This window comes from Lepus europaeus, chromosome 6 (genome assembly GCF_033115175.1).
Source record: "Lepus europaeus isolate LE1 chromosome 6, mLepTim1.pri, whole genome shotgun sequence".
Classification (NCBI taxonomy): Eukaryota; Metazoa; Chordata; class Mammalia; order Lagomorpha; family Leporidae; genus Lepus; species Lepus europaeus.
In genome coordinates this window covers 2,097,178-2,165,311 of record NC_084832.1, presented here as the reverse complement: position 1 = coordinate 2,165,311, position 68,134 = coordinate 2,097,178, and the positions used below count along the sequence as shown (strand labels likewise).

At 63.1% G+C, this 68,134-nt stretch overlaps 2 protein-coding genes across 3 annotated transcripts in view; both read left to right on the top strand.

Annotated features, from left to right (window-relative positions):
• The window catches only part of ARHGEF7 (Rho guanine nucleotide exchange factor 7), a 178,896-nt gene extending 178,861 nt beyond the window's left edge, over window positions 1-35 (top strand). The window contains exon 15 of one of the 2 annotated variants that reach the window (XM_062193929.1): window positions 1-35. This exon is cut by the window's left edge and continues 1,910 nt beyond it. The gene's annotated coding sequence lies outside the window, so the exon portion shown is untranslated. The other variant, XM_062193930.1, reaches the window with a different exon arrangement.
• Window positions 36-8,638: 8,603 nt separating this feature from the next.
• Window positions 8,639-57,546, top strand: TEX29 (testis expressed 29). Its single transcript, XM_062195556.1, has 5 exons — window positions 8,639-8,696; window positions 12,727-12,837; window positions 14,498-14,567; window positions 15,566-15,764; window positions 57,436-57,546. The coding sequence occupies exons 1-5, from the start codon at window positions 8,639-8,641 to the stop codon at window positions 57,544-57,546; spliced, it is 549 nt and encodes a 182-aa protein (XP_062051540.1).
• The last annotated feature ends 10,588 nt before the right edge of the window (window positions 57,547-68,134 follow it).

Sequence of the window (68,134 nt, the reverse complement as noted above, 5' to 3'; positions counted from 1 at the left end):
TTGATGCCGGAGAGATACTGCTCCAGTCTGAGAGTGGAAAGGAGACGGCAGGGAGACGTGGACGTCCACGCGGCTGGGCCTTCGCAGGGGTTGCTGGGAGACAGAGGACCGTTGCTTGGGTGCCGGTCGTTTGCCCAGGGCGAGGTCCTTCCTGGACGGTTAGTGGCTGCAGTGCCGCCCTGCGCCCGGGGTGGCCCAGAAAACCCCTGTCCTGCCCGGACCCCGCAGCCCAGGCCTGTGGGGCCCTCGCTGCCGGGGCCGTCGTCTTGGAAGCTTGGGCGTCGGTGGGGGGCTCGGGACGTGCTGTTGGGGATGCTCTGCCGGCCTGGCCGGTCTTCAGACGACACTGCCGCTTGCGGTTTGCGTCTTTCCCTGGCGTCCAGGGGCCGGCAGCCACGTTCCCCCAGGTGCAGCAGCGAGGCCCAGGTGGGCCGAGAGCCCGGGCCAGCCCTGTCCTGGTGTCAGCCTGGGCGTGCTGGTGATGGAGGTGTGGGAAGGACGGCCACGGGGACCCGGGACCCTGCGAGGTCTCCATGATCCCCAGGCCTGGCCGGGGTGCCCTGGGGACCGTCTCATCGCCAGCCCACAGGAGGCCAGCGCGGAAACTGGGAGATTCCATGGTGTCAGGCACGCGAGCGGTCGTCTGTGCTGTGTGCTGGTGAGGTGTCCAGCGGCTGGGCCTTGATCTTCCTGCTGTGGAGACGGGGAAGTCCCACGAGGATGGAGAAACCTGCTGTCACCCCCGAGCCCTGTCCTCACCCTGCAGGGGCCGCCAGTGCTGGGCGCGTGAGTGCGGTGGCCTGGCGTGTGCGCGTGCTTGTACACATGTACACGTGTGTGTGTGGATGCGTGTGCACGAGGCGTCTGCACCGCAGGCGTGGCCGTGTCGGGCCCTTCCGCCCTCACTTCCCCGTGGGACTGGCTCGGTGGCTCTGAGAGGGACGACTGCAGAGACGCGCTCTGAGCGCCCTTAACACGCAACTCCAGGTGGGCCGGCCTGTGGCTCGATTCGTCACCGCTTGGGACATGTGGGTCCATATTGGGCAACCAGTTCAGGTCCCGGCTGTCCTGTGAGTGCGGCTGGGAAGCCGTGGAGGATGGCCCAGGGGCCTAGGCCCCGCCACCCACGCCGGAGACCAGGGTGGAGCTCCAGGCTCCCAGCTTCAGCCTGGCCCAGCCCTGGCTGCTGGGGGCCTCGGGGGAATGAGCCGGCAGGTGGGAACGCTGTCTCTCTGCCTTTCAGATAAAATGGAAACAAATAAATGTAAAAGGCCTGTGTACGCGTGAGACCGTAGCTGCATGGTTAACTTCCAGAAACGTCCCTGTATTCTAGTTCTGAGATCCGGTTTCTGGATTCCTAGACGCTGCCTTAGGAGCCACGTCCCGGACAGTCCCGGTGCTCGGAGACGGGGACATCCCGGGTCGCTCAGAGAGTCTGAGAGGCAATGGAACTGAAAAACGCTGCTTTCGTTGCCAAAAAGTTGAAATCCTTTAGGGCTTTCAAGAGAACGTGTTTTTCATGAAGTTTTCCAAAGACCTCTCTTACGCATGATTTCAACACCTTCTGCACCAAAACCAAGTTTTAGCTCCGCGTAGGAACTCTGCACTGCCCTGTAGGCACTGCCCGAGGCGTCCTACTCTGCCGCTCGCTCGGGCTGGTGCTGTGGGCGCCTGGGGTCGGCTGTCGGGAGGGGCTGGTTGTGACCTGTGCCCTCCTTGCCTCCAGCTCTGTCCTCAGAATTACCGGTTTGCTGCGACAGACGCCAGCCCTGGGTGTGTAGCCCGGCGCTGCCCTGCCCTGCCCAGCCCAGCCCTGAGTGTGCGGCCCTGCCCGGCCCTGCCCGGCCCATCTCTGCCCCGTCCTGGGTATGCGGCCCGGCCCTGCCCTGCCCTGCCCAGCCAGTGCTTGTGCAAACGCACAGGGCTGTGTGGGCCGCCTTGCCCCCAGCTGCTGGCTCCTGGTCGCCCCAGCCCCTGGCCGTGGAGACCCCTGGATGGGTGTGACCTGGGGGTCTGCGCTGTGTACATCTCAGGCGGGAGGGGTGATGGAGTGAGCCCCAGAGGGTGTGATCTTGTGCCAAGGAGACAGGCAGCGGCCCCGAGGTCCAGCCGCCCTCTGTGTGGACGAGGCTGCGATTCAGATGCACGGTGCTTCCAGAACAATCCGCGCACAACTGCACAGCCACCCGGCAGCTCGGGTCCTCGTAAGCCCAAACACGCTCCCCCCCCCCAGCCTGCCAGCTGGCCTCCCCTTGTGGACTGCAGGGGAGAAGTGGGAGCGGGGTCTTCACTGGGGTGGCACCCGGCTGTCCGTGGCGCCTTGATCATCTAGAGCGAGGCACGGGCGGCCCACACCCCTGCTCCCGTCTGAGTCTTTGCACAAAGAGCCTCTCCCACCCCTCTCCGCTAACAGCCAGATATGAAAACACACCAGGGGCCGGCACCGTGGCTCAACAGGCTAATCCTCCACCTAGCAGCGCCGGCACACCGGGTTCTAGTCCCGGTCGGGGCGCCGGATTCTATCCCGGTTGCCCCTCTTCCAGTCCAGCTCTCTGCTGTGGCCCGGGAGGGCAGTGGAGGATGGCCCAAGTCCTCGGGCCCTGCACCTGCATGGGAGACCAGGAGAAGCACCTGGCTCCTGGCTTCGGATCAGTGTGGTACGCCGGCCGCAGCAGCCATTGGAGGGTGAACCAATGGCAAAAGGAAGGCCTTTCTCTCTGTCTCTTTGTCCACTCTGCCTGTCAATAAAAAAAGCACACACACTGGATGATTCTGTAAATGTAAAGTTAAAAACAGGAAAAACTGCACACGAAGATACCCGGGGAAGATGGAGTTGGAAGTCGATTTTGGTATAAATTACTTTGAAATCCACGCATAGCTTTTTCGTAATGCACGCTGGCTGTGAGCTTCTTGAAGACCCCCATACATAGTGGCTGACGCGTGGGTGGGCAGGGCAGGCTCTGCTTGTGAGACGAGGGTGGCTCCCTGGGGCAGCTGGTGTGTGGGGTGCACACGGACCCCCTTGGCCCAGAAGCGCTCTTCTCACCGTCTCGTGCACTTTGCCAAAGGCACTGAGCCGAGGGCACTGCCCCTGTCGGGGTGGGGGCTAGGGTCTGGTGCCCTCCCCAGCTCTGGGGTGGAGCCAGGGACCAGAAAGACTGGAATCTCACAGGTCCTCTAATGGGAGTCCTGGCAGGACATGGCTCGGTCGCAACCAGACACGAAAGGAGGCAGGGGCTACCAGTGTGTGTGTGTGTGTGTGTGTGTGTGTGTGTGTGTGAATCTCCCGTCCACCCCCAGGAAGAGCCTGGGCGAAGAGCCCCGTGGAGCTGCCGTCACGGAGCTGTGCCGTGGAGTGTCCGTGGTCAGTGCGGTGGGGGGTGGCTGTGGTTTCGAGGAGAAGACAGGAAAATCAATGCAGGATTCAGAGTCCGGGTGCATGGTAAGGAGTCACTGCAGGTGGGGAGAGACATGGGGAAGGCGGGATGGAGGGCAGCGTGGTTCCACGGGGACATGTGCCCAGGCCTGTGGCGGGGGCCCCTGGGCATGGCCCCTGGCGTGGAGCCCCCAGCTCAGGGTGGGGAATGGTCGTGCCTGACCCAGGCTCGCTGACCACCTGGGTGACCCTGGGCTGCCACACGAGACCAGAGATGGCAGCTCAGCATGTTCCGGGTGAGGGGGGCGGCCCCGATGCGGCGGGATGCTGGCCTGGGACCACGGGGACCGTCCGTGTGCTCCAAGTCGGCTCCGGGTGGCCAGAGGGCCCCTCGGGACGCCAGGAGGGCGGCGTGCCTCATGCCTGGCTCCAGTCTGCCCTGACCCTGGGGACGCTGTCTCCCGGGATGCTGCTGCTGCCCCGTCCCAGGTGTTGCTTCCGTTTGTGGCCTGGGGACAGGGGTGTTCCTCATGAGCACACCCAGCCACAGTGGACAGGGCTGGGGACTCTGAGCCGTCCACAGGTGAGTGAGGGGCGCCGGCTCTGGGCTCCAGGCAAGCTCGCGCCAGCTTACACAAGGAACACTGAACACTGGCATCCGAGGGGGTCCTGAACCCTGAGGGAGAACCGTGCACGGAGGCCGGCTGAGCTGAGGTCCCGGCCAGGTGGCCAGACGGCCAGCCCCAGGGCCCTTGGCTCCGTGGGAGGCCCTTTGGCTGGGCGGAAGCAGCAGGTGCTGGGAGGTGACCTCAGACCTGAGTCGCAGCTTTGGTCTTGGTGTCAGGGGGAGGCAGGTGTCGCTCACAGTCTGGATTCCCCTGGAAACTCCGAATGAGACTGTATCAGAGAGCTGTGTTGTCGCTGGGCCACCAGCCGCCCTGGCTACCAGACACCCTGCGTCTGGGCGAGCATCCGCCTCCCGGCTGTGGCCGGGGGAACTCCCCTGTCTCTGTCCTCCCGGGAATCGGCACCTCCTTGTGTGCACTGCTGGCCGCCTCACGCCACACACTGCCGTGTGGGCTGCAGCCACTGGCGGTTATAAACAGCGTGGCTACACCATCTGTGCAGGCAGGGGCCAGGGGTCACTCGGCCTGGCTCCTGCGGGCCAGGCACATGTGCCTACCGAGCTGGCAAAGGCTGGTGAGAGGTTGTGCAGCCCAAGTTGGCACTCTGTATGTACCTGGGGGAGCGCTGGCACACTTCCCCACCCCCCACGCTGCAGGTGCACAGTGGGTGGCACCTGGCTGGCCCCTCGGCCTGCTCACGCAGTGCCCCAGCCTCTGCCTTCACCCTGCACCTGCTGCGCTCCTGTGTGCCTGTGTCCAGAGCGCCCCCTTCTGGCACGGTGGATTGGGGGCCGCCCCATGACCTCAGGATGTCCGCGAATGCCCCACTTCTAAGTGAGGTCACGTTCTGAGGTACAGGGCTTGGGACATCGACCTGTCTTCTCGGGGGAGTGGGGGACCACTGAACCTGTGGCAGTGTTGGGCCTTGTGCATTTTGTCCTGGTCCATGGCACAAGGAGTGGCCGATGCCACTGCTCTGTCATGGCTGAATAGAGGAAGTGGGGCCATCGTAAACCTCGCGGCCAGGCTGAAAGCGTGGAGCACACAGTGGGCGCATGCGGCGTCACCGCCCCCAGCCCCGTGCACCTGCCACCTGCCCGGAAGGAGCCCACAGCTGTGCAACGGCTTCCCCGTGCTTTCTAGGGTGGATTTCCAATGCTTCCTGGATGAGTCTGGAATTCCAGTGGGAGGGTGAGGGCCAGGGAGTGGGCAGCTGGACGCAGTTCCAGGAAAACCATCTGGACAGCGGTGGGTGGACTCAGCGAGGAGGAGCTCCCGGAGTGTCTCCCGGCGCTGGTCACCTGGGTGCTGCCATGGCAGCCGCTGATTCCGCCCCGCCTCAGACGCACGTGTAATTGATTTTATCTATGAGCTAGGGTGCTTGGCGTGGTCCATCCGAGAGGGAGTTGGTGAGCGGCATTCCTCTGAACAAGGCGACCCTGGAGTCAGGAGCCGGGGGCTGCACAGCTCGGGGGAGGTGAGCCACCAGGGGCGCATGTGGTGGTGTGGGCTCCGCCGACGTCCAGTGCTATGGCAAGCGATGGCAGGTGCACATGGCTCAGGAGGGTCGCTGGGAAAGCAGACCCGAGCCCAAACCATCGTGTGGGTGCCCAGGGGCTGGTGGAATCACTGCCTTTGCCTCCAGCCCGCCCGGCTCTCTGGCTCTGGGGTTTCCTTGCGCTTTGTCCTCCAATTGTCATACCAGGCACTGAGGGTTGCAAGGACCGCTGGGACGTGGGCACTGTCGGTCCACAGTGCTGGCTGTGACACTGTGTCCTTACAGGGGATGACGCTGGGCCCCAGAGGTCAGGTCAGCTGCTGGCCCAGCCTCCTGGCCATGAGCAGGAGTGCCGGGGTCCCCAGGGACCCTGTGCTCCACCCCAGAAGCACGATGTCCCGGCCTCTCTGCTGACCCCTGTTCCTGACACCCCCGTCTCCCGCCTCCCACCACGCCTTCGGGGCTGGCAGCCTTCTCTTGTCTTCAGCCCTTCTGTTCTCGCTCCATGGCTTCTGTGGGGCTGTGGCCCCAGGTTCCCGTACTGAAGCAGTGAGGGGCCCCGTGGGAGGTGCGGCTTGGAAGAGGAGGCCGGAGGAGTGAGCTGGTTCCTGCAGGAGCTGTAGTAAGAGCCGGGTGGCCGGCACCGTGGCTTAACAGGCTAATCCTCCGCCTTGCGGCGCCGGCACACCGGGTTCTAGTCCCGGTTGGGGCGCCGGATTCTATCCCAGTTGCCCCTCTTCCAGGCCAGCTCTCTGCTATGGCCCGGGAAGGCAGTGGAGGATGGCCCAAGTCCTTGGGCCCTGCACCCGCATGGGAGACCAGGAGAAGCACCTGGCTCCTGGCTTCGGATCAGCGTGATGCGCCGGCCGCAGCGGCCATTGGAGGGTGAACCAACGGCAAAAAGGAAGACCTTTCTCTCTGTCTCTCTCTCTCTCTCACTATCCACTCTGCCTGTCAAAATAAATAAATAAATAAATAAATAAAAGTTAAAAAACCACTGAAGAATTGATAAGCATTAAAAAAAAAAAAAAAAAAAAAAGATCCGGGCTCCTCCCTGCGCTAAGACCTCCAGTCTCGCCCGGTGCTGACTCCGCCTCTCACACGCCCACCGGGGCCACACAGCCTTGTATCCTAGGACAGTGTTGTGTCCTGACCGCAGAACCTGGAGCGACGAGGCGTCGGTCCCCCATCCACTGCACCAGACGCGGGGCCCTGGCGCTCCCGGCTGTTCCAGCTGGAGTAGGACTTGTCTCCCCCAGGCCTAAGGCTCTGATGTCTTCCGTGCTCGCCTAGCAGCCTGAGAGAGGAGGCTGGGTCTGAAGGTCTGAGGATGGCGGCGGGGAGGTGGGGCAGGTGCGAGGTCTTGGGCGGGGGGAGGGTGGCTCTCGGGTTGGGGAGGGCTCCTGATGGCGCTCAGGTTCTCCCAGCTGCACGTTCCACTTCCCGGCTCGCCGTGCGATGCTTCCTCCACGCCCACATGGATGCCCACCCGTGGGGCCGCCCCATGAACCGTGACCTCCTCCCAGGAGCGCCTCCCGGGGACTCCTTAAGGTAATGGAAGGCGGCCTGATGTCCCTGCTGTCCTCACAGCTCCATTCCTTGACTGCCCCCGCCCCTGCCGGCCCTGGGACAGCTTGGCGCTGACTGCAGCCGCACACGCCCGGGGTCATGGCCTGGACCTGGTCCTCACCCCACGCCCAGGGCCCCACGCCGACTGCCGCTGTGCCAGCTCGCTGTGTCCGGCTGTGCATTGCCAGCTCCGCAGCCCGGAGGGACTTGGCACTTCCTCGCCTCTCCTGCCCCACGGACGTCACCCCTCCCCACTGTCCGTCAGTGCGGCCACCCTCCCCTGGTCGACTCAGGTGCTCCTGCCCCTTGTCTCAGCGTCCTGCAGATGTGACAGTGACAGCCACGAGGGCCGGCCTCGCCTCACAGCTGTGCCTCTGAGCAGGGCGTCCGAGAGCTCGGCTGGTGGCTGCACCCTTGCCCCTCCCAGCCACGCCGACCCTGTCCCCTCCTCTGCTTCCTCACTGTCCGGCTGGCACCCGGGTCACCCCACGTGGTGCCAGCTCAGCCTCCACACGGCCTCTCAGCTCGTGCGGCCAGCTCGTCCCCTCGGGTCTCTGCTCTGCCCCCTGCCGCCGGCTTCCAGACCAGCTACCGCCCAGCGCAGCCCTCAGCCGGGGATGGGACTGGACGACCCGTCCACCTGGCACGCGCGCTCGGACATCCGTGTCCCCCTGCAGCACACAGCCCCAGCCTCCTGGCCGTCGGGCTCACTGCCGGCTCAGCACCTTCTCTCTCTCCCCCCACGCCCGTCTGTGAGCCAGCCAGCCACCCCCCGCACAACAGACAGCAAGCTGGCTGCTGGCCCCTGCTCCTGGCTGCCCCGGCCTTGCCCTGGACTGTGCCGGGGGTTCCTCCGCGCAGCCACAGTGGTGCTGGCAAGCGTGACTCCTCCCGAAACCCCTTGCGGCTCCCCGCTGTGCTCGAGCAGAGGCCCAAGTCTGCGCATGCCCACTGGGTTGCTGCCTCCTCACTCAGGCACCATGGGCCTCCTCTGCCAGCCCAGCCCCCGGCACCCACTGCCCCGCAGCCTGGGACACGCCTCCCCCACGCATGACCCGCCCCCTGCTCCCCGGCCGACTCCCGGCCTCAGCTTTCTCCCACACCTGCCGGCTGGGCCCCAGGCTTGTCTGCTGTGGCCCCTGCCCTGTTCTGTTCACCATCCCCTCCCAGGGGCGGCTGGAGAAACGGCACAGAGATTCGGAGGCCGAGGCCTGAAGGCAGCTGGCCCTTGGGGACTCGGGCTGGGAGGGCCTCTCCCGCAGCCCTCTGTGACGTCACGTGACCTCACGGGGCTGTGTGACGTCACAGCAGGCAGGGCCCTGGCACTGCTGCGCTGGCCCTGAGCCGTGCTGGGGCTGGCAGGAGGTGGCCAGTCTCTGGTTTTATCAGACTTGTTCCCTGCTTGGGATTCGACTGAGAGGGAGAGCCAGCCGGGCAGCAGATGGGCAGGTGGGCTGGAGGGCGGGAGGGGGCGCCCTGGCCGGGCCCACCCTTGGCCGTGCCCGCAGACCTGCACACCCGTGTTTGTTTTCCAGATCCGCCTAGCCAGGGCCACTCTCAGCCGCCGCGATGAGGTACGCCCCGGAGATCAAGAAGTCACCGCCGCACCTGCTCAAGAAGTTTGCAGGTGACTGGCGACACCGTGGGGCGGGGGGGGGGGCGGGGGCAGCAGGTGCAGGAACCCCAGCACTGGAGAGCTTCGCTGTCTTTCTCAGAAGCGGCCGAGCACCAAGGCTGACTTCGCTTCTCTCCCGGGGGGGTGGGGGTGGGGTGGGAAGGGGGGCAGAGCCTCTTCCCAGTCGCCTTCTCCGCCTGAAGGGGGGATGGTTCTCAGTGGGGACGCTGCCCCTGCCCCCACTGTGGGCTCCAGGGAACTGTGGGAAACAGGATGTCTTCCCAGTCCAAGGGGTGGGAAGGTTATCAGTCCTCAGGCACGTACAGTGCCGGCTCTGACGCGCACAGGCACCTGCTGCTTGGGAACCCCTCGCTCCTGTGCACGGGGCCCCCTCGCAAGGCAGCAGGTGCCTTCCTGGGCTCAAGACCCCCAGGGGGACGTCTGTGCTCCGGCTCCAGAGCACACAGGATGGGGCTGGGACGAGGGGTACCCGAGGAGCCGCAGAGAGGGCCTGGTCCCCGTGGGGTGGCCAGTAGCCGTGGCAGATGCGGGGAGAGAGCTCATTGTCAGAGCCTTGGGGGCAGCCCCCTTGTGGGCCCCGCCTCGGGGCTGGGAGCACGGGGGGCTGTCAGCAGGTGGCCGCGGCCCTGGGGTCCTGGGCTGGGATGGAGGGAACTGCCGCCCAGCTCTGGGATGGCGAGTCGGGGTTGCAGGGGGCTGGCCCAGGGTGAGCAGGCACAGGGGCGTGGGCCAGGGCGAGGAGAGCGTCTCGGGTGCATCTGGTGAGCCAGGGCCCTGCCTGAGCTGCCTCCTGGTTCTGATCTCTGGTGCTCCCGCGTGCTGCCCATTTGGGGCCATGCGTCTGGTCGGGTGGCTAACGCGCAGCGGGATGGAGCTGGCGGAGCTGCCCCAGGCTGTAGCCGCTCCGTGTTGCCTCACTGAGCGGACACAGCTGGGCTGAGGGCTGGCTCACACGTGTTTGTGCTGTCAGGGGCCTGGGTCGCCGGGGTGGGGCAGAGCCCAGCCAGCGCCTGGGGGCCCTGTGCCCGTGGGTCCAGACCCTCACCTGTCCCCGGTGCCGTCCATCCTCACGAGGGTCCGCGGAGGCTGAAGGGCTCCGGCAGGTGCCGGCTTGGCCAGGTTCCCTGCCTGGGCTCCGGCCTCTGTGTCGCACATGGGTGCAGCCCCATCCTAGCCCTCTGCACCCCTGCCCGCCCTGGTGGCACCTCTGTGCTCGTGCCAGTGGGAGGTGGACAGGTGAGGGAGTGACAGACAGGAGCCCCTGGAAAAGAGCCGGGTGTGGCGGGGGCCTCTGCTGTGGCCGGCCAGGGCCACGGCGTGTGTCTGGGGCGTCAGCCTGTTGGCCCTCACCAGTCCCTTGTCGGCTGGGGGATCCCAGACTGGTGCCGGCTCCCTGGTGAGGGTCCGTGTGTGTGAAAGTGCCTGGCCCGGCCGCCAGGATCCTTGTCAGGGCTTGTGGGGAGGACGGGGCCTGCTCCTCTCAGCCCATGCCCCTGCGCTGGGGCGGTGCCGGGCAGTACGCCCTCCGCACGCTCTGTCCCCAGCTCCCGAGTCCCCGCCCTGGGGCCTCCCAGGCCCGAATTTCAGGGTCGAAAGCCAACTCCAGACTTAAAAGTGGCCGCCACGGGGCTTGCACGTGTGTGTGAGCACCTCCTGAGCCATGTGAACATTGCACACATGGGTAAGCCCCTCACAAGTCTGCCATGAGCCTGGGGTAAAACCCCAGCATGCCACGAGCCTCGTGTGTGAGCCCCACCAAGCCTGTCGCCAGCCTGGCGCACGTGTGGGAACCCTCCCTGGACTGCCGGGTGCGTGGCCTCAGCCCTGGACTGCCTGGTGCGTGGCCTCGGCCCCCACAGCGGCGGTGGCCCCCTTTCCTCCACCGCCTGCTCCCCCCACCTTTCTCTCTGTCCCCATTGCTCCAGAGCTGGGCAGGGCGTGGGGGAGAGGCCCCCTGACCCCAGTGCCAGATGCATGTTGGGTTTCAGGAGTTTTATGTGGTTCCTGACACCCAAGAGGCTCGTGGGCCGGGGCTGTGGGCAGCAGGGAGCGGGGAGCCAGGCGGGGGCCGTGAGGCCAGCAGTGTCTGTGGCTGCGTGACTCTGGCTTTGCGGTGCCCCAGGCCACAGCTGGGAGCTCTTAGGCGCGTTTGCTGGAGTGCGCCTGCTCCGGGAACCCCCGGCGAGGGCTCCTTTCCCGCGGTGACGGTGTGCTCAGAGCGCCCGAGCTCACACAGGCCGGGTGCCGTCCTCAGAACCCCGTGACGCGGTCACAATGCCGCAGCGGAACCCTGGGGCCGGCCATTCTGGGGAGTGCGCAGGCCAGGGTGCGGCCTGTGGGTGCCTCTCCCGTCCCGTCCTACGGAGCTGTCCCTGTGGGGAGGTTGGACCCGGGAACCCTGGCATAGCCGAGCGCCGACCCCTTCGATGGGAGGAGGCGTGCTGGCCGCCCCTTCCACGCGGTGGCCCCTAAAAACCACGCAAGGTGGGCGAGTCCGGGCGGGGGCGGGGCCTCCCTCTGCCTGGGGGTGCGATGCCGCGGAGTGGGACTTGACCTCTCTTTGTCGTCTCTGCTCCTGCACGTGTGTCCTGAGCAGATACAGAGGGAGGTAAGGAGACGCGGCTCTGGAGGGGGGGGGGTGCGGGGATGCCACCGCCGTGCGGCTCTGCCACCCCCGCTCTCAGCCTTACCGGCCCCCTCGCTCGGGTGCCTGCTGCCCACGAAGGGCTCAGCGCCTGCAGCCGAGAAGGGACTAGGCCATTGAACTTGGCCCCCAGACGGCCCCCGGCCTCCCCCTCCTGTCTTCCACGGAGCTGGGCCGAGCCTGCGGTCTCCCCCTCTGCTCGGGAGGCGGCAGAACCAGCGTCACACCTGGGGTCATTTGAGTCCCACGTTCACAACCCCGAAGCAACGCCCAGGCACACGGACAGTTCCTGTGCTGCACACCGAGTGGGAACTGGGCCCACGGCACAACCTGCGAGCGGCCCCGGCCCAGCCCCCGGCTCCCTGCAGTGTGGTGGCCGGGCGGTGCCCCTACCCAGTCACCGGGGACCCTACCTCGCTCTGGGTGATGAGCCCCGGGGGTTTTGTTAGAGATTTAATTCAGGTTCACAGCCAGTGTGACCAGAAGCATGGGAGCTCTGCGTGTCCCCACGGGGTTCGTGTGAGCTCCGTGTGTCCCCATGGGGTCCATGGGAGCTCCGTGTGTCCCCACGGGGTCCGTGGGAGCTCCGTGTGTCCCCACGGGGTCTGTGGGAGCTCCGTGTGTTCCGTGGGGTCTGTGGGAGCTCTGTGTGTCCCCATGGGGTCTGTGTGAGCCCCGCATGTCCTGTGGGGTCTGTGGGAGTTCCATGTATCCTGCGGGGTCTGTATTAGCTCCATATGTCTCCTTGGTGTCCGTGGGAGCTCTGTGTGTCCCGCAGGGTCTGTGAGAGTTCCACATGTCCCATGGGTCCATGGGAGTTGTGTGTGTCCCGCAGGGTCTGTGGGAGCTCCGCGTGTCCCCTGGGGTCTGTGGGAGCTCCATATGTCTCTGTCCCTTGGTGTCCGTGGGAGCTCTGTGTGTCCCGCTGGGTCCGTGGGAGTTCCACGTGTCCCATGGGGACCATGTGAGCTCCGCGTGTCCTGCGGGGTCTGTGGGAGCTCCTTGTGTTCCTTTGGGGTCTGTGGGAGCTCCTTGTGTTCCTGTGGGGTCTGTGGGAGCTCCGTGTGTCCCGCGGTGTCCATGGGAGCTCCGTGTGTCCTGCGGGGTCTGTGGGAGCTCCATGTGTTCCGCGGGGTCTGGGGGAGCTCCGCGTGTCCCCATGGGGTCCGTGGGAGCTCCATGTGTCCTGCGGGGTCTGTGGGAGCTCCGCATGTCCTGCAGGGTCTGTGGGAGCTCCGCGTGTCCCCATGGGGTCCGTGGGAGCTCCGTGTGTCCTGCGGGGTCTGTGGGAGCTCCGCGTGTCCTGCAGGGTCCGTGGGAGCTCCGCGTGTCGCGCAGGCCCTGTGGGACACGAGCTCCGTGTGTCTGTCCCCGCAGTGTGCGACATCCCCCTGTATGACATCTGTGACTACAATGTGTCCAGGGACCGCTGCAAGGAGCTGGGCTGCTGCTTTTACAAAGGCGTCTGCTACGAGAAGGCGGTCCCCGGTGAGCACCGCGCACGGGCGGGCAGAAGCTGGGCGTGGGTGTCACCCCGAGGGCCTGGGCACGTGCCAAGCCGTCCCAGGGCCCGCAGACCTGCCGCGGAGGGGCGCTGCTGGCCCTGGCTGAGCCACCAGGACAGGGCTGGCATGCAGCCAAGGACTCTGCGGACGACTGAGGGACTCGGGCCCCAGGATCCCGAGTGCACCCCAGTCCCTCCAGCCTGGGGGCATCATGGGGTGGGGGAGGGCAGTAGGGCCCGGCAGAGCCTGGCGGCGGGGGCTGGAGCGCAGCTGCCCCTCCGTGTGTGTCCCTGGTGCCCATGGCCCAGGGGCTCCTGTGTCTCCCCAGCCAGGCTGCGGCCCTCACGGACAGGGCCCCCGACCGCTCGTCCTCAGCCTCTCCCGTGCCGGTCAGGCGGCCCCGTGGCTGGGAGCGCTGCCTCGCGCGGGGCTGCTGGCGCTGCCTGGCTGAGCTCTCTGCTGTGACATCCTCCGGGCCGGGCAGCGGGCCCTCGTTTGGGGCCCCCGCTCTGCGCACCTCTCGCTGGGGATGGCGAGGGAGGCCTGGCGCTGGGCGGGTCGTGCGAGGCATGGGTGTTAGTGCTCTCTGCACGTAATTCCATGTTACGGAAACCTCTCAGCAGCTCCGTGAATGGCTGGCTTGGCGCGCACGTCGCGCTGCGGCATGATCTGTGTCATTAAGGAGGTGAACGTGGGGAATTAGCCTGGGGCCTTCCAGGAGTCGCGGGTTCGGGGGCGGGGGTGGCGAGACATGCCTGCCTTCTTCCGTCCTGACCGGGGCTCGTCCCGAGAGCTTGACTTCAGCTTGCTGAGACGGCTCCAACACCCCCACTCGGGAACTTACCCAGACGGTCCTTAAAGAAACAATGCTCTCCTTCCACGGCTGCGCCATGTGGGGTTTGTGAGCCGTGGTTGTAACGCGTGGGCCCCCCCAGACGCCGAGAATCAGAGCTGCCCTAACGATGGGAGTGTGGCAGGCATGCCGACGGTCGAGGGCATTCACTGAGCACGCGTCGGCACTCACACGTGGTCCTGAACGCACACGCTCACCAGCTCCGTGCCGGGGAACGCCTCACCCCAGACCTCAGCGGCTCAAAGGAGCGACCCCGCTTAGCCGGGGGTGGGGGGCAGCTTGCGAGTCTCAGGGCCCTGCAGTCCGGTGTCCCCCCGGAGGCCGCGGCCCCAGGCGCTGGACCGCAGCTTGGTGTGGACACAGGAGGCCGTGGCTTGGCTTGAGTGCCCTGGGGACTCGGCCCCGTCTTCCTCGGGGCAGGAAGTCCAAGGAGCGGCAGGCGGACGCTGCGGGCGTCCTAACCCGGCCGGGGTGGCTTCTGCCCCCACGTGAAGGCTCTGGGACCGGGGGAGGAGGAGTCCGGGAGCCCGGCTGCAGGGCCTTGGGTGGGTGGGGCAGAGCAAGCCCATGGGGCCCTGAGGGACCCAGCGCCAGGTTTGCAGAGAGCGCCTCTCTCCAGGGCGTGCCCCTCCCAGTCCCTGGCCCCTGGGTGACTTGGGAGTGTCAAGTGTTCCCGGAGATGGCCAACCCTGGGGTGGCGGGCACGCGCCTGTCCCCACAGGGCTGCCCTGTTCTCACTTCTGAGCCGGCCTGGTCCTCGGGACCGCGACCCAGTGAGCCCGTCTTTCAGTCTATGTCCAGGTGTTCTCCGCCCTGATCGTCATCATCGCCGGGGCCTTCATCATCACCATCATTTACAGGTGGGTCCTGGGCGGGTCAAGGGCAGGTGTGTGTGTGTGTGTGGGGGGCTCCTCTGCACCCTGGGAGCCCTGCACTCCCTACAGCACTGCTTGCAAAGTCCCAGTGCTGGGACCACTTAGTGCGCATGAAGTCCCAGTGCTGGGACTCCCGGGGTCCCCACGGGCACGGCAGGGCCAGGGACCGTGGCTGCCCTGTCCTGTCCCGCGGTGACTGACGCCAGCACCAAGGAGGACCCACAGCCCACAGGGCGGGGGGAGTTGGGCCCAGCCGAAGCCCTGGTTGTCCCCGGAGCCCAGCCACATTCTGTGCGCAGGGCTGCGTGAGTGTATGTGGCTGGCGCAGGGCCACAGCCCCCACCCCGTGACACGCGTGCCCTCTGGAGAGAGTGACCGACTGTGGCTGCCGCTCAGGGCTGCCTGCTCCCTGCTTTTGTCTTTGGGAGTCGGGAGGCCACAGACAACACTGTTTGGAGTGGACGTAAGAAAGTAAGATGAGAACCACCCCCCCCCCCACCCCATCTTATTTTATTTATTGGAATGGCAGAGTTACAGAGGGGAGGGGAGAGAGAAGTCTTCCATCTGCTGGTTCACTCACCAAGTGGCCGCAACAGCCAGATGGGGGACAGGCTGAAGCCATGCAGGTCTCCCACGTCAGTGGCAGGGGCTCAAGCACGTGGGCCGTCTTCCACTGCTTTCCCAGGCACATTAGTGGGGAGCTGGATCGGAAGTGGAGCAGCCATTAGCGGGGAGCTGGATCGGAAGTGGAGCAGCCGGGACTCAACCTGGCGCCCACAGGGGATGCTGGTGTTGCGGGCGGCAGCTTAGCCCGTCACACCACAGTGCTGGCCCTGAAATGGGAGCTCCTAGGCACAGCATCAACCTAGAAAGATGTGTGCGTGTCCCAGAAGCCATCTCTGGAGAGCCGCCCCCGAGCACGGGGCCCCAGGGTTGTCCGACTGCAGCTTCCCGGGCCGTGATGAAGTCTCTCCGCCCATCAGAGTGGTTCAGGAGAGCAGGAGGGAGAAGAAAGCTTCCGCGGAAGTCACGCTGACGTCCGAGTCCAGCGAGAAGCCCGAGCCGCCCCCCTCCGTCAGCGAAGTGGAGGCCCCGCCCGTGAGCGATGAGCCCTCCAAGAAGAGCGAGGAAGGAGGTATGGAGAGGCCCCGGCCTTCCTCCCTCCGGCCCCCTGACCTGCAGGTGCCCAGCAGCCCCCAGGGACCTCCCGAGCAGAGCCAGGACTGTGGCTTCCGCTTGGGCTCCCTGGGGAGGGCTCTGCTCTCCGGCTGGGGCAGACCTTGTACACGGGACCAGTTGTTCTTGGCGGGGGGTGGTGGTGGTGGTGCAGGGCTGTGCTGCGCTTGGAGCCCCGCCTCCCTGCTCCAGGGCCTTTGGGAGTGACAGAACCCGGGAGAGCGAGCATGAGATAGCCCAGCAGCGTCTGGGAAACCAGGGGTCCAGTGTGGCACTGCCGGGCGACCCCACGGGGACCCGGGTGGCCTGGCCCTAGCCTGTCTCTGTGGGCCCTTCCTGGGGGGTGGCAGTTGGCCTTGTCCAGGGGCCACAGTGTGGGGAGCGACGGTTCTGAGCAGACAACCCACCACGATGGGTTCCCAGAGCCCAAGGTCCTCTCCCAAGGTCACTGCAAACTCCATTTGGGGAAAAATATGTTTTTTCTTCTTTTTTTCCTTTGCTTAGCTACCTTTACGATCTCAGAAGCCGAAGAGACTGAGGAGTGAGGTGCGGGCTGCTGGGAGCCCCCAACCCTGGGACCGCCCGCCGTTAGGGGATGTGAGCGAGTGACTCCCACGAGAAGAAAATAAATGTATTTTGAAATTGCTTCTCACCGCCCGGCTCCTCGGCTGATGTGTCTCTCGGGTGAGCACGGGGTCTCCAGCCTTGCGTGGTGCTCTCAGCACTGCTGTCGACCCTGCGGCTGCTGGCGTGATGGCACCTGCGCCCCCTGCTTCTCTGGGAACGGTTCCACCTGCCCAGCCAGGCTCTCAGCCTCCCGGCACCCAGCCTTGGTGAGCCCTGGCCAGGAGCAGTGGGCAGCGTCACACCCCTCACCCCAGGTCCTCCAGCGCTGTCTCCTGGGGGCCAGCGAGAGCTCCCGTGCGTGTACACCACCTACGGGAGCACCACCGGGGTCACCGGGTCTTATTCCCTCAGAGCTGTGGATTCTCCGGGGGGCGAGGCTCCCGTGCCCACACCTGGAGGCTCCCACACAAGCCAGCAGGGCAGGTGGACCACACGCCCCCCAACAAGGGAAGCCCCTCACTTGTTTTCCAGTTGGAACTCCGAGGGCCGGGGCGGGGTCTGCTCTGGGGGTCTCACAGGTGTCTCGCTGCCCCTCACCTGGCCCTGGGCTGGCCTAGGCGTTGGCGCTGGGTTCATAGGGGCAGGGGCAGCGTCCCAGGCTCCCACTCCTCACAGTCCCCACACAACAACTCCGTCTGTGGCTGTGGCCTCACACACCAAGGGTGGGGCAGGCCTCTGGGGACTTCTGCTCTCGTGGGGTTTGGTGCAAGGCTGTGGGCTGTGACCGCCTCGGAGGTGGGGAGGGGGCACCCTGAGGAGCCTTCGTCTTCACCATCAGCCCCAGCCGGGGAAGAGCACCATCAGCTGGGCCCTTCTGAGACGGGCAGGTGGGGAGCCCTGGACGCAACACTGGAGGCTCCTGGGCCGGCTTGGGGTGCACCTGCTGCCTCCCTGGAGCACAGCTGTGGGGGCTCTCAGCACCTGGCCCTGGAGGCCGGGGGCCCTTGCAGTCCTGGGCTGAGCCCTGCCATTCTGGCTGGCCTTTGGCTCTACCCCAGACACAGATGCCGGAGGGTGGAGGCAGGGACACTGCGGTGAGCTGCCCGGGGTGGGGGCCGGGGGGCAGGCAGGGGCAGAGCTGCGTAGGAGGCTGAGCCAGGGAGGCTCCTGGTGGTGGCTGCTGTGGCACTGGGACCCGGTGGTCACCTTGCAGCCGAGTGACACGGAGCACGTTCAGCTACCTGTGTGGTGCTTGCTGCAGCCCGGGGCAAGCTCCTGGGGTCATCCGTTGAGACCCCATCCCCCATATGCCCTCTGCCCTGAGCTCTGAGGGCTGCCCAGGCCAGTGCCTAGGATGGGTGGGGGCGTGGTGTCCTTCCACTCAGGTGGTCCTGTGCCCATGGTGTTGGACGTGGGGGTGCCCAGGGCTGGGGAGAGCCTGCCGTCCCCCGGAATTGCCTTTGACTGAGCGGGTGCAGGCGTCCAGGTGGGGCACCAGCAGGGACGAGGGACAGCCACGCTGTCGGCTGGGTCCCCAGGACACAGAGCCCAGGCTGGTGTGAATGGAGAGGTGGAGGGAGGCAGGACCACGTGAACAGGTGTCAGGAGTGGAGGGACAAGAGGAGACTGGCAGGACGTGGATCTGAGAGGCCCCACCCAAGGGGAGCCCTGGGCAGTAGTGGCACGGTCCTGGCACCTGCTGCATCAGCCAGTGGCCGGGGCTGCCCAGGGAAGGCCACGGCCTCCATGGGACCCCTGCAGGGGACCCTGGGCACCCACAGCCAGAAGTGTGCAGTGTCCTGTGTCCCTTGAAGCCAAGCGGAAGCTGCTTTCCAAAAGGAAGACTTACCCTGGACGTCGGTGGCCTGGGCGTGGTCACCGGCCGGCCTGGCTCGTTCGTTGCTGGGCCTCAGGCCCCAGGTGGCTCCACTGGCCCTGGAGAGCCCAGCAGGAGCTGGGTGGGCGATGGCAAATGTGTGCCCTGGGGCAGGGCCTTGGGTGACAGAGGCTCTCTGGGGGTCAGGGAAAGCAGCAGGGTGTGGGTAGCCGGGAGATGCCCTCTCCCCAGTGTGACAGGCCTGGAGGGAAACCGAGGCCGGGCGAGAATTTCCTGTCTCTGAGCTGTCTCTGGGTTCAGACTCGGAACGTTGCTCACGCCGGCCACTGCCTGGGTCCCGGGCCCTCGGGCTGGGACTGGGCCCGCCTCAGCAGCACCGGTGGGGCTCCAGCCCACCCAGCAGACGTGGGGCTTCCCCGTCCCTGTGAGGGCAGGTCGGGTCCCACAGTGTCTGTCCCCCTGCTGTGGCTCTGACTTGCTGGGTCAGAGGCTCCTCTCTCTCGGGGCCGAGGTGGCCATCTCTGGGACACAGGGCTCAGAGCTGCCATGCCGAGGGCTGGCTTTGCCCTGGAGCTCAGACAAGCACAGCACCCAGGCTCTGCTGCAGGCCTGGGAGTCTACCGTCCCAGGACGGCAGTCTGGTGGGGGAGGGTTCAGGAGCCCGGCTGAGCGTGCGGGACACAGCCGGCGACCTGTGCGCACACAAGGGCGAGCTGGACGCTGGGGCGGGTCCAGAGCGCTTGAGTCGGTTACAGCCATGCGGACTGCCTCTGCTTCCCCCGTGGCCGTCCTTGGGCGCGGCACTTGCACACCGGGTCTGCTCTGTGGCTGCACACCGGCTGGGACTGCCGAGGTCCCAGCAAGAGAGGAGACGGCGTCTGCAGAACCAGCAGCTTTGCCGCCAGCACCGCTCACGCTGTACGGCGGTGAGACACGGACGCTGGCGACAGTCACTCTGTAGTGTCAAAAGCTCGGTTAGGAAGCATTCTCAAAAAATCGCACAGCGAGGACGTATTGCTGGGACGGCCACAGCGCGAGGGCCCTGGTCTCTGCATGGATCCGAAAGCTGGGGAGCAAACGGCCGGTCACCCCACCAAACGCCTTCTGTGCTCACACGCCACTGAGGGCGCCGGGCCCACCTGGAGCCACGTGCCCTGGAGATGGACCCCAAGGAGGCCCCCACCCTCTCCTGGCCAGGAAGGTGGCGGAGCCTGAGGGCCTGCAGCTGACTCAGCAGGGATGCACCTGTGAAGTGGGCGGAGCCGGGAGGGCGGGGCGAGGGGCGGAGCCTCGGCGGCCTACTTTGGGTGAGGGAGGCAGGGCAGCAGGGGTCTGCTGGGCGGGGACTCCAGGAGAGCCTAGGGCAGCAGCAGCACCTGCCACTCAAATGCACCCCCGCATGGCCGGCCTGCCGGGCCCCTGGGACCCCATTGAGCTTCGGGACCTGCACGGTGTGTGGTGCACCGAGCCCCTCCCCCAGGTGCGTCTTGCGGCGCGTGTTGCACCGTCTGGTGCGCCCTGCTCACCGGGGCCGCTGCCCCAGTGCTGCCGGCTGCATGGACCAAAGCAGGACGCTGTCCTGAGTGTGAGGAGGTGCCAGGAAAACCCGGCAGCTGGCCAGGGATGCGCCGGGGCCGACGGCTTCCCGTCTTCCTTACGGCTGCCTTGCGAAGTGTCTCCCACACTGGGAGCTGGACGTGGCCGCCCCCAGCTGACCTGAGTCAAGGAGCCCTGCTGATCGCACCTGCAATTGTCCTCACCTGGCCAGCCTGGCGCGCTCCAACACCTGTCCTGGGGAAGCAGGTGAGTGACGTGAGCGGCAGGCATCGCCCGTGTACCAGGTGGCTGTGTGGGGGGGTCGCTGGTCTCTGTTGCGGCATCACTGACACACACCGGAGCACGCGCACATGACACCTGGCCGGGAGCTGGTTTGCAGAGCAGTCCTTGGTGAGAGTCTCACCGCAATCCAGCCCAGACACCCACACCTCTCACCCCAGAAGTTCGCCGGGGCCCCGACCCCGGCACCCCCGGCCTGCTCGCCGCCCCGCAGCCAGCCTGCATCCTCCCTGGGTGGGTGGACTGCGACGGGAGCTGCCCTCTCTCTCCGACGTCTCCCGCCAGCAGGTGCGTTCTGGAGCGCACCTTGCCGGCGTGTTGCCCAGTGGCTGCTTCCTCTCTGGGAAGGTCACCATCACCGTGCGCGCGCTCACCTGCTGGCTGACGCGGGGTTATTAACAGCAGGTGAGGCTGGCGTGAGCAGGGTGATGGGCGTGGCCCGGCCTCCCCAGGTGTCAGCACTCAGGACTGGAGTGACTGGCCGCGCGGCAGGTGTGTCCGAACCTCCCTAGCAAACAGCGGCCGGGTTTCCATCTCCTCTCCCCGCGGCAGTGCCCGAGCGGCCTTCCTCCCTGCCAGGACTTGGCGCGGCCGTCTTGGACGCCAGCTCTCCGCAGGCGTGCGTTCGCCACACGCTGTGGCTTTCACTCGCAGGTGAGTGGCCTGCAGCAGGTGACTGGCTGCACCTGTGCCTTTGCGGGCGACGGGCGACCTCAGATCTGTGCCCATCGTTTCAGTGGGTGCTTCCCTAACCGAGCCTTTAGCTTTCTCCTGGTAGAAGTCTTGTTTGTTTCTCCCAGAGAAGCGTTTTGTATATACTTTCTTCTAGAATGTTCTCTGTGTTTGGAGCCCCTTATCGGAGTCTTTCCCAGAGAGGTTCCCAATCTGGATATAATGGGGCCCAGGAGAACCCAAAAGGTTTACAGAAAATTGAACTTGAAGCCCAATTTTGGTGGGGAAATTGGAATCCATGCAGAGGTTTTTCATGATGTTTCATTTTCCACGAGCTTTTGAAGACCTCTTGTACAGCGGTTTTCAGTTTTGTGGACCGCGGGGCTGGCGTCGTGGCACAGAGGGCTAAGCTGTCTCTTGCCGCACGGCAGCCCACATCCGAGCACGGGTTCAAGTCCTGGCTGCCCACATCCGAGCGCGGGCTCAAGTCCTGGCTGCCCACATCCCAGCGCGGGCTCAAGTCCTGGCTGCCCACATCCCAGCGCGGGCTCAAGTCCTGGCTGCCCACATCCCAGCGCGGGCTCAAGTCCTGGCTGCTCACATCTGAGCGTCAGTGGCTATCTGGCTGTTCTGGAACCTTCTTCACCAAGTTGCCTGGTGCCTGGGCTGAGAGTCGGTCAGCCACCCATGGGTCCAGCTCAGACTTCCTGCCTTGTTTCTTGGAGTTTATCCACTCTCTGCAGCCCGCACTCTCCTCGCGGCTTCCTGGGCTTGGCGGGTCCTGGTGATCATTGTTTCAGGGCACCTGTGGCCACTCATTGTTCTTGCGTCACAACGTGAAGTCCAGAACGCACGTGGAGCTGAGATTCCCGTGACGTTTGCAGCGAAGGCTGTGCCTCGCACGCGAGCTGGGGTAAATGGTTGGCTCACTTGGTGAACACCATACGTGCCCCAGTGCCGAGGGCCACGCTGACCGGTCTCAGCCACGTTGTGGATTTCGGCACACGTGTCTTGCACACCTGTTCACCCATAGAGCTTTGTAGTCTTAGTGCTCTTAGAAATTGTGCTTTTTCAAAAGGGATATTTGTTTATTTGGAAGGCAGAGTGATAGGGAGGGAGGGAGGGAAGGAGGAGGGGGGATCTTCTCCCACCTGTTCACTCCTGAGGTGCTGCGGGACCGGGGCTGTCCGGGCCAGAGCCAGGAGCTCCATCTGGGTCTCTCACGGGGCTGGCAGGGACCAAAGCATCCGAGGCATCGCCTGCTGGCTCCCAGGCACGTCAGCGGGGATCTAGATCAGAAGTGGAGCAGCCCGGACTTGAACTGTGACGTGGAATTGTGGGAGCCCTCGCTGGTGGCCTTAACCCACCCACCTCAAAGTTGTACTTCTTTTTTTTTTTTTTTTTTTTGACAGGCAGAGTGGACAGTGAGAGAGAGAGAGAGACAGAGAGAAAGGTCTTCCTTTTGCCGTTGGTTCACCCTCCAATGGCCGCCGCGGAAGGCGCGCTGCTGCCGGTGCACCGCGCTGATCCGAAGGCAGGAGCCAGGTGCTTCTCCTGGTCTCCCATGGGGTGCAGGGCCCAAGCACTTGGGCCATCCTCCACTGCACTCCCTGGCCACAGCAGAGAGCTGGCCTGGAAGAGGGGCAACCGGGACAGGATCGGTGCCCCAACCGGGACTAGAACCCGGTGTGCCGGCGCCGCAAGGCAGAGGATTAGCCTAGTGAGCCGTGGCGCCGGCCAAAGTTGTACTTCTAAAACTTCAGTTTCTGTTGCCAGTTGACAAGGCTACTTCAAACCTTTCATGGGAAATGGAATTGACGGGTGCAAAAATGTCGAGACGCGTGCCTGCTTTGTGAACACTGTGTGTTCGGCACGGACTCACGGAGGACCCAGCGTGTAGAAATACACTCGGCTTTGTGTGCTGGTCTCGAACTCGTGACCTTGTTCAACTTCTTCCGCGGTAGAGTCTCTGGGTCTTCTGCAGAGGTGGCCATCTGGGGCGGACAGTGGGCAGCACCCTGATTTCCGCACCCCCCTGAGCTGACTCGTGGGCCGGGGCGGCTGCCTGTGCCGTGCACCTGCTCTGGGGGCGTGCGTCCCAGGGCGGGGCGGTTTCTCCCTCTTCCAGTTTGCCGAGTGTTCGCATCCGAAATGAACGTTGGGATTCAGTCGCTTTCCCCGTCTTGGTGGAGGTGACTCTGCGGCTGTGTGTTCAGTTTGCTGGTCGGGTGGACGCACACTGATCTTCAAACACAGCCAACCTTGAGTTTCTCTGGGAGAAGTCGACCGTGGGCCGCTTGAGTCTCCCTCATGGCCTGGAGAGGCCTCGGCCTTCTCCATCCCTCCCTGTTCGAGTCCTTCCCGTGGCCCTGTGCCCCTCCCACTCTGGCCCAGCCAGGGCCTCTGCACCTCCTCCCCTGCTTGGGAAATGCTGCCCCAGACGCCCTTGTGGCTGCGTCCCAGCCTCGTGCTCCCGACGCCGCCCGCCCTGGCCTGCTCCTCCTCCCCACTCACTTGCCCGTTTGCATGCCCGACAGCTCGTGCATTCACGTGGCTCCGCTCCCGCTCTGTCCCTCCAGGCACCAGCCCCGCCGTGAAGGTGTCGACTGTGCCCGCCGCCCACGGGTGGTTCACTTTGGCAAGGAGGAGGATCCTGGGTCATGTATGGACTCGACCCGTGGGCCCAGCTCCCTCCTGCGGGTGGGCGGACACCCCGGCCATGCCCAGGACTCCTGGCTGCCCCTCCACGGGCCACTCTGGGTGACGTTGTGCCCCACGCCCTGGCCCATGGCTGCGTTTATACGCAACACGCGTGTGCATGGGCAAACTGTTGTACTCTCCAGCTCTGGTCATGGATTAGAGAAACGCTTCTGTGCAGTGCGTCGTGGTCGTCCTTAGGCAAAGAGTGGCATCGATCTCTAAGCGGGGCTGCTGCCCCTCAGCTTGGGCGCGGAGATGGGGCTGAAAGCCTTGGTGACCCAGATAAAAGGGCGCAGCGGCGGGCCCAGCATCAGAACGCGGAGGGCAGAGGAAGGACTCGGTCAACGTGCAGACAGAGAGAATCCGCCTGAACCGGAACCAAGTAATACCTAAAGTCTCAGGGCTGGCGCTGTGGCGTAGCGGGTAAGGCCTCCACCTGCCATCCGGCATCCCTTATGGGCACCGGTTCGAGTGCCGGCTGCTCCACTTCCCATCCACGTCCTTGCTTATGTTCCCGGCACGGCCGCGTGGACACAGGCTGGGGCCGAGTTCTGGTTTTCATGGCTGCCCCCTCCCAAGTCCTTTAGTTGTTTTCCATCAACAGTGGGAGCTTCAGCAGGACGCTGGACTGCCCGCGGTAACTCCGGCGCCTTCATCACCCTGCGTCTTGTCTCGTGTGTTTCCGTTCACTCTGATCCGATTCTGCAGGGGGAAGGCTCTGCACACTTGCCACCACTGTACCCATGACTTCTGAGCCGTCTGCATACTGATGGGGCTGATAAAGGTAAAAGATTGTAGAAGACCCAGATGGGCGGCCGGGCACCTCCCGGGCAGGCCCTTTTGCCCCGTGGCTTTTTTCTTCCAGGGCCGCTAGACTGTATCTTCACTCCTAGGGAGAGGGAGATCTGGGCTCTAGTTCTTGTTACTCTCTCCTTCGCACCTTGTAACCACGGACACGCGTGTCCTCGCCTGCTCGTGTGAGGTGCTGAGCTCCGCCCTGGCACCGAGCGCGGCCGTCTCGCCTGTCCTGGGTGCTGAGCTGGGTTCCACCCTGACCTGCACACAGGTCGGCCCCGGTCAACTTCGTTCCTGTTTTCTGAGATTCGTTTATTGGAAAGAGTTACACACACAGAGAGAGAGAGACAGATCTTCCAACCACTGGTTCACTCTCCACATGGCTGCAGTGGCCAGAGCTGGGCCACACCAAAACCAGGAGCCAGGATCTTCATCCGGGTCTCTCATGCATGGCAGGTGCCCAAGGACTTGGGCCATCTTCTGCCGCTTCCCTAGGCTCATTGGCAGGACCATAGGTGGAGCTGCCGGGATTCAAACCGGCAACCATATGGGACGCCAGCATTGCAGACTGTGGCTTAACCGCTGCACCACGACGCCAGCCGCCCGCCTAAGGGGGTAGATGTTTCAGTTTCCAGAATCATTCTCAAGTATCCAGAATAAGTGGACCTCTCAGGCAAACACTGCATGCAGAAAACTGCTCTAGGTATTTCTCTAACCAAGCTTTCACCTTGCACACTAAGAGCTGCAAAGTGCGGGAAAAGCACGTTTGTTCATCCCCCAAAGTTGGGTGTGAGATCCCACTGGGTAAGAGGAGCTGCAGCGTCGCGCCGTGGGGGCGGACGCTCGGGACACCCCTCTGCTGGGTGGACACGGAGCTAATGAGGGAAGCCTGCAGCCTCCCTGGCAGTGGGCGGGGCTGAGTGGGAGGCTGGGGCGCCCAGCGCCCGGCGGACAGACTGGGCACCTGGGCGGGATGGCCGTGGCCGAGAGGCTCCGTGCACAGCACGGCTGCCCGCAGCCGGACTCCCCGGTGAGCTCTGCCAGGCTTTGGCAGAGGGAAGTGGCTGGGTGTTTCCATGGCAGCGCCATGGCTCCCACACCGGGCTTCACCGGGCTCCACTGGGTCTCCCCTGGGGCCGGCAGCTGCAGTGTTGGAAGTGTCAAGCAGTGGCTCGTGTCCCACGTGGGGGCCCGAAGCCACCAGGGACTATAACCTCGGGAAGAATGGAGGCTGTGGAGGGGGCGGGGCTTGGGCAGTACTACCCGGGGACGGCGTGCGGGTGGCTCGACCCCGAGTGGGAGGTCAGCTCGGTCACCCTGGTGTGCCCCTCTGGAACGGGAACCCCAGCGACTGGTGGGTCAGGACTGGACAGCAGCGCTGGCCACTGGCCGGGGGAGAGCCTCGGCAAAATGGCGAGAGTGGGGACACAGCAGCATGAGGCGCTCGGTGGGAGAGGGCTTCCCCCCTTCAGACGTTTCCCTCATGTTAAAGCACTGGATTTTCTGATCAGTTTGAATGATTCCTAGGCTACACTGATGTGAACAAGTTTATATTCAGTTGGCAGTGGGGGAGGTGGAGTGAGTGAGACAGGTGGTGATGGACAGGCCCAAGTTCAGGTGAAAAGCGTGCCTTTTGGAACTCATATCCTGGGGAAGAAGACGGAAACCAGAGATTCTCGAGTCCGACCGGAGCGGCTGTGGGAGGCGTGGGTGAGACAGTGCTGGCTTGGGCACAGCCAGCAGGCGACACCCACGTCCGGCAGGGCCCCCACTGCTGTCCTGGGAGGCTGCCCTGGGATATGGCCCCCGAGCACCCCAGATGCCCTGAGAGCTGATTCCCCACCTCCGGTGAGGTCTCGCGGCCCAGGGAAGCGGCTTCCTGTGACTGGGAGTGGCCCCAGCGATCCTGGCTCACGACCTGACGCTCCGTCCATGACCCATGGACCCCGAGGATTCCTCCTGGAGCCTTTGTTGCGCGCTCGCACACGCACACACACACGGACCACCATCTCTGCCTCTCTCTGGGGTCCCCTGTGGGGAGAGAGGCCGCGTGTCCTGTGGGGGGGGGTCACAGGGGAGGGGCCGTGGCCCCTGCGGGGAGAGTGGCCGCGTGTCCTGTGCGGGTCACAGGGGAGGGGCCGCATGTCCTGTGCGGGTCACAGGGGAGGGGCCGCATGTCCTGTGCTGGTCACAGGGGAGGGGCCGCATGTCCTGTGCGGGTCACAGGGGAGGGCCTGCGTCCCATCTCTGCCTCTCTCTGGGGTCCCCTGTGGGGAGAGTGGCCGCGTGTCCTGTGGGGGGGGGGGTCACAGGGGAGGGGCCGTGGCCCCTGCGGGGAGAGTGGCCGTGTGTCCTGTGGGGGGGTCACAGGGGAGGGCCTGCGTCCCATCTCTGCCTCTCTCAGGTTCAATGCCTCTCGGCAGCTCCATCGCTGCCTCTCTCTGGGGTCCGATGCCTCACGGCAGCTCCATTGCTGCCCCTGACTCGGCACTGGGGGTGTGGGACTTGACAGTGCACAAACATCCTGGGTACACTCCCCGTCCACGCCGTCCGTGGCTCATGTGTCCAGGCCTCTGTGGACGCAGGCTTTGCCGTGGGGTGCCGCGGGCTGTGTGATCAGTTAAGGCGCTGTCGACTCCGATGCTCACATCCCCTGCGTCTGGGTGGAGGCGGGCCCTGCAGCACCTGTGTCCGCGGGCAGGAAGTTGCCATTCCTGGAGAGCTCACCGCTTTCTGACCAACGCCACCATCTGGGGTTGTGGCCCCACCCACCCCTGCCCGGGAGGAGCCCGGCTCCTGGTGCTGGGGCCTCCTTTATTCCCAAGCTGGAGACCCCAGCTCTGGCCAGGAGGCCGTGAGAGGACGGGTGGCTCCTCCCTCGCTCCCCGGGAGAGGCGGCCGCCTTTGTCCTGGGCGCTCCGGCCTCCCCCGGCCCGGCGGCCCTGGCTGCTCCCCAGGCCCCTTTCTTTCTGGTTGATTTTCTGTGAAGACTCCGCTTATCTACGAGGCTTCAAATTAATCCCCAAATGTTGCTTTATCAAAACCTTTGTTGGAGCGGCTCCGCTGATTACAGACGCACCTCGCTTCTCCCCGGCCTGTTAAAGGGCCGATCACCATGACAACCGCATTACAGAAAATTGCTGTCTCCTTAACATACCCTTCAGAAAAAGGGCATTGGCACTCACATTTTCCCAGCCACGGCAGCCGCGTAAGCCGAGCTGGGAACCGGGTCACCACGCACCGCTCTGCCCGTGATGCCGTCAGGTGATTCTAGAAAACTCTGCCGGGATGAGATGCTGGGAGCAGGACCAGGTGGGGGCTGCAGCCCGCGTGCACCTGTGCTTGTCAATCAGGGAACAGACCCGGCTTCGGCTCCCTAGGCTGTGGGTCCCACGCTATCCTTGGTCCCAGTGTGCGTGGACACTGGTGCTGGGGACCCTGGGGCTGCCCTAGAGCTGCCTGTGGCCAGGCGGGGGCAGTGTGGGGCAGGCTGCTGCTGTTTGCCCTGTGCCCTGGGGTGGGGTTTTGTCTGTGGCGACTGCTCCACTCCTTCTCCCCTTGTTCTCCTGGGGATGGTGGCTGCCCCTGTCCGCCCACGTGGACACAGAAGTTGCCCCTTGCGACCCCTGCTGCTTCTGTTGGGTGGGAAGTTACCAATTAGCCTGTGTGGGGGAGGGGGTCTGGGGATAACGCAGCCCCTGTGGAGAGGAGGGCAGCCTCCCCCGGTGGGGCAGCAGAGTCCCGCCCACCCCCGGGAGCTGCACAGGTGGCCCCAGCCTGCCCCCGGGGGAGGCGCCTGGCTGAGGGGGCTGCCCAGCCCAGTGACACTGGACAATAAGTCCCAGGGGGACGTCCACCTCTTCCCACCCAGCAAGGCCTTTGTCCAGGAGGAGAGGGTGGAGGTGGGGGGTGCAGCGGGGGCGGGGAGACCTGGACCCTGTTCCCGTAGCTGCCCGGGTCTGAGTGAGGACCGCGCTCACTCTGTCCTGTGACACCTTCCCAGCCCGCCAGGTGCACTGTCCCCACCACGGACCCTTGCTGGCCCCGGTCTGGACAGCCAGGCACCGTCTGTGGGATTCTGTCTGGACAGGTGCCCACCCGATCTGACGGATGACGCCCACTGAAGCTGGCTGCCTTGCTGCCCGGCTCTGCCTGCCGCCTCTCTTCCCCCCAGCTCCACTAGCACTTCTGTGAGAATGACCCCTCTCGGGGCCTCAGGAAGCTAGGTGTGACAGACGGACAGTGGCATGGCCCTCCTGCTCCCCCAGGTGCCTCCCTGGGGTCCACGTCCTAAACCACCTTCGCCGACGGCAACTCAGCTCTCCGCCCGTGGCTCGCTCTCCAGCACCGGTTCCATGCCAGCCACTCTCAGAAGTGCGACACCTTCTCAGCCCAACGGGAGGGCTGGTGGTCAGCCCTGGGGGGACGCAGAGGCACTAAGAGGTTACGTGGGGACCCCCAAATGCAGCAAGGCACAGGTGTGGGGTTTGAAGCCAGGTGCTCTGGCTCCTGTGTTCTGAATTGGTCTGATGGGCGTATTGCGTGTGGATCGCATTCCCTGTGTGCTCAGTCTCTCTCCCTCTCTGTCTCCCTCCCTCTCTCTCTGTCCTCTCCCTCCCTCTCGCTCCTTCTGTCTGTCTGTCTCCTCTCCCTCTCCTCCTCCCTCCCTCCCTCCCTCTGTCACTCACTCACTCACAGGTCTTGGATCAGCTGCAGGGCTTCGGCACGCGCCTCCCGGGAGCGATGTAACCACAGCAGCACTCAGCTCCCCGACAGCCGTGCTGCCGCCCCACACGCAGTGTACGCCCCTATGCAGGCACCCCGCTGTCCCGTGTCCCTCATGTCATAGTCTCAATCTTGAAATGCCTGGGGAGCACGCGTCACTCTGGTCTACAGCGTCACTGTCGTGTGTGTCGTCCGGAAGAGCACCTGCCACCTCATTGCCTGGGACCACCCCCCGCCCCCCTGCCCCCGCCCTGGGGTCTGGGCCAGCAGGCGATGTACTGGGGCCACAATCCCGACTGGGCAGTGGCTTCCTCGGCGAGGGTCCGGGCCCAGCGCCCCCCGGCACCCGGGCGATGGCCAGTCCTTCCTTCCTGCATGGCCAACCTGTGGTCAACCCTCGGTCAGGACGGCGGCCAGGGGTCCCCAGCCCAGTGCCACTTCCCTGGAGGTTGGCGAGGACCTGTGGGACGGAAACGTTGCCGCTGTGTGGACTTCCTGCTCCCCAGGGGGTGCGAGAGCCCAGTGACACTGGGGAACACTGCTCTTCCTGTCGGTCCACGCGTGCTGCGAGCTGGCTCCCTCCTCTCGCCTCTCCGTAACACGCTCCCTCCAGACGTGAGAATTCCCAAGCGCACGTCCTCCATCCCCTCCTCGTCCCGTCCAGTGATCTGATCGGCTCTCTCCCGGCTTGGCCGGCAGCCGTGTCCTGGGCAGCTTCTGGCTTCTCTCTGCCCTCACATAAAACACGGCTCGGGCTCATGTGCTTCCTGAGGCCCGGGGTGAGCACATGTCCCGCAGAGCCCTGGTTCCCGGAGCAGCGCCTGGCGGGTGGGAGGGTGCAGGGTCGCCTCTGGCCCTCTGAGTGGACAGAGCGAGACGTGACATGCTTTTCCTAACCCCAGCCCGACACCACACTGGCATTTCCGCGGAGGTATTTCCCATCCGCACGGAGAGAATTTGGTTTCTCACAATCTTTGTCCGGTCTCGGTCTCCTCGAGGATTTTTCACGACGACAGCTGCACGGATCCACCTCTGCCAACGACCGCCTCTCAGGGAGATGCCGAGGGTTGTGGGCAGCGCTTGTCCTTGGCACGTTCCACACGGAGCGGCCCACCGAGAGGCCGGCCGGGGAGTCTCTGCTCTAATTCCCCTTTTTGTGTGGCTGTGTCATCAGGCCGAGGAGACGTGACGGTCACTTTGTTGTGGGCTGCGCTTTCGTCATCGTCACCGCCTCGTCCCGAACGTGTGAAGCTCTGTGTGAGGAAGGGTATCGTCAGAGCGGGGCGCCCATCGACACCCCTGCTTCCCACCCACCTGTGTGATAACAATAGTGTGTGTGTGTGTGTGTGGGGGGGTCGTCCCTGTGAGCAGCGTGCTGCAGCAGGTGTTTAACCCAGTGCTGGAGGCTCTGGCCCAGGTGCCGGGGGAGGCCCGTGGCCCGGGTCGGCTCCAGCTCCCTGGTAACGCAGTCCCTGGGAGTTCTCAGTGGTGGCTCTGCCACTCATGGGGGAGACGCGGATCGAGTTTCCAGTTGTGGTAGGCACTTGGAGAGTGAACCAGAGAATGAGTGCTCTCTCTGCTGATCAAATTGAAAAAATGATCAAGCTACACAGATTTTTTTTCCTTTAACTTTCTTGCATCCACAAAAGGTAATGTACTGGGTGGACCAGCGCCCGTATGGGATGTCGGCGCTGCAGGCGGCAGCTCTACCTGCTACACAGCACAGTGCTGGCCCCACTTAATCTCGTTTTATAGACCGATCTTTTAGATCTATTTATTTATTTGAAAGGTGGCATTACAGAGAGAGGGGAAGATGGAGAGAGTGATTTTTCATTTGCTTGTGCACTCCTCAAATGGTTGCAATGGTCAGGGCTTTGCTGGCCGAAGCCAGGAGCCAGGAGCTTCCTCTGGGTCTCCCATGGGTGCAGGGGCCCAAGCACTTGAGCCATCCTCTGTTGCCTTCCCTACATCAGCAGGGAGCTGGGTTGGAAGTGGAGCAGCCGGGACAAGAACTGGTGCCCGTATGGGGTGCCGGCGCTGCAGGTGGCTGCTCTACCCGGTGTGCACAATGCAGGCCCTGTTGGATATCTGATCTACTTGTTGCTCTCCTTGTAAGAGTATTTATCATGAGAGTGCTTCAGAAAGTTCTGGAAAAATGGAGTCAAAAGATATTCATTTTGGTGCAAACCCGTTTGAGATCCAGGCGTAGATTTGTTCCGCGAGCTTGTGGCCGATGCCTCCCGTGTTGGGGGGAGCCTGGGCTCTGAGCCGAGCCGTGTGTGCTTTCTACCAGTGTGTGTCTTGTTGCTGGGCTCTGTGTATGCTGCCTCTCAGGAGTTAAGAGCGTTACAGTCAAACCGATTTTTGCTTTTGTTGCCGGCGAATGACAAGTCGTGGAGAGGTTCTGCAAAGCCCAAACATGCAGGTCGTAAAAGGACGCAGCGCCGTGTTTCTTCCGGAACTTTCGCCCCGGATCAGCCGTGTGCTTGGCGTCCGTGCTGGTGCACGGTGTGAGGGCTGGGTCTGTTTCCACCTTTCCGAGCTGGCCGTCCAAGGACCACAATGTTCTCTCCCATCTGAGAGCTACCTCTCCCAGCAGTCTGAGACGACACCTTTGTCATATCCTGTCTTGTCTCGTGGCTTTTGAGTCTGTCGCACTCCTCGGGGCGTTTATTTGCCAATGTGATGGTTTTCACTCTCGCAGCCTCTTAGTGTTGTAGGGTGTGGTGCCCCCCTCCTGGCCCCCTTTCTGGGCTTGTCCAGTGGTTGAGGCACGGTTGGTTTCTTCACTTAAACTTTAGGGTCGGCTTCAGAGTCCACATGAGCCTCAGGGAGAGCTGTTTCAGTCCTATCGTCACCTCTGGGTGACGTCGAGTTGCCCTCCAAGGAGAGATGCCTCCCCTCCGCCCCAGTCCTTCCCTGGTCCGAAGTCGTCTGCATATTTCTAAGCTGAGGGCCAAGGACTCCATTATTTCTTTTGTTTCCTTCGTCATTGTGAGTTTCTCTCCCCCCATCGTCAGACCACACCCAATATGGATTTCTATGGCTTATTTGACATTCTGCTAATTTTTGAATTGTTTTTGTCATTTTTATTGAATCTCTTGGGTTTTCCAGGAATATTATTTCCTTGTTTTAAATAAAATGCGATTTTTTTTCCAGATTTTTATCCCTTTCGTGCTTTTCCCTCATCTGATTGCGTTCATCGTATTCACCATCCGGCGCTAAATAATTGTGAGGGCGGTACACGTCCTTGGTTTGTCTCTGGCCCCTGTTGGTTCCCTACCCAGAGACACGGCAGCTTAAAGGCGATTTCATACATACCCATGTATGTGTGCACAGACACATGTGGCCGCACACACATGTACGTATGTACAGACGTGTAAATGTGTGCATCTTTCTTACAATGGAGAAAATTACAGAATCGTTTCCATGCGCCTACTATTAGTACAAGAAATTATATTTTCCAGCCACCTCCCAGCCTCACGTTCCTGGACTAAGTTCTCCCTGGACACGAGGCACTATTTTTTAGTGTATTTTTGGATTGTTTGTGAATATTTTACTCGGGATTTTTTACATGGATAACGGTAAGAAATACAAATCCACAGTTTTCTTTTTTTACTACACTGCATGTCCGTAGCATTCTTGTGGCCATTTTGAAATTTTCAACAGACTGTTGTCAACCAGGGAAACCACAGAACCCCAGGAGTCACACACCCAGCACCCCTGTCCCCACCCCTCCCCCCACCGCCCAGCCCCTGCTGCTGCTGGGCGACGCTGTCCTGAGAGAGACGTTCTCTGGCTCGTCAGTGAGATCACGTGTGTCCGTCTGTGTGGCTCCCTGCTCACTGCGGCGTCCCCTGGATCCAGTCCTGCAGGCGCACGTGGTGGGGCTTCCTCTCCTTTACGCCTGAATAACACCCGGTGCACCTGTGCCCCACTTCCTCTCTCAGCATCCGTCTGGTTCCTCCATTGGGTTTGAGCAGGTAATTCATTATTCACATAATTATTTAAAGCCAGAGTTTCCCTGATCGGTGTCTGAGTTCGGTCCTGTGAATTCTGGGCTGCCTTAGATTGTGGTCTTATTGGACCCTAGTTACAAGTATTTGCTGTTTTCCTTTTAGCTGTTTTCTTCTTTGAGCTCCAGTTATACGCGTGTTGGATCCTCCTCCTCCGTCTTCTCCATCCTTTGTTTCTCTTTGCTTTAACAATCTTTCTCCTCTTTTTTTTTTTTTTTAAAGATTAATGTATTTTATTTGAAAGGCAAAGTTAATGAAAGAGACAGAGGGAGAGATCTTCCACCTGCTGGTTCACTCCCCAAATGGCCAGCTGGAGCTGGGCCCCACTGAAGCCAGGAGCCAGGAGCTTCCTCCAGGTCTCCCATATGGGTGCAGGGGCTCAAGTATTTGGGCCACCCCCCACTGCTCTCCCAGGCACAATGGCAGGGAGCTGGATCGGACACGGAGCAGCCAAGACTCAAACGGGCACCCGTATGGGATGCTGGCACTGTAGGCAGCGGCTTGACCTGCTGTACCACAGCGCCGGCCCCTCTCTCTATACCCATCCTCTTGCATTTGTATTCCTATCCCCAGAGTCCCTTCACATACACTGGTTGCACACGTATTTCCAGGGCACCCTGTGGTTTATTTATTCATTTTATTTTAGAAACAGACGGAGGAGAGACAGAACGTGAACACTTACGTCTACTGGTTTATTCCCCAGATGTCTGAACAGCCGGGGTGGGGCCGGGACAACACTGGGTGTGGGGACTCCATCCAGGCCTCCTGCGTGGGTGGCAGAATCTTCACCCTGCCTGCTGCCGGGGTTTGCGTTACAGGAAGCTGCAGTCCCGGGCAGAGCCCTGTGCTGGGCCTGGGCTCACCGATGCGGCTCCCGGCATGCTGACCACCAGGTCTAACCACCAGGCTGCACGTGCTCACCCACAGTTTAATCTGTGTTGATTTCGCCTCAGTGTCCAAGTGCAGTCAACTGTCATTTCATGCATTTTAGTATTAAAATATCTTTTATTGTTTTGAGCTTTTAAAATTATTTTTCTTGGAAGGCGGAGAATTAGAGATCCTCCATCTGCTGGTTCCAAGTGCCCCCAACAGCGGGGGCTGGGCCGGGCTGGGCTGCAGCCTGGAGCGGGGAGCCCTGGCACAGGTCAGGGACCCCAGCACTGCGCTGTCACCGCTGTGGCCGTCACCGTGGCTCTCAGGGTGGGTGTCAGCAGGGAGCTGGGTAGGATGCAGACCCGGGCCGCAGACCAGGCGCTCCGACGAGGGAAGCAGGCATCCAGGAGGCACCTCAGCCACTGCACCAGATGCTTCCCAGTTCTTGGATTTTTTATGCAAAATGTTCTTTTTATTTTTTTTTAAGATTTATTTATTTGAAAGGCAGTCAGGCTGGCGCCGCAGCTCACTAGGCTAATCCTCCACCTGCAGCACCAGTACTCCGAGTTCTAGTCCCAGTTGGGGCGCCGGATTCTGTCCCGGTTGCCCCTCTTCCAGGCCAGCTCTCTGCTATGGCCCGGGAAGGCAGTGGAGGATGGCCCAAGTGCATGGGCCCTGTACCCCATGGGAGACCAGGAGAAGCACCTGGCTCCGGGCTTCGGATTGGCACAGCGCTGGCCGTAGCGGCCATTTGGGGGTGAACCAACGGAAGGAAGACCTTTCTCTCTGTCTTTCTCTCTCACTGTCCACTCTGCCTGTCAAAAAAAAAAAAAAAAGGAAGTGGAGCAGCCGGGACTAGAACTGGTGCTCATATGGGATGCTGGTACTGCAGGCAGCGGCTTTTACCCGCTAGGCCACAGCGCCTGGCCCTGGAATTACTCTTTTTTAAAATTTATTTTATTTTGCTTATTTGAGAGAGAGAATGAGAAAGGACCTCCCACCTGCTGGTTCACTTCTTCACGCCCATAACAGCTGGCACTGGGCCACGTGGGAGCCAGGGGCCAGCAACCCAATGTGAGTCTCCCCGTGGGTGACGGGGACCCCACCACTGAGCAGGGTCTTCCCAGCGGGAAGCAGAACCAGGGTTTGAACCCGGCCCTGAGCTGTGGCAGGCTGCTGCGGGGCATGCGTGTCCCGTGTTCCAAGCCTACCCGTGTTTCTGCAGTCAAAGGTGAGGGCTGGAGTCGGGCGCCCCGATCTCTCTCCCGTGTTTCCGTCTTGTTCCCCTCGGCTGTGTCTTTCACGTTGTCTGTGGAGGATGCTCACTGTGAGAGGTTGTCATTTGTCCTTACAAAAATGCTTCCACTGGGTGGGGGTGGAGCCACCACCTGCCACCCGGCATCCCATGTGGACGTCGGTTCGAATCCCGGCTGCTCCACTTCCGATCCAGCTCTCTGCAGTGGCCTGGGAAAGCAGAGGAAGATGGCCCAAGTCCTTGGGCTCCTGCACCCACATGGGAGACCCGGAGGAAGCTCCTGGCTTCAGCCAACCAGCAAATGGAAGATCCCTCTCCCTCTGTACATCTAATTTTCAAAATAAATAAAACTTTTTAAAAATACGTTCTTGGTACGTGGAAAATCTGGACCTAAATGCAGATGTGAGTGAATAGTTCTCGAGTGTGTGAGCGTGTACACCTGTGTGCACACGTGTGTGCATGCTGGCGGCGGAGCGGGAAGCAGTGCCGTGGGACTGTGCGGAGGGCACGGGGGCAGGAGCCCGGGCAGCCGAGTCTGGAAGATGCCCGTGGCGGGGACGCTGCTTGGCTGTGGTGCGTGCCCATGGCCGACTGCGAGTCCCACCCCAGCCTCGTGGATGCGCCCTTGAGTGCGGGAGGCGGGAACACCACTGGCACCCGAGGCGGCTGGGGCCGAGCCTGCGCGGCTCCCGCACAATGGCGGTGCTGGGTGCTTGTATATGAGGTGGCCTTATTAAAGTGACAAGGCAATTTCATTCCTTTGTGCGCGATGATTCTACCTCATTGATTTACAATGGGAAGGATATAATTTTGCTAGTGTTGGCAAAAAGCTCAAATGTCAGCCTTTTCAGATTGCCACACTCGCCTTGTTCGGGATGAATAATGAATAAGTCACCTTTGTCTACAGTTAAATATTCCTGAATAAATACAAAGAGCCTAAAAGACATAAGTGATTGCCTGATTTATATTTAAACTAAAGATCAACATTGTGATAAATGGCTGGGTCCTGGTGGTGATGTGATCCGTGCGGAGCGGCCCAGGTGTGAGGTTGCCGGGTGTACACGTCCACTCACCTGGGAGCCCCGTCCAGGCCCTGCGGGGAGGGCAGCTGGGGTGCAGGGGGAGCCGCCAGCGTCCTGGGCGGTCCCTGCCGGAGTGGGCGGGGGCTGGGACCTCAGAGCTCCTCTGTGGAGGGAGGGGCCCTTAGTGGGCCTGGCGGGGGGCGGTGGGCCCCGGTGGTCTTGTGCCTGCCCTGGGGAAGGGGAGGGTCTCGGGGACAGGGGAGAATGGGACGGCCAACCATCGTGCAGGTTCGTGGATTCTGTGTGGTGAAGGCAGGGTGGGGGCGGGGCGCCCTGACCCGGGACCACCGTGGTGGGCACCTCACCCCCGGGGCCAGCCAGGCCACGCTGCTCTTGTGGGAAGTGCGTGTGTTTATGCACCTGTGTGTTAAGGCTCTCCCGGGAACACGAGCCAGCGGCACGTATGTGTGCACAGACATACGTGGGCCCTGTAGGATTCTGCCCACGTGGCTGTGGGGCTGACGGGGCGGCCAGGGGCACAGCTCCCTCGCCCGGGGGTCTCAGGCTCTCTCTGCTGGCTGGACGGGGCCCCGTGTGATGGACGGTCTGCCCCTGATCCGAGGTCGGCTGACTGGCGGGCAGTTCCTCTCTCGCACACCATAGCGGAGTCTGGACAGAGGTCGGAGCGTGCCCTGGGCCCCGAGGCCCAGCCATGGTGACACAGAGGGCGCCCTCCCAGGCCTGTGTGTGCACAGACCACGCGCTTCAGAGCACTGGCAGTGCTTCTCCTGGGTGATTCTTCTGTTGGGCATCTCTGTGTTGTTTGGTAACGAATGCTAATGAATGAGGAATAATAATAATATTAGCAATCATCAAAGGCACTTTTTTAACACCCACAGCCCACATCCTGCCAGCTCTGGGTCCTCCTATGATGGCAATCAGGGAGGTGGAGGGGGCTGAGGTGTGGTCAGGGAGGTGGAGGGGGCTGAGGGTGTGGTCAAGGAGGTGGAGGGAGCTGAGGGCGTGGTCAGGGAGGGGCCAGGGCTGAGGGCGTGGTCAGGAGCTGTAGGGGCCGAGGGTGTGGTCAGGGAGGGGCCGGGGCTGAGGGTGTGGTCAGGGAGGGGCCGGGACTGAGGGTGTGGTCAGGGAGGTGGAGGGGGCTGAGGGTGTGGTCAGGGAGGGGCTGGGGCTGAGGGTGTGGTCAGGGAGGGGCCTGGGCTGAGGGTGTGGTCAGGGAGGGGCCTGGGCTGAGGGTGTGGTCAGGGAGGTGGAGGGGGCTGAGGGTGTGGTCAGGGAGGTGGAGGGGGCTGAGGGTGTGGTCAGGGAGGGGCCAGGGCTGAGGGTGTGGTCAGGGAGGGGCCGGGGCTGAGGGTGTGGTCAGGAGCTGTTGTGGCTGAGGGTGTGGTCAGGAGGTGGAGGGGGCTGAGGGTGCAGTCTGGGAGGGGCTGGGGCTGAGGGTGAGGTCAGGGAGGTGGAGGGGGCTGAGGGTGTGGTCAGGGAGGGGCCGGGACTGCGGGTGTGGTCAGGGAGGGGCCATGGCTGAGGGTGTGGTCAGGGAGGGGCTGGGTCTGAGGGTGTGGTCAGGGAGGGGCTGGGGCTGAGGGTGTGGTCAGGGAGGGGCCTGGGCTGAGGTGTGGTCAGGGAAGTGGAGGGGGCTGAGGGCGTGGTCAGGGAGGTGGAGGGGGCTGAGGGTGTTGTCAGGGAGGGGCCGGGGCTGAGGGCGTGGTCAGGAGTTGTAGGGGCTGAGGGTGTGGTCAGGGAGGTGGAGGGGGCTGAGGGTGCGGTCAGGGAGGGGCTGGGGCTGAGGGTGTGGTCAGGGAGGTGGAGGGGGCTGAGGGTGTGGTCAGGGAGGGGCCGGGACTGAGGGCGTGGTCAGGAGCTGTAGGTGCTGAGGGTGTTGTCAGGGAGGGGCCGGGGGCTGAGGATGTGGTCAGGGAGGTGGAGGGGCTGAGGGTGTGGTCAGGAGGTGGAGGGGGCTGAGGGTGTGGTCAGGGAGGTACAGGGGGCTGAGGGTGTGGTCAGGGAGGGGCCGGGGGCTGAGGGTGTGGTCAGGGAGGTGCAAGGGGCTGAGGGTGTGGTCAGGGATGGGCCTGGGCTGAGGGTGTGGTCAGGGAGGTGCAGGGGGCTGAGGGTGTGGTCAGGGAGGGGCCGGGCTAGGGTGTGGTCAGGGACTCTGGGGGCACTGATGTGGGTATCTTCCTATTGTCTGCTCTCTGTGGTGTCTGCCCCGGGCAGCTGTGCCTCGCTCCTCCACAGCTGTGTGTCAGTCTCTCAGTTCTCTGGGCGTCGGAGTTTCCACGTGGCAGCCACGCTCCTGCGTTGCTCGGTAGCGCCTCCTGGAGGAGCCGTTTGGTAGTCCCTCCTGATGGGGGGTGAGCTGGGACTCTGCTCCAGGGACGTTCCCGCAGCTGGGTCTGTGTGCACACGAGGCCTGTTCAGCTCCGTTCTGGGGGCCATGTGTCCGAGGCCCGGCAGCCCCATCCGCTCACCCTGGCCGCACCCTGCACCAGACGGCCCCAGAGTGGGGGTGTGTGTTTGAGTGGGAGTAGTCCAGGAAGACGAGCGCCCGAGAGCACTTCCGGAGCCAGGCTGGCTCTCAGCACAGCCCCCTCCCTGCACAGCTCACCCAGGCCCCCACCCAGAACCCCGCAACCCGCTCAGGGCTCTGCCCCCAGAGACACCGACTGAAGCCCACGTAGGCTCCGCCTCTTCCACGGCCTCGTGCAGGTGCCCAGATGGCTGCAAAGGCCAGCACTGTGCCAGCCCGAAGCCAGGAGCTTCTTCCAGGTCTCCCGCGTGGGTGCCGGGTCCCAGGCACTTGGGCCATCTTCTGTTGCTTTCCCAGGTGCATTAGGCGGGAGCTGGATCGGAAGTGGAGCAGCCAGGACAGGAATTGGGGCCCGTGTGGGATGCGGGCACTGCAGGCCGCGGCTTTACCCGCTGCGCCACCACGCAGTCCACTCACACATTCTTTGAATTGTAGATGTAGAGGATGACATCATTACAGTTTGTCTGAAAGGCTCTGAAGGTGCTCTTACCGAACTGTATTGAAAAGCGGTGTTAGACCCTCCGGGCAGAGATGCACAGTGAGATGGCTTCCGTGCCTGCAGCATCGTGGTCCCACTGTGGAATTTTACACCAGGAGGGGCTGCCCACTCGCTCACCCTCCATGTTGCCAGGAGACGTTGGGTGTGCGACTTCTCTGGGCCTGGTCTGCGGTGTGGAGAGAAGGGACAGGACCCCAGGACACCTGCTCCCGGCCCCCGGCCCCCGCCACCTCCTGCCCTCGCTGGGTTGTTACGGAAACGATCTCCTGGCTGCCTGTCTGTCCATCTCCACGAGGCGGCCGGAGACCTCGCTCACACGCACACTGACCCCCCTCCCCGCCTCCCGTCCTTTTGCAGCTGTCTACGGCTACAGGAGGTCGGTGCGCTTGGTTGTGCACCGCGAGGTCTGGCCCAGGCCAGTTTCCCTTCTCCACGCAAACCAGAGTCTGTGCTGCCCGCTCCTGGGCCTCCTGTCCACCCTGTGTCCAGCCAGGGCCTGCCTTATCCCGGGGGCTGGCTAGGATGCTTTGTGCTCCAAAGGTCCCATCTCTCCCTCGACCTCTCCCTGAGGGACTGAGGGGCTGGCAGTCACCTCCCTGAGCCCGGTGATACCCTGTCTCTCTGGGCGAGCAGATGCCACCAGGACAGCCCATCGCCCTGCTGCCCACCCTGTTACCCTGCACGGCAGACGGAGAGAGGCCCGTCCACTGCCTGCCGGGCAAGGCCGGTGCTCTTTCTGCCACAAACCTGTGTAGGTGAGCAAAAGAGAAGGTGCATGAACGTGTGCGTGTGTGAGCGTGCAAGCCTGCGGTCACGTACGTGTGCACGTGTGTCTTCAGTGCAGTAGCTAAGACCTGCCCTGGCCGCAGATGCACGCAGGAGGCGTGCTCGTCTGGGGGCGGGTCTTGCGTGTGATTCCACAGGTGTCAGGCCAGCCGCCAGGCAGGAGTGTTTGATGGACGTCTGTTCCACATTCGTCCCCTGCGGCTGAGTTGGGAAGGGAGGTGGGGAGGCCAGAGGGGACGGAGAAGGGTGCGGGGTGGAGGAGGACCCAGGGCCTGTGGTTGGGCCAGGCAGGACCTTGGGCCGTGGGGGTCCCCCATCTGCAGTCCTGGAAGTGCATCCTGGAGCTGCACTGGGCGCCCCGGGAAGGAGAGCGGACGCTGCGGGAGCTTCGTTTCCGTTGCTTCAGCTCCCGTGGCCTCTTTGAAGGCCCCGGCTGTCTTCTGCCAGCTTTGGAATGGATGATCCTCAGCTCCTGGCTTCCTGTGTACCTGGTGTGCAGGCCCCGCCCTGGCCCCAGGGCCCTGCCCCCAGGAGGAGGTGCTTGTCCAAGTCCACGCCTCCTGAGCTGCAGGGCTCCTGGGCTGCTGAGCTCCAGGGAGAGGGGCGCTGGGCGCTCGCCCCGATGTTTCCGGGCCCCACCCCAGGAGCTCTGGGACCAGGGAACGCCACCGTGCGACGCCTCCAGCCTCTCGGGCGGCTTCCATCCTGTGCCGGCCCCCACAGGCCCGGTGTTAGCCCGGGGCGCAGTGCTGCTCCCTCTCACGCCACACGGCCAGACAGGAAGACGGCCTGGTGACAACCCCTCAGGGGCACACACACCTGCACAAGCGGCAGGAAGAACCCAGCACACCCCCAGTCACCCGCTCGTTTCTAAGTGTGTGTCCAGAAATACTCGGATTTTTTTTTTTTTAAGGTTCGTCTGTTTACTGGAAAGAATAACGGAAAGCAGAGAGTGTCTCTCTGCTGGCTCAGTCCACACGGCAGCCAGTGCCGCGCCAGTCCAAAGCCAAGATCCAGCTCTGTCCAGGTCTCCCCCGTGGGAGGCAGGGACCCAAGCACTTGGACCGTCACCTGCTGCCTTCTCAGGTGCGTTAGCAGGAAGCTGGATGGGGAACAGAGCGCCTGGGGCTGCGCTGCTATCCCAGGTGGTGGCTTAATCCACTGTACCAGGTGGCCCATTACTCTTAGGAAGGTCCATGGCAGTTCCTGCTCACTCCCGTCCACCTGTAGCTTTTCCTTAATGGAGGAAACTGGACATTATTCCCTTTGCCATTCCGTTGAGCTCTCGGCGTTTTCTCTTTGGGTGATGTATAACTTAGGCTTTCACACACTTCTTGATGACCTATCGTATTTCTGTTCAATTAAAATACTTGTGTGAAGGGGCTGGGGTTGTAGTGCAGTGGGCCGAGCCAGCAGCAACACCGGAATCCCATGAGCACCGCTTCCGGTCCTGGCTGCTCCACTCCCAGTCCAGCTCCCTGCTCACGCATCCGAGAGCAGCGGAGGAGAACCGAGTGCTTGGATCCCTCCATCCACGTGGGAGACCCAGATGGAGTTCCAGGCTCCCGGCTGCGATCTGGCCCAGCCTGGGTGGTCAACAGATGGAAAACCTCTTTCTGTATGTCTACCCCCTCTTACCCCCGTAACTCTGCTTTTCAAATAAAATAAATAAATTTCACAAAAATACTTCTATACATACTGATGGCAATGCTGTTAAATTCCCCATGGATTATTCTATGAGTCAGGATTACAGTTTCAGGGTGTGACTGGGGGCCAGTGCTGTGGTGTAGTGGGCTAAGCCTCCACCTGCGGTGCCAGCATCCCATACGGGTGCAGGTTCAAGTCCCAGCTGCTCCTCTTCCGATCCAGCTCTCTGCTTGTGGCCTGGGACATCAGTAGAGGATGGCCCAAGTGCTTGGGCCCCCACACTCACATGGGAGATCTGGAAGAAGCTCCTGGCTCCTGGCTTTGGATTGGCCCAGCTCCGGCCATTGGGGCTATTTGGAGAGTGAACCAACTGATGGAAGACCCCCTCTCTCTGTCACTCCCTCTCTCTCTCTAACTCTGCCTCTCAAATAAAAATCTTTTTTTTTTAATTTTTGACAGGCAGAGTGGACAGTGAGAGAGACAGAGAGAAAGGTCTTCCTTTGCCGTTGGTTCACCCTCTAATGGCTGCTGTGGCCGGCGCACTGCGGCCAGTGCACCGCACTGTTCCGAAGGCAGGAGCCAGGTGCTTCTCCTGGTCTCCCATGGGTGTGGGGCCCAAGCACTTGGGCCATCCTCCACTGCACTCCCGGGCCATAGCAGAGAGCTGGCCTGGAAGAGGGGAACCGGGACAGAATCCGGCGCCCTGACTGGGACTAGAACCCGGTGTGCCGGCGCCGCAAGGCAGAGGATTAGCCTGTTGAGCCATGGCACCGGCCATAAAAATCTTTTAAAAAATAGCGATTGGCTAACATAATCACTAAGCACCGAGAGTAAGGTCTTGTTGGCAGTATGGTGAGAGTTGTGGAGTGATATTGCATTGGGGGTGACTTTGTTAAAGTGCTCGATGCGCCCGTGTTTGGGCTCAGGCCCTGGAGGTCCCTACCTCTGGTCGAGAGTTGGGACTCGTGAGCAGTGGGTCTGTGTCTCGTAAGTCGGGGAAGGGAGGTTGAGAATGGGGCAGAGCAGCAGGACAGCGAAGGTGTGGGTGCCGCCCCGACCCCGGGTGGCCTCTGGCTTTGGACTGCGCATTGGTATAGACGTCGGGCCAGGCCCTGGACACCGATGTCCTGACAGTGGTCTGTGCCCGTGAGCATCTCGGGATGTTTGGTGCCCCGGGGAAAGGGGTGCGGCTGCAGTCCCCACCCGGGAGCTGACAAGCACCCGACCACCCCAGGCGCCCGGGGCCTCCCATCTGGAGGTTGAAGGCAAACGCTCTGGAGCTTGACTGGGTCTGGCAGTCCCAGGAGAGGCCGCAGAGGGTCCCCAAGGCCGTGCCTGGTGAGCAAGCTGTGGGGTGTGGCCCGGGCCCCCTGGCGGCAGGAGGGCAGACGGGGCCATGCTCAGGGTCTCGGAGTTCTGCCACTCAGCGGGCGCCTTGCTACCGTGCAGATTCCGGTTTGAGGGCCAAGACTCCATGATGCTAGCAAGTTCCCAGGTGACCTCAGAGTTAAAGTGACGCATTCAAGGCCGCAGCCCACAGGCCAGTGCTGGCTGGGGGCAGGAGGGGCACGGTGGAGTGGACAGGACACAGACTTGTCGCTGGTGCTGCCACGTCGTCACTTTGTCTCTGCCAGACTGCAGGTCCCAGCAGGACCCTGCCGGCTGCGGCCTCCCTCCCAGAGAACATTCATGGCTCAGGTCCGGTTCTGCCTTGGCTGGAGGGGAGAGTGCAGGAGGCCAGGTGCCGACTCGGGCGCCGGCGGCCGGCTGCTGGAGGGAGGAGTGCCGGGGTGGGGCTCTCCCAGGTAGCAGGACCGCGCAGCTGGGAAGTGTGGAGGCCGTGGCGCTCCCCCATGGGCTGCTTGAGTGATGGGTGTGCTGTCTGGGTGTTGAGTGATGGACGCACTGTCCAGGTTGAGTGATGGGTGTGCTGTCTGGGTGTTGAGTGATGGACATGCTGTCCAGGTTGAGTGATGGGTGTGATGTCTGGGGGGCCGTGGGGCCGGCTCAGCCCCGCTCAGGAGTAACGACAGACAGGTGCCGAATGGCAACTCGGCAAGTGCCTGCATCCGAGGGGCCCGCTCCAGCCACTCGCGGTGGCGTCACCTGCTGCAGACGGTGCTTTCTTGGAGAGGCAGAGAGACAGACAGACAGACAGGCACCGAGCGCTCCCTGCCCTGGTTTACGCCCCCGACACCCAGAGCGGGGCTGAGCCTGAAGCTGGGAGCTGGGAGTTCAGTCTGGGCCTCCCGTGTGGGTGACAGGGACCCAACTACTTGAGCCGTCAGTGCTGCCTCCCAGCGTTCATGGGGGCAGGAAGCTGGAGTTAGGAGCCAGGGCCACAGCTCCGAGACGTGGGAGGCAGGCACTCGGCCTGTGGCTTAAGGCTCAGCCAAACACCTGCCCTGTGGCTGCCGCCTGCAGAGGTCCGGTGTGGCCTGCTGTGTCCCCGGCGTCCCTGTGGGGCCCTGGCCTGCTGAGCCCCAGCCTGGGCTCCCTGGCTGTGCCCCTCCGGCCCTGCCCTCACCAAGCCCTTGGGGCTTCCCCGGATGGCCCCATCTACAGCTCAGCGCAGGACGCCCCAGCCAGCACCTGGTGCTGCCCCCTGGCACCTCCCTCTCCCATCTCCTCTGTGGCGCCTGTCCCTGGAGAGGTCCCGTGAGCAGGGCCTGACGTGGCCTCCAGCAGCTTGCCCGCCCTGCACCCCATTCCCCTGCACTGCTCTGTTCCCCCATGCCCACGCCCCGCCCCTCCTGTGTGTCCGGGCTGCGTTTCCCTCTGCTGGCCCTTGCAGGCCCCCCCCCCCCCCCCAGTCTGCTGTGGTTGGGCCGACTCCAGGCCTTCTCCCATCTGTGTCCCCAGTGCCCCGAGCAGCCCCTGCCGGATCCCGCAGTGCGGGTGGCAGGGCCCTGGGGGCTGTGAGTGGGCACAAGGTCCTCCCGAAGGGCGTCTGAGAACCAAGTCAGCGCCGCTGCCTGAGGGGCTGTGGCAGCGTCCGGTGCCGTGGTGTGCTCGGCCATTCAGTGTGTGGGGCTGAATTCTACAGCGGCAGGAGGGCTGTGGGGAATTCGTGGGGCAGCCAGGACCTCGACTGGGGCTGCCGCCTTGCAGCAGGGGTGAGGGATCTGGTGTAGCCGGTGGCGGGCTCTCAGGGCCTGAGGCTGTGTACTCGGCTGTCCCCAGAGGCTCGGCAAGACCCCTGCCGCATCCTGAGCTCGCGTGCTGTCTCACCTGCCTGCGGCGTCTGAGGCGGTCCCTGTGCACCTGCTGCCGGCAGCCAGCGGTGTGTGCCGTGACCTTGATCGCCAGGCTGGGGGAGGGCCGCGGGGGCCTCCCCTCCTGCAGAGCCCAGGCAGGAGGCTCCGATCTCTGCAGAGGGACGTCCAGGGTGGAAGAGCTGCCAGCTGGGTCGCCCCGAGGAACCCTGGGGGCGTCACAGTCCGTGAGCTCCAGGCCTGACTCCAGCCATAGGGAAAGGACATGGGGCTACCATGGGTGTTGGAGCCCCCGAGATCTCCTGTCCTGTGCTCGTGCCCGCGGGTGTAAGGGGGGGCCAAGGCATGAGGCAGATGCTGAGGACCGACCAGGGTCAGCCACGCTGTGCCCCGGATGCTCACTTGGGGCCAGCCACGCTGGGGTGCTGCGAGGGGCCCCAAGTCCAGGGCACACTTGGGAGCTGGACTAGCCATGGGCTCCAGGAAGACCCACGTGTCAGGGGGTGGAAACCTGGTTTGGTCTTTGTTGCTGGCGCCCAGACTAGAGACTCCCAGACGCTCGTGGTTTCCTGAGGGCTAGGAGGAGCTGCTTTGGCCAGAGGCCGCCAGGTCCCCACTCCTGCAGGGCATGGGCGGGGCTGGAGATCCGGCTCTGCCAGCAGACTTCACACCAGGGCCGGGAGCAGTGGCCCTGGCCCGGCCTGCGGCCCCCAGTCCGTGGGGAGCCGCCGCCTCGGCTCTCCACTTGCACTGAGTGTGGTAAAGCGGTGCTGTCAGGGCTCCGTTCCCCAGGTTCTACGTCAGTCTGGGCAATCTCTGGACCAGAAGGGGGGTCCTGGGAATGCCTGGGCTTGTAGCTGGTGGTCTTGGGACCGGGACTTGTGGCTGGCATCTGGGGAGGGGCACGCTTTAGCCTGTGGGGTCTGCTGAGACCTCGGTGCTGTCCACGTCTGACCAGGGAGACCTCAGGCAGGGGCTGGCTGTGTTTCTGAACCATCAGGTGCACAGGGTAAAGCTGGCGATGGGTAAAACACGGACAGTGAGCTTGTCCCAGGGTCACTGTTCCCTGCTGAGCAGGGGATGGGCCACAGGTATAAGGAAGGCTTTCCCTGCTGCTGGTGTAGCTCCTGGGATGCCCGGAAGACCCCAGCCCAGGCAGCTTAGAGACGCCGAGGAGACTGCTTGTGACGGTACCTTCCAGCAACGGTGCAGGTGCACGCCACTGTCCACTAGCCCGGGAGAGTCGGGCCACGCAGGAGCTGGAACAGGGACCCAGGCTGCTGGTAACCGTGCCCAGCACCCTCCCTGGGCTCCCGGGCTCACTGCAGAGCTCTGGCCTTCGTGCCTCGGCACGTGGATGAGAGATCAGGAGTTTCTGGACCACTGACGACCCAGTGCGCCTCCTGGAGGCCCAGTCAGGAGGCGCTGATCCCGTGCTGCCAGGCGGGGTCTGTCGGAGTCCTGTTGTGCTCCTGCGGCTCTGCCCGTGGGTCCTGGACATCAGAGGGTGGCCGCTAGCACCGGCCCGTGTCTGCACATGGAGGGGGAGCAGGAAGAAGGAAGCCTCCTCCATGCGCGCCTTCCCGAGGCGCCTGAAACCAGGACCCTGGAGGACCTCCGCCCTTCCCCTTGCCAGTGCACAGTCGTGTCCTGGCTGACGTATCGGCTGCCAGCCTAGGCTGGCCAGCAGGCGTGTGCCAGCCTCGGAGTTCTGTGGCTGCCGGGTCTCTGGCCCTGAGGTCATCGCACGCTGGCGTTGTCAGTGAGGGACAGGCACCGCCGGGCGGCCCTGGCCAGGAGCCCCCGGACCCCTGCCAACAAGGGGGCGGGGCCGACCGCAGGGCCTGTGAGGCAGAACCTGGGCTCCGGGGTGTCCCTCTCGCTTTCCAGAGCCACGGCCACTCGGAGGGGTTTCCTCCCATTTCCACGACCCCCTTCGCGTGTATTTTGCGTGTCCAGTCTTGGGCCAGGGAGCGCAGCTCCTGTGTATCCGGGACACGCTTGCTTCGCGCGAGTTAGGACTTCGGACGGCTAAGAACACCCTTGGGTGCTGAGTTGGAAACCAGATGGCCAGGGCCCTGCTGTCTTCTCCCAGCCCTGCTCAGGAATGGGCGCTGGCTGCTGCTGGAAGCCGTCCCGCCGAGCTGCGTGCCGAGGGACCGAGCCCCGGCCTCGGCTCCTCCTGGGGTTTCTGTCCCAGCATGCTCAGGCGTCTGTAGCACCATGCCCCCGGCAGGGCCCTACCCAGCAGGCGTGTCCTCCTCTCTCTCGGTCTGGAGGCCGCCAGCCAGGGGCCGATCTCCTCTCTGGGGGGAGCCCCCTCGCCGTGGCCTCACGTGTCAGGGCCGGCCCTGGTGACCTCATGGGCCCCGAGGATTCCGGAAGGCCCTCTGCAGGCAGTCACAGCGGGCGTCGGGGCTCCAATGGGTGAATCTGCGGGGCGGGGGCAGGACAAGAGTCCGTCCACGGCAACTCTCGAGGTTCCACAGCAAAACCAGAAAAACCCCAACCACGCAAACGTGGGGTTGGCTGTGCGCTGCTGAGACGGGGCCAGGTGTGTGGGGCCCCAGGGGCCTAGGGGGGCAGTGACACGCAACAGGGATTTGGCTTTGGCGGTCGGCCCAGCCCTGAGTGTGCCATGACTTTGTGGAGAGGCACGTTGGTGGCCACTCCAGAGCTGTGACGTGGGGAAGCTGCTGGGGTCATTTACCGTAGCCGGGCCCTCCCTGTGCTAACTGGACGTGTTCTGGGGTCGTCGAATCACTTGGCTCAGAGCAGCAGCCATAAAACTCACTCGAAGCCTCGGCTCACAGCTGGGGCCCTCCAGGGGCCAGGTGCGGGGCTGGGTTTAGGCCAGTGGTGGAGCCAGGCCAGCCGCTGCTGGCTGTGTGGTCAGCTGACGGGGGAGCGTGGCAGGAGAGCCGGGGTGGGCGCCGAGGGAGCACCGCTCCTGACCTCAAGGCTGTTCAAAGGTGTGGGGCTTCCTCTGGCCGCCGGCTGCTTTGCGTTAGATACGAACCTCGTTCGCCAACGAAAGCACCGAGGCGTTCAGATTCCTCCCCCATGAGTCCCAGCGCACCACAAAAATGAATGACCCGGGAGGGGAACGCGCGGGGCTGACGGTGGTTTGAGGGCGTCCTCCTGGCTCCGGCTTGGTGTGCACAGTCGTGACCCTCGGCTGGGGCCGGGAGCACCAAGCCGCTTGACCTTTGTGAGATTCCACGTGTGAGTGTCTTTGGCACTCGTGCCCCAGGGGCAGGAGGAGACGGCCATGGCAGTGGCGCTCCGGTGGCCCTGGGCTGCCTCGCCGCGCCAGCCTCGGAGATGGGCACAGACCCCGCAGGAGCCCCGGCGTCTGGGCCGAAGTTTGTGGCCCAGGTCCTTTCGTACTCACATCCTGGAGGTAGATGGGGACCCCGGGCGGGGGTGGACTGTCCAGGAGCCCGAGCCAGGCCTGGCTGTGCAGGGACGGCCGCCCGCCCGGCCCTCGGCCCGGGCATCCCCGCCTGAACTTGCTCCTGGGCTGTGTGCTTTTGGAGGGTGCGGGGGACGCTCAGCCTCCACGTTCGTTCTTATGATAATCCCGGGTAAATTGTGGTGCAATAAACTGCCAGGGCTGTCTGCACCCGTCAGCTGCGGGCCTCTCCGGGCTTCAATGCACAGCGATCAGTTCGTGGCTGACGGGCATTGTGCGGCGGCCCGCGGCCGCTCCGCTCCGTCATTAATCGCGGCCCCTGGAGCACGCCGAGGGATGACGGAGAAATCGTTGCCCCTCTTGAGCTCTGTTATTGCACAAAATAGCAGCGCAATAATTTTTTGTCAATGTTTTACTCTAAAAGCTTTCTACGTCAGTTCTGAAAAGGAAGCAATAAAGCCCATTCAGGGGCTTGAATAAAAATCCTCTGAGGGCGCGGAGCGGAGCGTCTTTTCTTTAGCTGGTAATCAAATTGGAGCGAAAATGAAATTGAGTTTTCTTATGAAAATAGCCTTTGTTACTGGGGAGGCTGGTAATTCATAAACAATAACCTGCCTCTTTTGTGCGGGTAATAATGTATTCATGCTCCTTCAATAGGGTAAAAGCCAGACCGAGTGCATTGTGGTACAGTAAAAATAGCAGACGGAGCTGGCTGCTGGATCCCGGCGGAGGAGCCGGCGCCCGCGCCCCTCCCGGCCGGCCCCTGGCTCGCCCCGGGCGCTGCCGCCGTCTGCATCTGTGACCCTGGGCGGGTGGTGGCCCGGCCCGGCTGTGGGCAGCCGCTCGGCGCAGATAGGACCCGGACTTCCCAGCCTGGCGCGGGCACGCCATCGAAGGTAGGCTGGCGGGGGCCCCAGACGTGAGGGCCAGCATCCCCGGCTCAGCTCGGCGGGCAGGTGCCGGGGAGCGGCTTGCTGTGAATTTTCTACCAGGTGCTGGGGAGGGGGAGTGGGGTGGGGGGCGTGCAGGGCTGGTGAGGGGCGAGCCGGACGCCGTGTGTCGAGGAAGACGGGCATCTGCTGCTTGGGGGTCACAGCTGGGCTGGCGGCTGCGGCGGCGTCCCAGCCAGGGGGACTTTGCGGGGGCGGGGGCCGTGTCTGCAGGGTGGCACCGCGGCGTGGGTGAAGGCAGCGTGGGCGGCTCGGGGCCGGGCACCTCCCTGCACTGCCCCTCCGTGGCTGGGGACTCAGAGGGGCTGCGGGAACCCCCTCTGCCGGGCTCTGCAAGTGTGGCTGGGCGGAGAGCAGCGACTTTGCTTTCTGTCTGGAGTTGGGGAAAGTTGGGTCCGGAGGCAGTGGACGCCCAGCCGTCCCTCCTGCTGGCCGCCTCCTGCAGACAGCTGGGGCGGAGCCGGTCAGACAGAGGAGGCGCTGCCTGGTGGCCGTTCTCTGTCGCCGTGTGACCCACAGCGGCGCTTTCGGGAGAATTATCACTATCGCGTCTGTGGGGGCTGTGGACGGAGCCAGGATGCTCCCCCCGAGGGGAATACTCCGGTTGTCCTGAGGAGATCCTGTTCGATTGTTCACGGTTCCGTCTCCCAGCCCGTGGGTACAGCTCAGTGGACAACAATGACAGAAAGAGCGCCCCGGGCAGGAGAGCAGGGGTGGGACGCAGTGGGCGGCCGGCCGGTGCTGTGGGAGCTGCTGCTCCTCACGGCCGTAGGGTGGGCGGTGGGCCCTGCGCAGCCCTGGTCCCCCGAGGATGGGGCGTCTCTGGCTTAGCCGCAGGGCCCTGGGTCCTCGGTTCAGAACGGAGACCCTGCAGCCCTGAGCTCCTGAACCTGCTGGTTCCAGGGGTGCTGGACGGGGAGCCCAGCCCTCGGGGTGCTCCCAGGGTGGGGGGGGCCTGTGCTGGCGCTCTGTGTCATTGCACTGTTTTCACAACGAGACCACTCGCTGGGCGAGGGCAGAAGCCGGGGTGATGCCCGCTGCTCTCCGGTGTTCACCCCAGCTATGGGGGATACGTGCCCTCCCTCCACTCGGGGGCCCCTGCCTGGCAGCCACGGCTCCCCTCGAGGTGTCCGAGAGCTCTCATGCACCTGTGCCCGCCGTGGCTGACGCTGTGTCTGAGCTTGTGGGCAGTACCAGCACCCAGAGACCCAGGGTGTGCAAGCCGCTCCCCGTTCCCACGGCGGGCGGCACCAGGCTCTCCGGCAGCCGTACCGCCTTGGCACGGAAGCCTGGGCCCTTCTCCCTCTCTGCCCCCCCCCCCCCGTCTCTGTTGTTCCTGGTTCCCATCTCTCTCCCCTTCTCCCCCCTCCCCCCCCCCCCCCGGGCAGGGCAGCTTTGCTCCAGCAGGTGAGGCCCCTCCCGCCCTCAGCGCCCCCGCCCAGGCAGAGGAAGTTGGCAGAGCTTCTGCCCAGGAGGAAACCGCTAGGGAGGGGACTGTGGGTCAGCAGCTCAGGGCGTTCGTGCTGATGGGGATGGTTATGCTCTGTGTCGCCAAGTGGGGCTCTGGAGGCAGAGCTCTCTCCGATGTCACCATCCTTGGCGTGAGAGCCCAGGACAGAGCGGGGGGCCCAGGGCAGAGATGGGGGGCCCAGGACAGAGCGGGGGGCCCAGGAAAGAGCTGGGGGCCCAGGGCAGAGCTGGGGGCCCAGGGCAGAGCCGGGAGCCCAGGAGAGAGCAGGGGGCCCAGGGCAGAGCTGGGAGCCCAGGACAGATCCAGGGGGGCCCAGGACAGAGCTGGGGGCCCAGGACAGAGCCGGGAGCACAGGACAGATCCAGGGGGTCCCAGGACAGAGCTGGGGGTCCAGGACAGAGCTGGGGGCCCAGGGCAGAGCCGGGAGCCCAGGAGAGAGCAGGGGGCCCAGGACAGAGCTGGGAGCCCAGGACAGATCCAGGGGGGCCCAGGACAGAGCTGGGGGCCCAGGACAGATCCAGGGGGGCCCAGGACAGAGCTGGGGGCCCAGGACAGAGCTGGGAGCACAGGACAGATCCAGGGGGTCCCAGGACAGAGCTGGGGGTCCAGGACAGAGCTGGGGGCCCAGGGCAGAGCCAGGGGAGCCGAGGACAGAGCTGGGAGCCCAGGACAGATCCAGGAGGGCCCAGGGCAGAGCTGGGGGCCCAGGGCCGAGCAGGGGGAGCCCAGGACAGATCCAGGGGAGCCCAGGGCAGAGCCGGGAGCCCAGGACAGATCCAGGGGGGCCCAGGGCAGAGCCGGGAGCCCAGGACAGAGCCGGGAGCCCAGGACAGAGCTGGGGGCCCAGGGCAGAGCCAGGGGAGCCCAGGGCAGAGCCGGAGGATCCCAGAGCAGAGCCAGGGGAGCTGAGGACAGAGCCGGGAGCCCAGGACAGAGTGGGGGGCCCAGGGCAGAGCCGGGAGCCCAGGGCAGAGCCGGGAGCCCAGGACAGATCCAGGGGGGCCCAGGGCAGAGCCGGAGGATCCCAGAGCAGAGCCAGGGGAGCCGAGGACAGAGCCGGGAGCCCAGGACAGAGCAGGGGGCCCAGGGCAGAGCTGGGAGCACAGGACAGAGCTGGGAGCACAGGACAGAGCAGGGGGCCCAGGGCAGAGCCGAGGGCCCAGGACAGAGCCAGGGGAGCCCAGGACAGAGTGGGGGGCCCAGAGCAGAGCTGGGGGAGCCCAGGACAGATCCAGGGGGGCCCAGGGCAGAGCCGGGAGCCCAGGACAGAGCTGGGGGAGCCCAGGGCAGAGTCGGGAACCCAGGACAGAGCCGGGAGCCCAGGACAGAGCTGGGGGAGCCCAGGACATAGCCGGGAGCACAGGACAGAGCTGGGGGCCCAGGGCAGAGCTGGGGGCCCAGGACAGAGCAGGGGGCCCAGGGCAGAGTCGGGAACCCAGGACAGAGCCGGGAGCCCAGGACAGAGCTGGGGGAGCCCAGGACATAGCCGGGAGCACAGGACAGAGCTGGGGGCCCAGGGCAGAGCTGGGGGCCCAGGACAGAGCAGGGGGCCCAGGGCAGAGTCGGGAGCCCAGGACAGAGCCGGGAGCACAGGACAGAGCCGGGAGCACAGGACAGAGCTGGGGGCCCAGGACAGAGCAGGGGGCCCAGGGCAGAGTCGGGAGCCCAGGACAGAGCCAGGAGCCCAGGACAGAGCCGGGAGCACAGGACAGAGCTGGGGGCCCAGGGCAGAGCCGGGAGCCCAGGACACAGCAGGGGGCCCAGGGCAGAGCCAGGAGCCCAGGACAGAGCCGGGGCAAAACCTCAGAGGCTGCGGCTCTCGGGTGGTGGTGGCACTGGGGTCGTGCTTCCTGTCTCTAAGCTAAGAGAAAAGCAGGGGTGCGTCCTCACGTCCCTCCGCGTCCAGCCTAGCCCCAGTGCTCGCAGATGAGGTTCATGCCAGCCCCGCCCCAGATGGGGACATCTGGTGTTGGGGACACTTGGAGCTGGGTGTCACCCCTTTCCTGCCGGTGCCGTGGCCCCAAGCCTTGGCAGGGGAAGAAGCCCCCACCTGACCTGAGCCCCACATCTCTGGGGGGGGCAGCTGACTCCTCAAAGACTTGTCTCTGTCAGGACGGCCCTGGGGAGGGACACAGGAACTGACGTGGCTCAGGGACAGGGATGTGGGGGGGGGAGGGTGGGTGCAGACACAGGGACATGGGGGGAGGGTGGGTGCAGACACAGACAGGGACATGGGAGGAGGGTGGGTGCAGACACAGACAGGGACATGGGGGGAGGGTGGGTGTAGACACAGGGACATGGGGGGAGGGTGGGTGCAGACACAGGGCCATGGGGGGAGGGTGGGTGCAGACACAGGGCCATGGGGGGAGGGTGGGTGCAGACACAGGGACATGGGGGGAGGGTGGGTGCAGACACAGGGACATGGGGGGATGCAGACACAGGGCCATGGGGGGAGGGTGGGTGCAGACACAGGGACATGGGGGGAGGGTGGGTGCAGACACAGACAGGGACATGGGGGGAGGGTGGGTGCAGACACAGACAGGGACATGGGGGGAGGGTGGGTGCAGACACAGACAGGGACATGGGGGGAGGGTGGGTGCAGACACAGGGACATGGGGGGAGGGTGGGTGTAGACACAGGGACATGGGGGGAGGGTGGGTGTAGACACAGGGACATGGGGGGAGGGTGGGTGCAGACACAGGGCCATGGGGGGAGGGTGGGTGCAGACACGCTGACGGGCAGGGCCCTGGGAGGAGCTGTCCAGAACATTCTCAGATGCGTGCCCCAGTGCTGGCTGGGGTCCCTGCTCCAGGCTGGGGGGGAGGTCGTGTCCGGCTTGAGCTCCCCGTCCCTGGACAGGAAGGGTCATCGGCCAGGCTCCCGGTACCCTGCAGTCTGCTGCTGGGGGCTGCAGAAGCTGCTTTGGTTCTGCAGAGACCTGGCCTCGTCCCGCCAGGGGCCACTGGCGACCTCTGACCCCGCGCGGCGCCTCCGAGGGCCTGGGGCCCGGGGCCAGGTTCTGGCCATGGCCTTTTCCCAGCCTGGGTACCAGAGCCGGTGGGGTCGCGAGGCTGCTTCTGACAGATGGGGCTCAGGAGCCTGCAGCTCTGTCAGAGGGCGAGTGAGTGAGGGGGGAGAAGGGGGCTCTGCGGCCTTTAACCCTCGGCTGTCCGGGGCCCTGCACAGATGGGGGGTGTGTAGGGGTGCGGGGGACGGGACCGCGGCTGGCTCCTTGGAGCCATGTTGGAGGCGGCAGTGTCTGCGGGCTGGTGGCGCATCGTATGGGTTATTGCACAGGTGTTGGCGCGAGTTTGTCTGCGTGAGTTTGTCCTCAAACCCGGGCTGAGCCGGGCACTTCCCCACTGCCCATGCAAGGGTCACAGGTGTTGGACGAAGCCCCTGCTCTCCCCGGTGCTGAGAGCCTAGAGCCCAGTTACAGGAGGCGGCTTGCTCGTGCTGGGTCCTCACCCCGGGCGTGCGTCTCCGGGTCTCCCTCGGGCTCATCCCGGCCAGACGTCCGCGGTCACCCGCCCTCCCCTGCGTGAGTGTAACCTCGTGTGCGTTATTAAGAATGCCACACACACAGGATTGGGATGACTGATCTCAGAAGTGAGGAAAACATGACTCGTGCTCTTTGGGAAGGCACTGGACGCGTTATTTGAATACCGTTTCTTGTCTGTCTGGAGAGTTAATATGATGACGTTTCCAGATAATGGTTGTTACTGAACGTCCCGGTCCCTGGGAGGAAGTTGTCAGTGGACAGATTTTTTTGCCACTCTAGAACTATCTAGAAATGTCTGGTACGTGTCTCCCGCGTGGAGAGTGTGCTCGCTTCCGCCGCCGCAGCCGCCGTGTTGTGAGGACCGGTGTGGGCCCTCTCCTGGCCCTGGTGGAGCTGTCGCCGTGGTGACTGCTCAGCGCACCTGGTGTAGCGGTGGCCTTAGGTCCTGGGAGGGAGGGCTTGGTCCACACACACGCGTGTCCCTTGCGTGAAATGGTGCAGCGTGCACAGGACCTGCACACATGCCCCGGCGTCGCTCAGGGACAGGCAGCGTCGCAGCCAGGCGGTGCTGGGGGAGGAGCTCCAGCTCCGTGCTGCTCGGGCGGTGGTGACAAGGGGGAAGGCCTGTGTGTGTTGGCGCAGGAGCAGTTTCTCTCCCTGAATGCGAAAATCCACAGATGGTTGAATTCACTGATGCAGAACCTGCAGCTAGGCATCTAACAGAACCTACGATAAATACATATATTTTTAATATTTATTTTATTTTTTATTTGAAAGGCAGAGTTACAGAGACGCAGGAAATCTTAGGGAAAACTTATCCCACGGTCAGTGCACTGAGCACACAGGAAGCTCTCGTGTGGCGTCCCCAGGACGGCTCATGCCCTGTGGGGCCCCCGGGGGGTTCCTGGGGGGGGTCCTTGTCCTTTGGAGTCCATTGATGGGACTGGGGCCTGCTGTCCGTCAGTGAGATCGGGGGCGTCCCGAGCGCTGACCCGGGGCCCACTGAGCCCTCACGGTCCCGGTCTCCAGGGCTGATGGTCCACAGGCGCGCACAGCCAACCAGCGTGCACCAACTCCATGACGGGGCACCAAGGTCTCTTGGCTGATGTTGACGGGGCCGGCAGGAAGTGGACAGACGGACGCCCTGTTGAAAACGAAGCCAGCAGGGGCCAGTCCCCTCCCCGGAGGAGCTGAGGGCCCCGAGGACCTGGCGTCCTCCCCTTGAGGGCGTGGCGCTGTGGCCTGCTGGGATCAGGGCGATGGCTCCGAATGCCACCCCCGTTCCCGCCCTGGACCTCTCAGCTGCCGGCCCAGCCTCCTCTTCGCTAACCAAGGGTGGGAAACAGGTGATGAGGGGGCTTGTGTACATCTGCCGGGAACGCAAGGGCCAGGGCCCAACCTGATGGCCTGTGTTCTCTTGTTCATCATCTGGAGGGGGGGGCGGTTAGGACAGAGCCACCCCCGGCCGCCTGGGCAGTCAGGTCTCCCGGCTTCACTGAGCGTGCGCCCTGGGACGTAGGGTGACCCTGTGCCCTGAGACTGGACCTCGCTCCCCAGGGGCCATGATGCAGCACTGGCTCCACCTGGGAGCCCCTGTGCGTCAGGCTCAGCCGCACTGGTCAGCGAGAGGGGGGCTGGCAGGTGCAGCTCAGCCACCGGAGCCCCTCACGCATGCTGGCTGCAGCCAGTGCTGTCTCAGCCACTGGGACCCTCATGCGTCTGCACCTCCTGGAGTCCCCCTGTTTGCTGTGACCATGCCAGAGACCAGCGAGACCCTTCATGGGGCCAGGACCCCTACTCTGCGCCGACAGGGGTGTCTGTGGATTCTTGCTGGGGAAGCGTCTTCCGGAACCCACTTCTCCGGGCTGCTCAGGGCCAGGGGAGCAGGCAGTGCACAGCCAGGTTCACGGGGCCCAAGTCCCTCGGGCCCAACGTGGACCACAGTCTGCAGGGCTGAGCCCGGGACTGCTGTGGCCAGAGCACACAGGTGGAGCTCAGGGCCCAGGTGGGAACACGGGGGACATGGGGATCTCGGGGGACAGACGGGGACATGGGGACATGGGGAGCTCGGGGGACAGATGGGGACATGGGGGACAGATGGGGACTCGGGGGATACGGGGATCTCAGGGAACAGATGGGGACTCGGGGGACAGACAGGGACACGGGGACACAGGGATCTCGGACAGACGGGGACACGGGGACAGAGGGATCTCGGGGGACAGACAGGGACACGGGGGTACAGGGATCTCGGGGGACAGACAGGGACACAGGGAGCTCGGGGGACAGACGGGGACACGGGGATCTTGGGGGACAGACAGGAACACGGGGATCTTGGGGGACAGACGGGGACATGGGGGATACGGGGATCTTGGGGGACAGACGGGGACATGGGGGACAGATGGGGACACGGGGACACGGAGATCTCGGGGGACAGACGGGGACATGGGGACATGGGGAGCTCGGGGGACAGACAGGGACACGGGGAGCTTGGGGGACAGACAGGGACACGGGGGACAGACGGGGACACGGGGGATACGGGGATCTCTGGGGACAGACAGGGACACGGGGGACAGACAGGGACACGGGGGACAGACAGGGACACGGGGGATACGGGGATCTCGGGGGACAGACGGGGACACGGGGGACAGATGGGAACATGGGGGACAGATGGGGACACGGGGGACAGACAGGGACATGGGGATCTCGGGGGACAGACGGGGACACGGGGGACATGGGGATCTCGGGGGACAGACGGGGACATGGGGGACATGGGGATCTTGGGGGACAGACAGGGACATGGGGATCTCGGGGGACAGACGGGGACACGGGGGACATGGGGATCTCGGGGGACAGACGGGGACATGGGGGACATGGGGATCTCGGGGGACAGACAGGGACACGGGGGACAGATGGGGACATGGGGGACAGATAGGGACTCGGGGGACAGACGGGGACACGGGGGACACGGGGATCTTGGGGGACAGATGGGGACACGGGGGACAGACAGGGACATGGGGGACATGGGGATCTCGGGGGACAGACAGGGACACGGGGGACAGATGGGGACATGGGGGACAGATAGGGACTCGGGGGACAGACGGGGACACGGGGGACACGGGGATCTTGGGGGACAGATGGGGACTCGGGGGACAGACGGGGACATGGGGAGCTCAGGGACCAGGCAGCTGTGTGTGGAAGGGACAAGTATTTCGGCCTTGATTCTGGACGCAGGCTTAGTGCAGAGGGGACAACCTGCGGTCCTCCTCCCCTGGGGGAGGGCACGAGGCCAGGACCTCGGGTCGGATGGAAGCCCCACGTACCCTCAGGGTCACGCTCCTTCCCCCAGGCTGGCAGGGCCCTCACCCTGGCCGGACGCCAGTGCAGCCCCTTCCATGGCTGCCTCTTGTTTGAAGAGGAGGCGCCCTTGGAGCTGCCGACTGCACGCGCCCCCAGCTGACCGAGCGGGGCAGTATCCTCACTTGCCACCCGGCCTGCACCTGCCACCTGGACCCACCAGGCCCCTGCCGCCCCCCTACCCCCCAGCCGGCCAGCTCTGTGCCGACACCCGGCACTCAGGGCGTGGCGTCTACAGAGAATGGCGCGTGGGTGCCTGGTGACTCGGAACTGGGCCAAGGAAATGCTCCACCCTGCCCACCGTTCTCGGTCCCAAGCTCCCCCTTTCTGGAATATTTTATTTTATTTTATTTTATTTGAAGATTTATTTTATTAATTTGACAGAGTTAACAGAGGGGTAGAAGAGATAGAGAGAGAGGTCTTCTATCTGCTGGTTCACTCCCCAAATGGCCACAACAGCCAGAACTGGGCCAGGCCAAAGCCAGGAGCCGGGACCTTCCTCCAGGTCTCCCACGTGGGTGCAGGGGCCCAGCACTCGGGCCACCCTCTGCTGCCTTCCCAGGCTGTCAGCAGGGCACTGGAGTGGCGCTCACGGGGTTGCCAGTGTCCGGGCAGGAGCTGAGGGCGTGGGGAGACTTCCCGTGTGGTCTTCTCAGATAAGCGGCGATTTGGTTTCCCCGGCGTGGGGAGTTTGCTTGCGGTCAGCGTTGTCCAGAGGGAATCAGCAGTGAGGGAGTTGAGGGGCAGAAGTAAAACCAGCAGTTGCTCCGGGTTCTGTCCGGTTTGTCTTGGAGTGAGACACGGGCTCTTCAACTCCATGGAAGACGAGTTTTATGCACAAACTGTGCATGGATTTCCAGTCTTTTTGTACCAAGATCAGTTTGCCTTTTAATTCCATTTTCTGTTTTTTTTTAAAGATTTATTTTATTTATTTGAAAGGCAGATTTACAGAGAGAAAGGGGGAGGAGAGATAGAGGTCTTCCGTCTGCTGGTTCACTCCCCAAATGGCTGCAATGGCCAGACCTGGGCCAGGCTGAACCCAGGAACCAGGAGCTTCTTCCAGGTCTCTTACGCAGGTGCAGGGGCCCAAGCACTTGGGACATCTTCCACTGCTTTCCCAGGTCATTAGCAGGGAGCTGGATTGGAAGCGGAGCAGCTGGGACGCGAACCAGCACTCGTACGGGATGCTGGCACTGCCGACAGCGGCTTGACCCACTGTGCCACAGCACCGGCCCCTTAATTCCATTTTCATCCGAGCCTCGCAGAGTCTTCATGTGACTTGGGCTTCGTTGTGCCTCACCTCTGCCGTGCCCATGTGGAACCCACCAGCGGCCGCTGAGTCCCTGGTCAAAGTGACGCGAGCTTGTGGTGACGTCATGGCAGCCGGGGCGGAGTGGGCATCCCTGGACCCTGAATCTCCGTGGCGTCTTTCTGGGGTGATGTCCCAGGCTTCTCTCCGCACGTGCCTGGCTCATGCCGAGTGGGAATCTGGAAGTCTCTTTCATGTGAGAATGAGAAGAAAAGTCCAAACTTGGCGGAATGTCCGGCCCAGCCTTGGCCGGGGTATTCGGAGTTGCCGGTCTGCGGACCCACAGCAGAGCTGCCCCTGGTGCCGGCCTTGCCCTCCGTGGCCGAGTTCTCGGGCACAGGGGCAGAGCTGCGGCCTTGCAGTCGCATTTGCATGTCTGTGCATGACACACGCGTGGAGCAGGGCGTGCAGGATTGACCACTGCTAATGCTGGGTGCTTCCCTGGTCCTGCCTGGGCGGCCACACGCCTCCAGAACTCACTGAGAGGGAGGGACCCCGTCCCATGGCAGGCCCCTCCCCCTGGGGGCTTGCAGCCTGCTGGCCCTGCCACCTCCACCTCTGAGACCCTGTCCTGGGTGTGGTCACCTCTTTGTGTGCCCTCTGGGCTGAGGGTGCCAGAGGCCAGCCAGGGCCACCTGCCGTGGCCTGGACACCATCATGAACTTCACGATTTTGCCCAAGGCTCGCCGGCAAGAGCGGCTGTGATGTGTGCGAGATGCAGGATCTGCTTCCACGGCGGGGAGACCCGGCCTTCTCCCCAGACCTGGCCGTGTGGGAGAAGCCGACGGCAGGGTTGGAGGTCGTCCACGGGCATCGCAGGGGTGAGCTGGAGGGAACACTCAGGCTCTGAACTGGGCTGGGTCTGCCCCTGCCCGGGTGGGCATCTTCCCCGGAGGCCATGGAAACGCCCACCGAAGCCCCGAGGGGGGCAGGTGGCCCGCGAGCCCCAGGCTGTGGCTCCTCGGCGCAGGGAGGGGAGGAGGAGGCCGGGGCATCAGGACAGGTCCCAGCTGCCCTTTTCCCATTCGCGGCCTCTTGGCTTGGCCCCAGCCTGATTCGTGGGTTCATGAACTTTGAGCTCCTTGAAGCGGCTGTAGGCATTTCTTTTGTGAGGTCGCAAGTTTCCACTCTGCCGTGTTGGCGTCACGCGTGGTGTTCTGTGCGTGCGTGCACCTGTGCTATTCCTGGAAAGCGGGGCGACCGCCCCCTGGCGGCGAGGAGGCGCAACACGGTGACGCTGGTGTTTGTAGCTGACCGGACCGCACCGCGCGGCCTCCGCAGGCCACGCTCGCTCTCGCCGCGCTCCTGTGCTCTCCGGGTCGGGCTGCTTCCACGTCGCGCAGGCCCCATGACAGGGAGGGCACCTGTGGGAACGCGATGTGGGGAGGCGGGGGGGGTCCCGTGTCCTGAGCCGTGGAGCTGCTGGCCTTGCTGGCCCTTCCTGGACGCTCAGGCAGAGCTGAACCCGACCAGGGGGAGGCGCAAGGCACCTGCGCGGGGGCGTGGCTGGGCTGGCCTTGGGCCCCGCGTGTGCACTTTAGGGGCGCGGGACGCAGCCTTGCGTTGTCCGTGGGCAGTCAGCATGGCCCGCTCTGCCCTCTCCCGGTCACTCTGGGTCAGCAGGGCTACACACCCGGTGATCGTGTGTCCGGCAGCAGTACCGGGCACCGTGGAGTGATCTGGAGCCAGCCGGGCCTCTGCCCTCGGCCCCTGCACCCCGAGACCTCAGCTCCTCTGGGCTCTGGCCCCTGCGTCTGTCCCTGTCTACCCCAGGGCCACTCGTGGCCCCAGGTCTGGTGCAAGGTACCCTGGGGCCCCGGACTGTGTGCTGTGAGTGGGAGGTCTGAGGAGACGGTGGGCTCACGTACACAGCGCAAGACCCCTGGATGGGTGCAAGGCAGGCCGACCCCTCCGCTGTGTCCCCCTGGGGGGCGGCTGCAGCCCCAACTTCTCCCGTGACCTCTTCCTGCACCTCCAGCTCCAAATCCCACCCCTTAATACCACCCCCCCACTTCAAAGTCTGAGCGCTCGAAGCTCAGTGGACCCTGGGACCCAGCAGGGTGCCCATGCCGGACAGCAGCTGGACGTCCATGGTCACAGGGTCCGCGTCTTTGTCCCCCTGGCCACGGGCCTAGAAGGCAGGGTTGGCTCCTTATCACACAGGCAGGGGAAGGCGTGCCCGAGCCGAGCCTGAGCCGCACAGGTGCCTCACGCCCAAGCCGCGAGCAGCCAGCAGGGACCTGCAGACCCCTGCCACACCTTCCCCTCGCCGCTTCCTGGTGGGGCCAGGCTCTGGCTGGGTGGCGGCATCGGAAGTCGCCGCTGGTCACGTGTTCTGAGAGGGCCAAGGGCAGGAGGCGTGAGAGCCTCAGGCCGGCTCCGAGGGCGGATGTGGGGTGCTGCCCCCCACTACTCACCAGGAACACGTCCGGCTCCGTGCTCCCGCTCGCTGCTGTCCGGGGAGACCCGGGAACGCACGCGCTCCAGGCTCCTGCTGGAGGCCCTCGCTGTTTCTTCCGGAAGGGCCATTTCACGCCAGCGGCTGAGTGACGAGGATGCGGGGAACACCGTTCCCCCAAGGCTCCGTGGAGATGGAAGATGTTCCGTGGCGTGTCCTGTGCTGTCCACGTCGGTGAAAGGCGTTCCCAGTGTGTGCCGGGTCTCCCGTGGGGGGACCCCCAGTGATGCTTGTGAGTGATGGAAACAGACGAGGCTGCGCTGAGCCCCCCATGGGGTCGCCCAGGTTTTCCCTGCACTGAAGCACATCCCAGACTGGGCGTGGCCATGGAGAGTGAGCCAGCCGCCCCCTCAGGACAGGGCTACAGGGCGGCGTCGGGGCCCGAGGGGCAGCTCCCTCTGCCCCTCACCACTGCAGATGTGGCTTTTTGGTGGGCAAGAACAAGGGCGTGGTCAGGGGTCTTGGGGTGGGGCGTGGCTCCGTGGGTCATCCGGCCAGTGGCCACGATGACCCCATGGGTTACTCAGTGGTCGGTCCCTCACACGTCAGCCCCAACAGCGATGGAGTTAGATGCACACACAGTGAGTGGGAGGTGGGGGGCTGCGGGGCATGGTCAGGGGTCTTGGGGTGGGGCGTGGCTCCGTGGGTTACTCAGCGGTTGGTTCCTCGCTCACACGTCAGCCCCAACAATGATGGAGTTAGATGCACACACAGTGAGTGGGAGGTAGGGGGCTGTGGGGCGTGGTCTGGGGGCTGGGGTCCCCGACCTTCCCAGAGCACCTGCTGTGGACGTGCAGGCCCGCTCAGCTCCCCTGACCTGGGAATCTAGGGTGGCACGAGGGGCGGGCCCAGTGCCCTGGTGCTCACGGGCCCTGGGTGGAGGCCTCCTGGGAGGGCTTGCAGGTCTGCAGGAGGCCCGGGCACGTCCGAGTCCCGCTTAGCTCAGCTTGGTCCCGCTCGGCTTGGGTGGGGACATCCCGAGTGCCTGCGCAGGGTCTTCCCGTCGGGACTTGGGCTTTTTCACTTTGACGTTGGGGTAGCGGCGTGCGGTCTGCGTGCTCCGGCTCTTGCCTGCAGCGTCCCACGTGCAAGGAGGCTGGGACACAAGCCAGAACACATGTGTGCCACACGGCTGCCCTCAGGCGGGCGCGGCCGTGCTGTTGGCCGGAGTTCAGCCTGAACAAGTCCGCTGCGGTGGTCCTGGTGCTCGGGTCCCTGCCACCCATGCGGGAGGACGGGGCTCTGGGCTCCTGGCACTGGTCTGGCCCACCCTGGCTGTTGTGGGTATTCAGGGAGGGAACCAGCCGGTGGAAACTCTCGCTCTCTGCCAGCCAGTTGCTTCTTCCAGGTCTCTGACATAGGTACAGGAGCCCAAGCACTTGGGCCATCCTCCGCTGCTGTCCCAGGCACATTAGCGGGGAGCTGGACGGCCGTGGAGCACTGGGACAGGAACTGGCGCCCATGTGGGAATCCAGGTTTACAGGCAGTGGCTTAACCATGCTACGCCATGATGCTGGCTCCAGTGAACAAACATTTAAAAAAGTAAAATCAGCGATGCACAGTAAACCAGGCGTCTTTAAACAAACGCCCAGCGGTGGAGGTTGTGTGTGGATTGCTTGACAGACCAGGGATCCTCGTGAACTTAATGTGTGTCTCCCGGGGACACTGCTGCCGCCCCCACCGCTGTTGGCAGACACTCCAAGGAGCACCACGAGGATCTGCCGTGGGTACCTGGCCGGGATACTCAGCAGCTAGCATCTGGCTAGACTGCGACAGGGGAAGGGCTGGGAGGGGAGGGAGCAGGACCAGGGTCTGAGCAGCCCCCTGTGCCTGTGACGTCACGAGCTGTCCTCTCCTCCCTCCAGGGGGACGGCTTGGCACGTGTGGAGTGATTTCTGGCCTTTGCTGGAAGGTTCTGGGTGGTGGACGGGTCCTCTCCGTGTGCACTGCAGAGACCGCTGACCGTGTGAGGTCGTGGGCACCAAACAGGCAGCTCCCGGGATTGAGTTTGTTTCTGTCTAATTTGCACCTGTGCTGGGGTCTGTGGCAGGTGTGCTGTGGAGCAGGAGCGTGGGAGGGAGGGGGGATGGGCTGCAGGCTCAGGACCAGTTGGGGACAGAGGTAGAGAGGGAGGGCGGGGTCTGTGGGGAAGAGATGTGTTTCCCCTCTTTCTCTCCTGCCTGTCCCCAAGGAGCCCGAGGCGTCACACCTGCCGTGCCCGGGCTTGGGGGCTCCTCCCTCAGGTTCCACAGTCCAGGTGGGGCACTTGCGGTCTGGGAAGCCACCCTCCCTGGCACCCCCAGCCCCAGGAGCCGCCCAGCAGGGACCTGGAAGTGCCTCGCTCCCTGTGGAGACTCGGCCCCCACGTGTCATTTCCTGGACGGCTGCCTGCCGCCTGGAGCGAGATGCTGCACCTGTGGCTGGGGCGGCGGCCTGGCTGCAGTCAGAGCAAAGGAGCCGGCCACAGCACAGCTTCCCGGGTGCCTGGGAGAGCCGGCCCCTTCCACACACTCCGCATCTGGGTGGAGCCGCCCTGTGCCCGCTCTGCTTCCTTGCCCTGTTCCACCCCCAGGAAGCAAGGGACCGTGTAGGGTGCAGGCCGGGTGTCAGGGTTCCAGGGGTACTTCCTGAAGGGTCTCCGTGTCCCCACCGACGGCCCCCACCCAGGTTCTGAACTCCCGCTTTCTGGAACGTTTGTGACCAATCTCAGATTCTCTTTATCCACACGGCAAATTGAAGCCAAGGGTGGGGGAGGAACCCACCCTGCAGAGTGCAGGCTGGGAACGGGTCCAGGCAGCCCAGGTCCAGCCCGGAGGTGTGTGTCGTTGCTGTTGGTGGTGGGTGAGCACACCAGACGCTCCTCGCAGGGACAGCTGGGGGACCTGTGCAGTCGCCACTCTTGCCTCTGCCATGCAGCTCTGCAACCGTGACAGAATTATTTGACGCTTCTGGCCAAGACCCGAGACCTGCAGCCAGCAGGCAGGGGCTGGTCCTTTCCCTCTGCAACACTGGTGCTGCCCCCTGGGTGTCTCCGTGAGGCCACAGCAGAGAGATAGAGTGTGCGTGTGTGTGTGTGCGCGTGTGCGTGTGCATGTGTGCGTGCGCGTCCTCCCCGCTCGGAGGGAGCGGGGACCAGGTCCTGAAACCCCAGCAGAGCTCCCCTCACCTGCTGCCAGGAAAGAACAGGGCAGCTCTTCAGGGAGCTGCGTGATTGGGCGTGGAGGGGCTCCAGTGTGAACGCTCTCGACCCAGGGCTGCCTCCCCTGGCCACCACGGCTGTCCTGGGACTGCCCAGGGCCACAGGAGCCACTCCCCGAGGTCACCTGCTTGGGGGAGGCAGTGGCTGTGACAGCTGGGACGGCTGGGACACGGGGCCCTCGGAACAATGGCAGAAATGTGAGCAGAGTTGGGAGTCGGGAGCCCTCGGGCCGCCCCAACGTCCTTCCTTCTCCCCCATGTGGCTGTAGGACCCCCATCTACTGCGGGCACCACCTACAGAGCTCTCCCTGGTGGTACAGGTGTTCTTGGTGGGCTTCGCTCTCTCCCACACTGGTGAAGTACAGACAGCACACAGACCAGACTTGGGACCCTGGGCCCCTCCCCGCTTTGTTCATGTGCAGGACCATGCCAGGCCTGTCCATTAGGGTACTGTCCATGTGCAAGACCATGCCTGGCCTGTCTACCAAGGTGCCGTCCATGTGCAGGACCGTGCCTGTCCTGTCCACTAGAGCACTGTCCAGTGCAGGACCACACCTGGCCTGTCTACTAGGGTGCTGTCCACGTGCAGGACTGTGCCTGTCCTGTCCACTAGAGCACTGTCCAGTGCAGGACCACGCCTGGCCTGTCCACTAGGGTACCGTCCATGTGCAGGACCATGCCAGGCCTGTCCACCAGGGGGCTTGTAATTGTCCCTTTGGGACTGGCTTATTTCACTAAGTATGGTGTTTTCCAGAGTCATGCATTTTGTGGCAAATGACAATATTTCATTTTTTTCACCACTGTGTGGTATTCCATGGTGTACATATCCCATAATTTCTTTATCCAGTCTTCAGTTGACGGGCATTTGGGTTGATTCCCTGTCTTAGCTGTTGTGAATTGAGCTGCAATAAACATGGAGATGCAGATAGTTCTTTTGTTTGCTGATTTTATTTCCTTGGGGTAAATTCCAAGGAGTGGGTCAGTGCCATGGCTTAACAGTCTAATCCTCTGCCTTGCGACGCTGGCACACCAGGTTCTAGTCCCAGTCGGGGTGCCGGATTCTATCCCGGTTGCCCCTCTTCCAGGCCAGCTCTCTGCTGTGGTCCGGGAGTGCAGTGGAGGATGGCCCAGGTCCTTGGGCCCTGCACCCCATGGGAGACCAGGAGAAGCACCTGGCTCCTGCCTTTGGATCAGTGCGGTGCGCCGGCCACAGCGCACCGGCCACAGCGGCCATTGGAGGGTGAACCAAAGGCAAAGGAAGACCTTTCTTGCTGTCTCTCCCTCTCAACTGTCCACTCTGCCTGTCAAAAAAAAAATTGCAAGGAGTGGGATGGCTGGGTCCTGTGTAGGTCTATATTCAGAGTTCTGAGGTGTCTCAAAACTGTCTTCCACAGTGGCTTTACCAGTTTACATTCCCACCACCAGTGGATTAGGGTACCTTTCCCCCCACATCCTCCCCAGAATTTGTTGTTTGTTGACTTCTATATGAAAGCCATTCTCACCGGGTGAAGTGAAACCTCATTGTGGTTTAGATTTGCATTTCCCTGACAGCTAGTGATCCTGAGCATTTTTCATGTGTCTGTTGGCCATTTGGGTTTCCTCTTGAAAAATGTCTGTTTAAGTCCTTTACCCATTTCTTACTGGGTTGTTTGTTTTGGTGTTGTGGAGTTTCTTGATCTCTTTGTAGATTCTGGTTATTAATCCTTTGTTAGTTGAATAGTTTGCAAATACGTTCTCCCATTCTGTCGGTTGCCTCTTCACTTTCCTGAGTGTTTCTTCTGCAGTACAGAAGCTTCTCGATTAGCTGTAATCCCATTTGTCAACTTTGGCTTTGATTTCCTATGCCTCTGGGATCTTTTACAATAAGTCTTTGCTTATGCCAATGTCTTGCAGGGTTTCCCCAATGTTTTCTTTTTTTATTTATTTTTTTATTTTTTAAAGATTTATTTATTTATTTGCAAGACAGAGTTACACAGAGAGAGAAGAGGCAGAGCGAGAGTGAGATCTTCCATCTGATGGTTCAATCCCCAATCGGCCACAACTGCTGGAACTACACCGATCCGAAGCCAGGAGCCAGGAGCTTCTTCCAGGTCTCCCGTGCGGGTGCAGGGTCCCAAGGACCTGGGCCATCCTCCACTGCCTTCCCAGGCCACAGCAGAGAGTTTCTCACAGTTCTGGAGGGGGCGAAGTCAAGATCAAAGCACTGGAATCTGACCAGGGATTTCTTGTTGTAGCCACTGGTAGCTGAAAGTGGAAGGGCAAAGGAAGCCAAGAAACATTGGGTCTGCATGCGGCGGAGAGCAAGAAATCCCCAATGTTTTCTAATAATCTGATGGTGTTGGGTTGTAGATTTAGGTCTTTAGTCCATTTTGAGTGGATTTTTAAAAAAGATTTATTTATTTATTTTAAAGGCATAGTTACATATAGAGGCTGTGGGGGGGGGGGGAGGGAGAGAGAGAGAGGGAGAGGAAGGAGGACAGAGGGAGGGAGGGAGGGAGAGAGAAAGAGAGGTCTTTCATCCACTAGTTCACACCCTGGATGACTGCAATGGCCAGAGCGGCACCAATCCAAAGCCAGGAGCCAGGAGCTGCTTCTTGGTCTCCCATGTGGGTGCAGGGGCCCAAGGACTTGGGCCATCCTCCACTGCACTCCCAGACCACAGCAGAGAGCTGGGTTAGAAGTAGAGCAGCTGGAACTTGAACAGGTGCCCATATAGGACGCCGGCACTTTAGGCAGCAGCTTTACCAGCTGCCCCACAGCACCAGCCCTTGAGTGGATTTTTGTGTAAGGTGTAAGGTAGGGGTCTTGCTTCACATTTCTGCATGTGGAGATGCAGTTTTCCCAGCACCATTTGTTGAAAAGGCTCTCCTTGCTCCATGCATTGATTTTAGCTCCTTTGTCCAAGTTGGTTGTAGATGTGTGGGCTGATTTCGGGCATTTCTATTCTGTTCATTGGTCTGTCCATCTGTTTTTACACCAGTACCAGGCTGTTTTGATTATGTAGTAGGCCTTGAAATCTGGTATTGTGATGCCTCCAGTTTGTTTTTGTTGTATAAGATTGCTTTAGCTATTTGGGGGTCTCCTGTGTTACCCTATGAATTTCAGAATCATTTTTTTTTCTATATCTGAGAAGAATGTCTGTGGTATTCTGAGTGGCATCACACTGAATATGTTGATTGCTTTTGGTAGTTTGGTCATTTTGATGATATGGATACTCTGAATCCATGAACACGGAAGATTTTTCCATTTTTTGTATCTTCTGCTGTCTTTAATATTCTGTAATTCTCAGTGTAGAGATTTTGATATCCTTGGTTAAGTTTATTCCAAGGTATTTGAGTTTTTCGTGTAGCTATTGTGAATGGGATTGATCTTGGAAGTTCTTTTTCAGCCATGGCATTGTCTGTGTATAGAAAGGCTACTGGATTTTCTGTGTTGATTTTATATCCTGCTGCTTTGCCAAACGCTTCTATGCCTCTTAGTGGAATCTTTTGGATGCCCTATGTGTATGATGTCATCTGAAAACAGGGAGAGTTTGACTTCCTCCTTCCCAATTTGTATCCCTTGATTTCTTTGTCTTGCCTAATGGCTCTGGCTAAAACCTCCGGGACTATGCTGAGTATCAGTGGTGACAGTGGGCATCCCTGTCCTCTCCGGATCTCAGTGGGAATGCTTCCAGCTATTCCACATTCACTATGATGCTGGCCGTGGGTTTGTCATAAATGGCCT

What these genes read in the sequence shown, in the direction of transcription:
- TEX29 (XM_062195556.1), top strand. Translation starts at nt 8,639, where the DNA reads ATGAGGTACGCCCCGGAGATCAAGAAGTCACCGCCGCACCTGCTCAAG. An exon ending in CTACGAGAAGGCGGTCCCCG is followed by an intron (nt 12,838 to 14,497) that starts GTGAGCACCGCG and finishes CCCGTCTTTCAG; the next exon opens with TCTATGTCCAGGTGTTCTCC. An exon ending in ATCATCACCATCATTTACAG is followed by an intron (nt 14,568 to 15,565) that starts GTGGGTCCTGGG and finishes TCCGCCCATCAG; the next exon opens with AGTGGTTCAGGAGAGCAGGA.